Source organism: Carex rostrata, chromosome 3 (genome assembly GCF_964058835.1).
Source record: "Carex rostrata chromosome 3, lpCarRost1.2, whole genome shotgun sequence".
NCBI classification, from domain to species: Eukaryota; Viridiplantae; Streptophyta; class Magnoliopsida; order Poales; family Cyperaceae; genus Carex; species Carex rostrata.
Genome location: NC_135920.1, coordinates 10,018,690 through 10,090,778, shown reverse-complemented (window position 1 = coordinate 10,090,778; position 72,089 = coordinate 10,018,690). Strand labels below are relative to the sequence as shown.

At 33.7% G+C, this 72,089-nt stretch overlaps 6 protein-coding genes across 7 annotated transcripts in view; 2 read left to right on the top strand and 4 right to left on the bottom strand.

The window, feature by feature from the left end:
- LOC144551395 (uncharacterized) overlaps nt 1–2,022 on the bottom strand; it is a 2,683-nt gene extending 661 nt beyond the window's left edge. Inside the window, exons 1-5 of the mRNA XM_078299338.1 lie at nt 1,882–2,022; nt 1,706–1,796; nt 996–1,084; nt 842–902; nt 212–298 (exon numbers count right to left, since the gene is read on the bottom strand). Of these exons, the coding sequence (XP_078155464.1) occupies nt 212–298; nt 842–902; nt 996–1,084; nt 1,706–1,786 (318 nt within the window). The 5' untranslated portion in view covers nt 1,787–1,796; nt 1,882–2,022. The remainder of the gene's footprint in view (nt 1–211; nt 299–841; nt 903–995; nt 1,085–1,705; nt 1,797–1,881) is intronic.
- Nucleotides 2,023–12,727: 10,705 nt separating this feature from the next.
- Nucleotides 12,728–15,555, top strand: LOC144551387 (transcription factor bHLH57-like). Its single transcript, XM_078299330.1, has 4 exons — nt 12,728–13,028; nt 13,366–13,818; nt 13,941–14,297; nt 15,027–15,555. Exons 1-4 carry the CDS (start codon nt 12,990–12,992, stop codon nt 15,108–15,110), a joined length of 933 nt encoding a protein of 310 aa, XP_078155456.1. The 5' UTR covers nt 12,728–12,989; the 3' UTR covers nt 15,111–15,555.
- A 3,705-nt stretch (nt 15,556–19,260) lies between these two features.
- On the top strand, nt 19,261–22,896 carry LOC144551386 (Molybdenum cofactor sulfurase family protein). The gene is made up of 8 exons (XM_078299329.1): nt 19,261–19,459; nt 20,101–20,250; nt 20,635–20,811; nt 21,282–21,370; nt 21,482–21,546; nt 21,646–21,748; nt 21,968–22,078; nt 22,592–22,896. Exons 1-8 carry the CDS (start codon nt 19,306–19,308, stop codon nt 22,718–22,720), a joined length of 978 nt encoding a protein of 325 aa, XP_078155455.1. The 5' UTR covers nt 19,261–19,305; the 3' UTR covers nt 22,721–22,896.
- A 1,964-nt stretch (nt 22,897–24,860) lies between these two features.
- On the bottom strand, nt 24,861–27,230 carry PRPL11 (plastid ribosomal protein l11). The gene is made up of 4 exons (XM_078299334.1): nt 26,963–27,230; nt 26,046–26,218; nt 25,681–25,744; nt 24,861–25,206 (listed from the first exon to the last, which is right to left on the bottom strand). The coding sequence occupies exons 1-4, from the start codon at nt 27,144–27,146 to the stop codon at nt 24,998–25,000; spliced, it is 630 nt and encodes a 209-aa protein (XP_078155460.1). The 5' UTR covers nt 27,147–27,230; the 3' UTR covers nt 24,861–24,997.
- Nucleotides 27,231–29,057: 1,827 nt separating this feature from the next.
- Nucleotides 29,058–37,012, bottom strand: LOC144551958 (MADS-box transcription factor 56-like). Of its 2 annotated transcripts, none has more exons than XM_078300069.1 (8): nt 36,886–37,012; nt 36,052–36,225; nt 35,792–35,873; nt 34,910–34,971; nt 34,706–34,805; nt 33,553–33,594; nt 33,359–33,451; nt 29,058–29,774 (listed from the first exon to the last, which is right to left on the bottom strand). In XM_078300069.1, exons 1-8 carry the CDS (start codon nt 36,951–36,953, stop codon nt 29,241–29,243), a joined length of 1,155 nt encoding a protein of 384 aa, XP_078156195.1. In that variant the 5' UTR covers nt 36,954–37,012; the 3' UTR covers nt 29,058–29,240. The 2 variants fall into 2 exon arrangements, with proteins under 2 accessions (XP_078156195.1, XP_078156196.1); XM_078300070.1 differs by having other exon boundaries at nt 33,383–33,451.
- A 24,833-nt stretch (nt 37,013–61,845) lies between these two features.
- Nucleotides 61,846–65,072, bottom strand: LOC144551384 (SUMO-conjugating enzyme SCE1-like). The gene is made up of 5 exons (XM_078299327.1): nt 64,794–65,072; nt 64,612–64,695; nt 63,326–63,478; nt 62,328–62,441; nt 61,846–62,175 (listed from the first exon to the last, which is right to left on the bottom strand). The coding sequence occupies exons 1-5, from the start codon at nt 64,860–64,862 to the stop codon at nt 62,113–62,115; spliced, it is 483 nt and encodes a 160-aa protein (XP_078155453.1). The 5' UTR covers nt 64,863–65,072; the 3' UTR covers nt 61,846–62,112.
- Nucleotides 65,073–72,089: the final 7,017 nt, after the last annotated feature.

Sequence of the window (72,089 nt, the reverse complement as noted above, 5' to 3'; positions counted from 1 at the left end):
ATCAGGGAATCCAGAACAATAAACTACCCAGTACCTCTCTGGTACTCACAATAAATAACAGTACTGGTATCTGGAATTATCGTGCCTGATTTTAATAAATAAACCTTGCATACCATAAACCATAATAAATTGCAAATAAAGTCTCTGGAAGTGCCATAAAATTACAGGAAAGGTAGGTACATAGTTCAAATATGCAAGTATTGCCTCTTACCTTAACATACAATTCATGAACCTCCTGAAAAAAGTTTTTAATGCCATCTTCATTGCGGGAGTCATGAAGTAACATCAGTCTTGTATGTATGGAATTGTTGGTCAAGGAAAAGAAATGTAAACTCAGAAATTTTTTATCTGTGTACCCTTAGAAAAACTCAAAATATCTTTTATACCCTACAAAATGAACATCTTTTACAGAGATATACCCCCGCAGATGATGGGAAATGTTACCAATACACCTTATCACTTATTGCTTCAATAAAGATCCAAAATAAGATTCATTTTAAGTCATTTCCGTAGAGACAAATTGTAACAGAGGAGGGTGGCATCATGTGAAGAAACACAGATGCGACGGACACGGAAATATTTGACATTCTATTAAAAAGGTGTACATGAGGTTTGGTGCTTAGATGAGGTTTGCATTTTATTTTCTATTTCATAGGTATACAGGCAAATTATTAGTTACTCCAGAGACAATTGTAAATTTGCCCATCGCAAAAATTATTAGCAAGGATATAGTTAATGAATCGGGCATGTAAATGGAAAAAGTAATAATAATAATAATAATAATAAGAAGAAGAAGAAGAAGTTAACATGATCATAATCAATATTTTCAGGAAAGGATATGACCAGCAGTGACATATACCGACACCGTTAAATCATTGAATCTGTCAACAGATTTCAGGAACCTACAACAAGCAATAATTTATCAGATTCGGTGAAAATACCGAGAACAATTAGTATCAGTATTTTATTTCAAAAAAAAAAATTGAAGGATTTACATAGCACTTGTGGTCCATGCAATATCTTGAACCAGATCCAACGCTGCATGTAGTATAAATTGATGCTGATGCACTTGTTCTTGCTTTTGCTGCAAAAAAAAAAGGGAGCTCAATTTCAATTATAGTTGTTGCACAATCAATTGATGTGAAATAGTTGGCAGTTGTACACAGGCTAGAGTTCTTTCATATACTGGTAAAATGGAGTTTAAAGCATTAAGGATGTAAAAAACAAATTGCACCATGCCCGCCAAATAAATATAAGGAGTTACAGTATCATTGCTTTCTGTAGATCAGCCATCGGATGACTAGTTAATTATGGGATTTTTTTTTCCTTTACCCATTAAATCTGAACCTTCCCTTTAAACATATAAAGAGGAGCAGCAATTTAATTAATTCCTCTTTTATGAAAATAATAATAAGAATAACCAGCTTATATGTACATAGAAAACATCATTATTTTTCAATAAATAAATAAAAAAAACATCATCATTTCAAAAAGGGCATGATATGGTCAATCTCCCAGTTTGTATATCAGATAATCAATTAAACAAGAAAATAAAAAACGAAATGGAAGGCATTGAGCTCTAACAGGTTTATCTGAAGTACTGGCCATGATATTACCAGACTACCAGTATGATACATTGATACTGATACAATCGTTCAATGTAGGGATACATGGGGGATAGGCAGAAAAGGGAGAAAAGAAATACTCTGACAGCGGAGCCCACTTCAGCTTCATAGATGGGAATATCGTTCTTGCTGACGATTATGAAGCACGCCGTAGTTGCCATGGAATTTAATCTATCATTTAAATCAACTAATCAAAAAGCGAATTGAAATCCCAGCAAAAACCCGATTACAAGCTATAGAGATCGAGAGGATGTACCAATTCAACGCGAGATGTTAGGGAGTTCAGATCTGGATCAAGTGCGATGATCGTATTTCGTAAGCGACCTCTTTTCTTACAACAATTCAAATTCAAGTACTACAGCTACAGCTTCTCCGGTTAAGGCGTGGGGACCACCTGTTTGTTTACATTGGTTTCAAAGAATTCGGATCCAGTGTAGTACCGCACAAGGGAATCTTTTAGAATGATTCCCTAATTGATGGATCCGGACCGTTCTTTTAACTTGGCACAAATCTCAAAGCTCAAAAATACTGCCCCCTATTGCGACCCGAATCTCAAACCGGTTGAGATTTAATCTCAAACCGTAAAGTGATGGTGATCCTCTATAGTACTACAGAGGATACGGATTCGGTTTCAAATGGGCAAGGGTCCAGACTCCAGACCCGAAAAGACAAATGGATCTGAATAGCCGAAAAACAAATTTGGTTCAAGATTTAAATCTCAGAAAATAATTATTTGTCACTCCAAAACCTTCAAACTTATCATCACGAATATCTGATTCTGCTGCACACGAGTCGAAAGGACTTTTATGCAGGCTTAGATATATACTTACTTGCTAAGGTTATGTTTGATTGTAGAGTTAATGAGAATTAAATAATTTATTTTATTTTATTTTATATATTTCTTTATCTTGTTTAATAATTTATTTTATGTATTAAAGTAGTCTGTTTACACCATGTTTGGATGGAGAGTAGAGGAAGGAAGAGGAGGTGAAGAATAGAATATAATAGAAAGGAAGATTAATATATTTAATATTTTCGTATTTGGATAATTCATGAGGAAAACTATTTTTTTTCTTTCCTTTTTGTCTTATTTCTTGTTTGGCTGATTAAAATTTAGAAGGTTAATGAGAAATTTGATGGCTGTTGTAAGATTGTGACAAAAAACTTGTACGGAAATTACATAGTTAAAATATATGGTTGGACATTTGTGTTAATTTTTTTTTAAATATTTGTTACAAAAAAAATTTCCATCCGTTACACTCTAATTTGAGAGGAAAACTGATTCTATTTATTACAATGATACAAGGTTAAATCTTTCGCATCCTATACCGTTCACCTCCGGCCATTTTTATTAATATCCTTAAAAAAAACTAAATTTTAAAAATAACCCTACATTTAATTTTTTATTAAAAATGCCCCAACCGCCAGGCCCACGGGCAGCCCAAAACACAAGCAGAGCGCCCGTGGCTGGGGCGCTCCATGGTAACTAGCGGAGCGCCCCATGACCCTTTTTTTTTTTTTTTTAGAGATATTAGTATTTTGATTTGAATAATTTTGTGAAAAAAAAAAGTTTTCTTATTTAGAGTGTATGCCAAAAAATAAAATATTTGATATATTTACGAAGTGATGTCGTAAATTTTTATAACTTTGATTTTTTTTTTTTTTTTGGTGAACTTTGATTTTATTTGTCAGTTGGATACCACAAGTCTAAATATAACACTAATAAGGACTTGGCCTTTATTATGGTTTTTATAATATATGTATAATATACACGTATACACATATACACATATACATACACATACACATACACACATACACAGACACATACACATACACATACACATACACATACACATACACATATACTAATAAGGACTTGGCCTTTATTATGGTTTTTATAATATATGTATAATATACACATATACACATACACACATACACACATATACTAGTATTTTGATTTAAATAATTTTGTGAAGAAAAAGTTTTCTTGTTTAGAATGTATGCCAAAAAATAAAACATTTGGATATATTTATGAAGTGGTGTCATAAATTCATATAATATGCAATAATTTTTTTTTACGAAATTGATTTTCAGTGGTTCGTATAAAAGTTATACAGATTCAATTAATTTTATGTATAGATATTTTCTTATAATTTTGAACGAAAATTTTAACTGAGAATTTTTATTTTTTATTATGTATGCACATATATGTTGATGAATGTCATTTGGAGATGCAATATGTTGGAGATCTTTAACCAAGAGACATCATGTCATGGATCACATGCATGCTCTTTTTTTGATATGTTGGATCTAATACGCCTTAGTTTGTATGAAATTTCGGTCCAAACTAGATCATAACCAAGCATTTTGGCAATTTGAGCCCAACTAAACCTTGATCAGATGGTTACTAAGTGGTAAGGACATAACTTTTATACAAACACTGTATTGGATCCAGAGGAGTATATGTTATGTTTTATCACATGGGATTGCATGTGTACAAAAGGCAATATGTATATATGTTGCATGAATTGAAATCTTCTACCTTTTTTTGTTACTAACTAATATCAAATTATAATTGTAGTATGGACCAAAGTAAAAATGTATGTGTATATGTATACTAATATTATTTGTTAGTTGGATATCACAAGTCTAAATATAACACTAATTAAGGACTTGGCCTTTATTTAAAATAGTAGTTTAGAGCTACTAAAATAGTATGTGTATATATGTAGCTTTGTATATGTATATGTATATATGTATATGTGTATATGTAGCTTTGTATATGTATATGTATATGTATACGTATATGTATATGTATATGTATATGTATATGTATATGTGTATGTATATATATATGTGTGTACGTGTATATGTGTATGTGTATGTGTATACGTGTATATTATACATATATTATAAAAACCATAATAAAGGTCAAGTCCTTATTAGTGTTATATTTAGACTTGTGATATCCAATTGACAAATAAAATCAAAGTTTACCAAAAAAATAAAAATAAAAAAAATCAAAGTTATAAAAATTTACGACATCACTTCGTAAATATATCAAATATTTTATTTTTTGGCATACACTCTAAATAAGAAAACTTTTTTTCCACAAAATTATTCAAATCAAAATACTAAGATCTCTTAAAAAAAAAAAAAAAAAAAAAAAAAAAAAAAAAAAAAAAAGGGCCATGGGGCGCTCCGCTAGTTACCATGGAGCGCCCCAGCTACGGGGGCTCCGCTTGTGTTTTGGGCCGCCCGTGGGCCGCTTCACCTCTAACATAATTTTGTCAACCACATACAATTCGATTGAAAGTTTTCTTTTATTTTCATTCTCTTCCTTCTTCTACTCTCCATCCAAACAAGGTATCAGAGAATTAAGGTGTTAGAAAATGAGTTTTTGTCTATAATAGTTGGCTTTACAAATAGAGTAAGCGTGAAATAAATTAATTCATCTGAAGAAGTGGAATAACTTATTCCGAATTAACTCAACTCTTACTATACCTTATTTCTCTTCTTTTACTTCTTATTTGACTATTTAAATATGAAATAAGAGTTTACTTCACCTCTTCCTCTAAAACCAAACATGGCCTGATATGTTTATAATAGTAATTGGATTATTAGAATCACGAGTAAAGCTAGCAGATGCTCTGTTTATCAAGCTTAGTGAACATAAGCTTCAAAATATATTAAATTGGTTTCAAATGATAAATTTAAACATCAAAACCAATTTACTTTACAAGTAATGTGTGTACATGCAATATTTTCAAATTTTCAAATTCATTTAGTACAAACTCAAATGGTCAAAAAAATAACTGCATTAAAATAACTTATAAAACTCCATTTTTATTATTATTATTTTTATTGCTTAACTTTATACTAATAAGTTCCAAAATTTTAAAAAATATTGTAACTACATACATCACTCGTTAAACATATCAGTTTCAACTGTATGAATTCATCGTTTGAATCCAATTCAATAGATTTTGAAGTTATGTTCACCAAGCCTTCTTGATAAGTATAGCACACAATAACTTTGCTCATTGGATAATATATCATATGTATATTATTCAATTACTATTTAGATGTCAATTATTATTTGTTATCTGCCAAGTAGTAATTGGTTTATAATTTCGCTTGGAAGGTGGTAGGTTCAGAATTCAAATGAAAATATTCTTTGTAGATATTAAATAGTTTGATGGTTTGATCTCCAATATTTACTCAAAATAGTAATTGATTTCCATTCATATACATATTATAATTATAATGTTGGTAAAAAGGAAAAAATAGAAACACTTGCTTGCTCAGTATATATATATATATATAGGGTAATTATAATTTCCCCCGTGCTCTCATCCCCCGGATTATATCCTACCTTAATTAACGAATTTACAACTATTGTTAACTGATTTTAACTAACTAGTGGTCCCCACTTATTAATTACTGTATATTAGTCAAGGATTGACTACCTTTTTTGAATTTTTTTGCGCGGTGAGCTTCACTGCCATTCGCGATTTACTTCCAGGCAATTTTCGCGAGGCTATCTTCCTAGGCAATATTCTCAGGCGATCTCCCCAGGCTATCTTCCCGGCGATCCTCCCAGGCGATCTTTCCCGGCGATCCTCCCAGGCGATCTTTCGCATGCGATCCTCCCAGGCGATCTTCCTAGGCGAATTTTCCAGGCGATCTTCCGAGCCTATCTTACAGGCTATCTGACAGTCGATCTGCATTTTGGAGGTTGTTTATCGGTAATTTTCTCATGTAATTCGATCTATTTTTATCGTTTTGACAATTTTGATCATCGTTTTCAGATTTTGATTTCGATTTATTTGAGTCATACAAGTTTTGAATTATATATTATAATTATAATTTAAATTTTGAATACTTCATTATAAAGGATGAATATAAGACACCATATGAATTTTATATTTTTGTTTTGAATTTGTGAATTTGTGATTATATATATTTTTTGAATCTTTTATTTTTGTTATGTTTTTGAGAAGTGAATACTTATATAAGTAGGATGATTACTAGAATTTTTAATAATGAAAATTTGTTTCTGTTTTATATAATTCAATGGATGTGTAGTTTATATAATTGATGTTATTTTGTCATGCAATTGAGTAATTCGGACTGAACTGATCAATTTAGCAATATGTGAATATGTTGATATTATTTCATATAAAGATGATGAATATTACACCTGTTAAGGATGAACAATTGAGGCTGTTGATAACTTGATTAATTTTCTTTTATTTGAGAGTCATTCTGTATATATTTGTAGTGCACATTGTATTGTTATTTTGAAGATGAATACTTTTAGTGTATTAATAAATACTTTTTATCCATGGGATGAATCTATATGTTTTTTATGTTGTTTTTTTTTTTCAGGATGAGTTTTATCTTAATGAAGTTTGTGGAAGTGACATGTGTTTTGAAAACAGTAGTGTTGATGTTGAAGATGTTTATCGTGCAAGTGAAGCAGTAGTTGATAATGTTGGCAGCAGGGAGGTTATTTTTGAATTGGATTTAAATGTGGAGCCTGTAGACGATGATTTTAATTTTGCTGTCAACAATGGGGTTGAAGTTGAAGTAGGGAATAGTGATGAAAGTTCTGATGATAATGATGGTGATGATGAGGATCATCGTGTAAGAGAACCAGCAGTTGGTGATGAGTTTGATTCCATTGATGATGCACATTCGTATTATCAATTATATGGATATTAATATGCCTTATCCGAAGTCGGGAGATGAAACGGGAGATGGTTAAGGGGGGATAGCTAGGCGGTCCCATATATATAATATCTTATTTGCACTCAAATATTAATGACATGTGTCAAATGATAATTCAATATTAAAATTTCGAAGTTAGTCCGATACGAAGCAAAGTTACCATTTTCAGTTGGTTTTTTTTATAACTATTATAACAGAATAAGCACGTTTAATTTGATTTTTATGAAAAAACAACTCAACTAATCTTAAGAATTGACAGGGGAAGGAAAAAATAGAGATGGCCAATTGCAAATCCTTTAGAATCAAATTTAATTTCTCTCTCCACCAATTTCTAAAATCGATGAAATTATTTTTTATAAAAAAAACTAAATTAATAATATTTATTCAGTTAAATAATTAAAATTAACTCTATTTAAAAAACAATTCCTTTGGTTTCCATATCAAACCGCAAATAATTCAAGAAAGTTGCTCCCAAGTAAATAGGCTTCTATTTCCAACCGGCCCGGCCCATATACAGATATAGATAATGGACTTCTCGAAGCCCGTGGTAATGGGGATGCATCGGACAAAATGTTGATGTTCTTCAAAACGATTTTTTAATCTCATTTTAGAAGATCAATAGCAGAAGTCGATGTAATAGTCATGATCTATAGAGTTTTTTTAATTCTACGAGCAATTTCAAACGAGTATTTCAGACAAAATGCGAATGGATAGGTTACAGTCTTACAGATGCATGTTTTTCCTTTTAAATGTATAGCCTACAAGGCTACAAGAAAAGGTAATCTTCATTCATTCTAGCCAGTAAAAAAAAAAAGAAAAAAAAAAGTGAGGCCTCGGGAATAAGCTTTGGCCATGGTCAAAAGGTCCTTTCGTTGTAAGTGACCATGACGACGAGGCCGAGATGAGATGAGATGGTGCGTGCAAAGGTACAACAGAGTCAAGAAAATATTATGTCACCTTACCATTTCTAGGAGGGGACATTGAACGACTAGTGTGCATAATGGTTACAGCCTCAAATTCACCTCCTCTCAATTGAATTCTCATCATTCATTCCTTGTCTCGGTTCTGCAATCAAGTCAACACCCATCTTCACCAGTCAATTCATCCTGTCACAAGTCCCTATGGCTCAAAATAAACTTATCAGCAAATAAATTTGAATGAAAGTAGGCAGTTGTTTAATCTAGTAATAATATTATAATCCACAACCCTCCATATTTCTGACCAAAATGTATCCACACACCACACACGTGTGTGATCAAACCATTACCATAAATATAACAAGTTAACAAATGTAGCACTTGTTAATTTTCAGAAGCTGGAAGATTAGGAAACAGCTTGGTTTTTCTCTAATGGAACTGAAAATGCAGGGACCAGCATGATTTCTCAAATTACTTAAAAGGGTCAAGTTAATGCTGATGAAAATTCTGAGGCCAATTTTGGTTTGTTTAAGAGAAAGCATCACTTTTCACTTTTTGATCAAAGAAAATTATCTTACTCCTACTCTTAAGTAAGATAAATTAATTAGAGAATAACAATTAGAAACTTCATGTAGATTATATATATATTTTTTCTTATTTTCTTGCAATGATTTTTTTTATTTGCAATCTGCTATTTTGCTAAAATGGGCTGTTTTTTAGTACGAAACAAAAAATCTATCGAAGAAATGTTGAATTTAAAATTAGACGATTTCTATCAAAAAAAATTCCTATGCAGCAAATATGTAAAACAAATAATTTTTTTTAAATGCTAAATCTATGTATAATAAAAAACAATTAAACTAGCCATTCAAAAATATTCTACGTAATAACAGAAAATAGTTACATCATTATAGAGATTAATAATATCTTAAGCTACAGCAAGCACATTTTTAAACGTCGAAAGAGAAGTAATTATATGCGAGTCTTTCTATCAAAATAAACATAGAGACAGTGACACATAAACAATTAGTATTTAATAGTACGTGTGACGTGACTTGAGCTATAATTTTTTAAATTTAACCATTTTTATAAAGTATAAATTAGAGTTTTTAATCTGTCTGTGCCTCAACACAAGTAAAAAATACAAAATACAAAAGCTCGCTTGCTTAAAAGATATTTCGTGTAGGCGCGAACAAAAACATTACGTGCTTCAAATTCAATACAATTGTACAAAAGTTCACCTCAATAAGGTCTTGTTCGGCCGTGTTACTGTTTCCGCGAGGAAAAAAAAAATTCAATTGAACTGAATTTTTTTTTCTCTCACAAAAACAATACTTTTCAGTTCAACTCCTATGCCTATGCTCATTCTCAATTAAAGGTTGAACAGGTCCTAAACGAGTTTCTAATAAAGTCCGCTTGTCAAAAAAATCAACAGATCAACAGTCATATTGGATCTTGAATTTGGATAAACTCCTGTACAATCGCTGTGGGGAGGATCAGGAATGGAGGATATAAATTTGCTACTTTTCCGAATTTAACTGTTCAAAATTTTATATTCATGTATCTCTATAAAAAATAAAAAAATTATGCACAAATCTCAACAAATTTGAACAGTTAGATTCGGAAAAGCAGCCTACTGCTTTTCTATATAGCAGAGTTGATTCCAGGAATGGATTGGTCCGATTGGATCTTGAACCGAACAATCGCTGTGGGATCAATCCATGTGACTCGGCACTCCACATATGGTAGTGAAGCTGCTGCAGATGATCGGGAGAAGCGGCAAGACGAGAGAAGAAGCGGAAGCGAAAGATCCCACGACTGCGCGGGACAAATCTGCCATCCTCCCCACTTCACCCAGTGCCCACTGCCACTAAATAATGCAGTTTTGCTGGCGCTCCCAAACAAAACTTACACAAGGCCCCACTCTCTCTCTCTCTCCTCTCTGTGGCGGTGTGGCCCCGCCTCGTAAGTAAAAACTCGCTAATTAACTTTGATGTGTCCGGGTTGACTTTTCTGCCATGTCATTTTTATTAGCCTATGCAGATGGAATCATAGGTTGGTTACTTAGGAGAAAAGCGATCTTGATCGGACGATTGCGATCAAATTGCGTCGTGCGTTGATCAGACCCATGCATTGAACAGTGAAGTGTGACATCACTACCCAATAAAGTAGATTGGATTGACAAATCTGTAGAAATTGAGCGTATATGTTTCCCTTTTTCTTATTTTTTTCCACATATCAATCAAACTGTTTTGATGTCATACGTCAATACAACATTAATGAGGTTAACTACTTAACTCAACCTATTTAATTATACAGAAAAATTCGAACTTATATATAACTTTTAATTTTATTTGTACGTTTGGATGAAACAAGGAATAGAGCAAGAATATAGTTAATTTTAAATTTGAGAATAATAGGTAAATTAATTTTTGATTTGATTAGTAAAATAGTGAGCTAATTCATATAAAACAAACAAAAAATAGTGAGTTAGTGCTATTTTGGAACCATCCAAACATCGAATAGCTCGAAATAATAGTGCTATTCTTGCTCCATCCAAACGCACCAGCATCATGTAGATTTTCTAAGAATTGGCATCATGTTTCCTAGGAGGTTGAAGTTATAAAATAAGAAAGAAAATAGAATCGTCGTGGTATGGGATCTCCATCCTCTGAATATTTTTATTAAGATCTAAACCATCCGATCAAAATTCAAACTAATTTAGTCTGAAGTGAAAGGTACAATGTTCTTCAATTTATGTGCAAATTATGATCCAACGGTCCAGATTTAACAGAAATATTATGTTACATTAGGTGATATAAATTCTAGGTAGGGGTGAAAACGGATAGGATAGTAGTAAAATCATATTCATTTTTTTTCTTTGAGATACAAATATTAGACTGATGCATATAAATACAGATCGAATATATGTAAAATATATACATAAATATTTTATATTATATATTAAACTATATAATACATGAGGAGGGATTCACTTATATCCTTTTTGATGACACCGGATTACACTCTATATTTTCAAAGTCCAAACAGTCGATTCAAACCGTTCAACATGATAGATATGTTGAAATGTGCTTGTAGATCAAATTATATATTTTTTTGAACTTTTTTTTTACTATTTATTAAGTATTTAACAAAATCGTTATATTCAGACAATTGAATTTTTGTATCATCTTAATAAATAGTAAAAAAAATCAAAAAAATATAAAATTTGATTGCAAGCACATTTTAATATATCAATTATATTGAACAATTTGGATCAACTATTTGAACTTTAAAGTGTGACAATTTAAAAACTTTGAAATAAAGAGTGTAATTCAGTGTGACAACAAAAAAATATAATTGAATCCTCCTCATAATATAAGAAGATATCAAACATTTGGAATTTTTTTCATAAATCATAATTAATAAATAGATTTTTACTAAACCAGCATGATTACTTTTTTTTCCAAAAACCACAAAAATCGAATTGCCAATTCGGTCCCTCAGTTTTTTTTCCAGACCGAATTGCCAATTCGGTCTAGCCCTTTTTTTCAATTTTGTGTGTGGCTGATCGTGTGGTTTTTTTTTTGTCCAGACCGAATGGGGGTTTCGGTCTTGGTTATTTTTTCCTCTGGACCGAATGGCCATTTATTTAGAATAAATCATTTATTTATACTATAATTACTACATAAACTATTTATTCTAACCATTTATTCATAGTTTCGAATTATTTATCAAAAATAAAAGAATTAAACACATACCTAATGAAATTTGTAGATCTGAAGCTCTTCTTGATCTTCTTTCAAAATTATACAAACTTATGCAATTAGAATAAAAATTACACAAACTTTGAGAGTTTAAAAAAAAAAGGAAGAAAGAAAGAGGAAGAAGAAAATGGGGAAGAAGAAGGGTCTGCTGCTGTGGGTAAAACAAATCAGTAGAGCGAATCCCGCTTTCGATCTGGGAAAAAAATTGCACAAGACCGAATCCTTATTTCGGTCTCCATGAAGATGGGATCTTCTGTGATTGCAGTTGTGAAAAAAATTGAAAAAGGGCGACATTGAATTGGCAATTCGGTCTGAAAAAAAAAAAAAGCTGAGAGACCGAATTGGCAATTCAGTTTTTGTGGTATTTGGAAAAAAAAAAAAAAAGTAATCATGCTGATTTAGTAAAAATCTATTTATTAATTATGTTTTATAAAAAAAATCCAAACATTTGAATCTAATTATTGAATACGTATCCAGATTCTGTCGGATAATATTCGATCCGTTTTCACCCTAATTGCAGGCGACGAATCTCCATTTTACCCCGTGTTTTGTAACTTCCCAATTTCTACAGACAAAGCCGCTGTTCATCTACCCCTCACGAAGGGTTATCCTCTCAAGAAAAAACCCTTGGTCCTTTCCCAAGCGCTATATACCACGCCAACATCTAAAAAGCATTTCGCAGCATTGGCATGATTACCTGGCTTGTATAGTTGCTGTATAGTTGTATAGTTGCGTACTCCCTCGCATTTATTGCTCTGGGTAGCGCATCAAAAGTTCAAAACCTTGGCACAGACGAATTCAATTCAACAAACCCTTTTTCTTTCCACTCGATTACCAACCGGAGTGGTGGTTGGGGGTTCGTTTTAAGGAACCAGCGCAAGTCAGACACAGCAAGTACTTCATCCTGTTAGTAACAGCGCTGCTCCGCTCTTTAAATCTTAATGGAGAGGCTTCTTCAAGGCGCCATTAATGAGGCCTTTGTAAGCTACTAATTATTAAGTTCCTCCTCTTTATTACACTATCTGATTTTTTCCTCTTTATTCCTCTTTATTCCCCTCCTTTGCGTGCACCCAGCCCCTTTTCTGGGTCTCGCATTTACTACACTATGGTTTTTTGGCAACTTCACACAAATCAGAGGACAAGGATAGGTACTGGGGCTATTTTCCATGTCTTGCATAGTTGCATGCAGTTCCTTTCAATCTACTCATCCCTCGTTGGCCTTGTCCCTTTCCGTTGAATTATTGGTCAAATTCCTTTCAGAGTTCAAACAATTTTCCACTTGAATCTAATTATTAATTATTACTTGCAATGCAACAGTTGTTCGAAGAGGATATGAGCTCCAGTACCACATGCCATGGCGACCTCATCCCTGGCTACAACCCAGAGATGCCATTTCTCAAGCTTCTTCAAAGTGCATTACAAGAAGTTACACCTTCCACTTGTGCTTCGCCCATCCAACATGACCTTGACTTCCAAAATTACCATAGCAATTCAGATGTAATACCCAAAATAGAACAAATGGATAGCTGCATTACCCATGAGGCCCCAGCTGTGCTTCCTCAACTCGCCATATGTAGCACCTCAGGAGGAACTGTGGCCATACCCAGGTCAAGGAGGAGGAAGCGACCTCGTTCTTCTCCTTCAAAGAAACCTGAAGAAGCTGAGTGTCAGAGAAGAACTCACATTACAGTCGAGCGCAATCGACGCCGCCTCATGAATGGGCATTTTGCCACTCTCAAATCCCTCATCCCCTCCTACTTAGTTCAACGAGTACGTTTGCAATTTACATATTCCAGTTCATATTTTTTTTTATATATCACGCTGTTTAGTGTTTACTATTACATTGCGTGGTTCATGAACAGGCTAACATTAATTTCTATCATTCTTTATAGGGAGATCAGGCGTCAATTGTGGGCGGCGCGATAAATTTCGTTAAGGACCTTGAGCAGCAACTCTTATCTTTACAAGCCGAGAAGCAGTCAAGAACAACTGCCGTTTCAGCGGCGACGCTAGAGGGGTTCTTCATCTCACCGCAGTATACGGGGTATTCACGATGCAGTGGCGAAGGAGGGGTAGATGTGGAGGCGACGGTGGTGCAGGGGCACGTAAACCTGAAGGTGGCGGGGAGGAGGGAGGTGCGGCAGCTCCTTAGGTTGATTGCATCACTGCAGCAGCTCAAGATGAGCGTGCTGCATCTCATGGTTACGACGATGGATACTCGATTGGTGCTCTACTGCTTCAATCTTAAGGTCTGGAAATTAGATTATTATTGTTATCATCTTTTGATCCGTGTATATATCATACTTGCATGCAGTCGTTTTATGCGAATTAGTTGTGATATTTGTATGTGAAATGCTAAATGCCACTCAATCCCATCTGTACAATTAGTTGTGATATTTGTATGTGTATATATCATACTTACAATTATTCTTATGATATATATTTTGTTTAGCATACAAGGAGAGCATTTCATCTTCTATAAGAAGGAAAATATAATTAAACGACCAATTTGTCTTTGAAAATAAATCTGCTGTAATTCTTGGGGAATTACAGGACTCTGTAATTCCAATCCGAACCGTTGTATGTGCAGAAAATATTTAAAGGATTGATATTGGAATTTCAGGACCCTGTAATTCTTTCCGGAATTACAGCAGATTCGGACTCTTTGTCTTTGGTCTATATTTAATTCCCGTTTCGAAATTCGGCATTTTATATTTGTTAATTTACATTATATTCTATTTTATATGGCAACAAGTAAGTTTCCATTCCAAGGAGCAATGTACAACCAAAGATTTATTTATTGGTTGTGCAGAGGTGCAGTACAGAGGTCAGAAGTGGGGTACTCTTTTTCTTTGAGTAGTGGGAAGTGGGTACTCTATACGTGCAAATACATTTTACCCTTTTGGTAGCTAGACACACAATCTATAGCATAGAGTTTAGCCATGATTATATATAACTTGATAAGTAAAATTTTGCAGATGGAAGAAGGGTGTAGGCTAGGCTCTGCTGACGAGATAGCAGCGGCGGTCCATCATATCTTCTCTTACTACAGCGATTGCTAACCAAATCCATGCTTCCACAACACACCTTTTTTTTTATGTCGTCTGGTTCTTGCTCCTAATTCCAGAGACGAGATAAACTAGTAAACTACTATAATTGAGAGCTGGGTGGTCAAAGAGAAAAGAAAAACAACGTAGAGAGAGCGAGTAAAAAGACTGTTGCTACGCTAAAGCCTAACTGAGGATGTAAAGCGCTGAGAGTAGCAGCTTTAATTAAGCTTTTATATCCGCACTGAGATTTTCTTAGCTTGTGCTTGTTCAAACTGTAAACGCCTTTTTTCTCTCGCTCTGTTTCTTTACCTTTTTCATCTCTGACACGGGGGGCTTGGTCTAGTCTAGAAAGCTGTAAACCTGTAAGCTTCTGGGTCATCGCAACTCGTTGAAATGGGAAGCGTGTCGCCCGGGGTTTACCTCAAAAAAAAAAAAAAAAAAAATATTTTTTTTATAAGCGTGATTGCAGCTGATGGAATCTGGACCATCTGGTGTTTTAATTTCTCTTCCTGGATATTATTTTTCACATCTATGATCCATGCATCTCGGTTTGGGCTGTGCTCTTGTTTCTGTATGTTCTTTTGCGGTGTTGACCTTTCTAGTTGTATAAAATTTATTGGATGTTTCGGACAAATTTGACCGTTCGTTTAAGATCCAATGATTTGAATTAAATTTAATCTTACATTATCTTCTTTTTTTTAACCTTTTCATTTCTCCAATGGAATCCTCGCAATTAGCGAAGAGCTGAATTCCTTTTTATACATTGAATTTCTTTTTTTACCTTTTCATTTCTCTAATGGTCTTATATTGAGGTTTATAGTTTATATTTTAAATTTTGAATTTAAATTATTAAAGTTTTCAAAATTGAAAGCATGATAGAAGCATGAAAATATAAGCATTTGAACCGTCCTCTACACAATAAAAAGTTGTCAAGGGATCCCACTCTTTAAAATTTATAAAATAGCTATTTTAAGTATTTGATTGAACGCATGCACTTAAAAAAAATGTTTTTTTTTATATGTATAGTGAAGGAATCATATTTGAACGTATGAATTGAATACTGCTTAAACATTTGTTTACGATAGACTTTAATACTCATGATATATTGTACATTTAGACATTCATATGCTCTGTTATCATATATATATTTGTAAAAAATCAGGAATTTTTAGTGATATATCTAGAGAAAAGGATCGCTTGGCAGTGATTATTTTGACAATCTCGATAGATTTTTTTTACAAGATATCACAAAATTATAAGTATGTTTTTGGATATATACATAGTTCAACAATAATTTTTTTCGAACTTAAGTTTTGCATGGTGATACACCTAGAATTATAGTAAAATTATTTTGACAATAATTTTTTTTACAATAAAATTATAGTAAAATAAAGTATGATTATTTTGACAATCTCGATAGATTTTTTTTTACAAGATATCACATTCAAAATTTATAGTAAAATTATAAGTATGTTTTTGGAGCAAAGCTAGGGTGTGATGTACTCACCAAAAGAGTTTGTTGAGCACAACTCCAAAAGCAAATATAATCAGCTTCAAATGGAGATCCAAATAGTTGAAATCCATGTACTTCATGAGTAATTCATGAGTAATACAGGTATATGCAAAATTTTGAAAATTTTGAATTTCTTTGCTACAAGGTCAAGCGATCAAAGAAATAATGAAAAATGAATATATAAAACTATATATATATATAAAATAACTTATAAAATATTCATTTATTTGACCTCTTGATCTTTTAGCAAATGAATTTGAAACTTTTAAAATTTTGTATGTACATGCATCACTTATGAAGTACATAGATTTTAACGGTTTTGATTCGTCGTTTGAAGCTGATCTGATATACTTTTGAAGTTGTGCTCACCAAACTCTCTTGTTTAGCACATTACACTCTAGCTTTGCTCATGTTTTTGAATATATACATAGTTCAACAAAAAATAATTTCCAGCTAAGTACTGCATGGTGATACACCTAGAAATCGATAATTTCGAAATGTATATAGATTAATATTTGTAATATTAAAATTTAAAATAAAATTTATTTTGATGATTATTAATATTATTAAAATAAAAAAATTATTTAAGTCATCTCTTCTTTAATACAAAATTCTATTTAGGGATATCCGTGATCTTCTGCGTCGGCAGCTGATCAGAACATGATGTACCAAGCAGCGTACATCAGAGAATCTGTTTTTTGGTTTCTTTTTCTTAATTCGTTCCTGATGATAACTATTTTTCATTGTATCAAGGTCATTTTAATCTATATTCGCTACATAGTAGTCACAGTATAGTTATAGAGTGTGAGGCAAGACACGATCGAACAAGTATATCCTAGACAGATAAATATAAATGACCTTGGTAGTTGATACAAGTATATCCTGCCACAGATAATCCAAGTTATAGAGTGTGAGGCAAGACACGATCGAACAAGTATATCCTAGACAGAATCGATCAGGACTCCAAAATGTCCAAAAGAGGTGACTAATTTGACCATCAAATCAATTTATCAGATGTCTTAAATGGCCTCGATTGAATGCATGCATGGTTCTCCCAGAAGACCCAGAGTAATACCTATCAGATCAAAACAGCTGTACCTGTCATTTCATACGAGGTACTTCAGAAAAATTACATCGTGTTACAAATAAAATAATAATTATTATAAAATAAAGATAAAAAAGAATAAATAAGGTTGATAGAATATATAAATTTTATTTATATGTTTCTCATGTGTATAATACAATATTACCGAGTCTTCATTTGTAGATTATAAATTCTAAATAAAAAAGTTATCTAAATTAATTCAATAATAGATGAAAAAATAAATTTCAATAGTAATGTAGAATGAATTGAGGTGATTAATGTTGACAGTTATAAAATAAAATAGCTGCAAATAGATAAACATTCACATTAATATTTTATTCATAACATAATGTTAATTTTTTATTCCTTTGGTTTAAAACTCTCAGCATTAATTACTAAAAGCTTCTCCTTAAAAAATAAAAAATATGTTCATCTTTCCACATGTATTGATGAAATTAATTTCAGTAATTTATCATTTAGAATTTCTAATCTAAATATAGACTTTATAAATTTGTATTGTACACATGAACTTATATAGTTATCCTTTGTACATTTTTATACATTTTCTCAATATTATTTATTTTTCTTTATCTTCAGCTTATAACATATCGTGATTTTCGTGTTGGCTATTTGTATGGTAAGTTCGGATCGTGAAAGAATTCCAGGACAAGTAACGTGATCTCTGATGAAATTGAGTTAGAATAGTTAACGAAAATATTATATTTGAATGAAATAATGAAAATTTGAAATAGATAAATCGGGCTGAAGTTCTTCAATCATACTTATTTAAGTCTTTATTGTTTTAACAAGTAGAGAGATATGATCAGACAAATATGAATGTTAATTATTGATGTGGCATGGATGAAAAAACTTGAAACTTAATTCCTTTTTATAAATTATAAATTGGGTCCGTTTGTAAAATTTCACTTTGAAAAAAAAATGTGTAATGAACTACTCATTTAAAGTGTACACATATAATATAACTCTATCAAGGAGCCCAAAGACATTATTACTTAACATTCACTAGAATGCAAATAAGGAATATTCATCTTATTAACATAAACGAACTTCTCTACATAAGTTCCACACGTAGAGATGACGTCTTTATAGAAGGAGACATGGACCTTTACACCCTGTTTGGATGGAGAGTAGAGGAAGGAATGAGAGGTAAAGAATAGAAGAGAAATAGGGAATGGAATGGAACAGAAAAGAAGATTAATATATTTAATCTCTTCGTATTTGGATGATTAATGAGAGAAAATAAATTTAACTTTCTTTTTTGTTTTATTTCTTGTTTGATTGATTAAAATTTAGGAGGTTAATGAAAAATTCAGTGACTGTTGTAGGTTTGAAAAAAAAATATCGTATGAGAATTATATATGTAAGATATAGAATTGAGTATTTGCTTTCCATTCCATCCCATATTCCTCCCTTGTAATGATACAAGACAAACAAGTGTAACGGATTCTATTATTCCTTTCCATTCCCTCCCTTCCTCTACTCTCCATCCAAACAAGGTGTTAGTCAGTCTTTCACCTAAAACGACAAAACCCAAAATAAAATAAAATTGGCTTTCAAGTGTGTCTTTACTCTCCATCATCTTCCTTGCAATGGAGAATGCAAAATCCTTTCTCTCCTCCCTCTTATCCGCTGGCGGTGCTTCTGGCCGAGGTGCACCAGCGGCCGCCGTGTCAAGCATCTATGTTTACCCGATCAAATCCTGCCGGGGAATCTCTCTCTCTCAGGCCCCTGTTTCTCCCACTGGTATTTTTTTTTCCTTTCTTTGGGCGGAGGATCTATTTTCCCTTCTACCTTTTCTCATGTTACTCTGCAGTGAAACTCAAACTCAAAGTGTCTGATTTACCAGTAAACTGTCATTAAAATACCAACCATTATTTCGTGTTAACTCAGTAAACTGGTATCGATTGTATGCTATCAACTGTTATGGTGACTTTATTCACGTTTGACCCCAAATTATTCCTCAATGCGGGATTATTCTTTAATTTTGCCTCAAATAGCATAAATTAAACTGTCAGTTCTGTGATTAGGTCACAAAAATGCTTTGATTGTTCTCAGTGTAATAACCCTCAAAATTATATTTGGCCGCACACAACCATCATAAGCATGGATAAGCTGATCTAACACCCCAAATAGCATAGGTTTATTGCATTCTAAAATCTCAAGAAAACTTGGTTTGGTTTCAACATAACCCAAATTAGCCTTGAATTTATCTTAAGAGTGCAATTTGCACTTGAACAACTTAGAAAGAAACAAAGGTAAAAGTCAAAACTTAGGAAATTAGTTTGGCTTTGTTTTGTGCTATCCTGCTGGGCCAGACTGCACAAGGTGACAAAGCAGAAAATTTTGAATTCATATGTTGCACTAATTCTTCATACTCAAATCAGGATTTAGATGGGATCGGCAGTGGTTAGTGGTTAACTCAAAAGGAAGAGCATATACACAAAGAGTTGAACCAAAACTTGCTTTAGTTGAAATTGAGATGCCGAATGGTGCATTTGATGAAGGCTGGGAACCTACTGTTGATTCTTACATGGGTATTATAGTAATCTTATCATACTTGTTCATCACTTTTTTCTGCATATATTGCAAAGCTGTCAGCTACTATGTCACACAATGGAATATCACTTTTTTTTACCCATTCTTCCTGTTGTTCAGTCTTCAGTGCATCTCCGTTGAGATTATTATGCCTCGATTGACCATAAGTTGTGTAATTGTTTGTCAATCTAAGTTTAACCCAACTTGGCTTAAATAAACAGCTGCACAATTGTTTCTTGGTTAATCTGATAATGCCCCAAGCCCCAAACTTTGTCCAAGTACTTGTCTCAGAGGTTTTGCATTTAAGTCATGTCAAACTGATTTTTGAAGTATAAATGCATTTTTTTTTTTGTTTTTCAATTACGTTCAATTTTCTTGTGTAGTTATAAAGGCTCCGGGAATGGACCCATTGAAGGTCCCACTAGTTGCTGAGTATGCAGTGGCAGATGAGGTGTCTGTTTGGGAGTGGTCAGGCCCAGCGCATGATGGAGGAGTCGGAGCAGCTGATTGGTTCTCTAGTTATCTTGGAAAACCTAGCCGCCTCGTGCGTTTCTGGACCGGTATGTAGTATCTGTTTGGTATTTTTGTACACTTGTCCTCTGTTTTTTGATTGCTGCACTAGTGCCCGTAGGATTTTTGATGAAAGGATGATGCTGTACTGGCCAGTATCATTACCACAGTATCTTTGGCCATGTCTAGTAGTTTACTTGTAATGGAATTTGTTTACCAGTTGGGTTGTGTTGCTAGCAAGTAACCAACTATTAATTCACCGGACCCGATCTGTTTGTTACTAAAAACAAAGTGACACTGAATATTAGTTCCCGTTGGTTATACAAAACCTCATAAAACTCCAGTTTTACAAAACTGAATAACAGAAAACATCTCAACACAGGAAAAGGGTTACACTAAGCTAATACTCATGAAAATAATGTTTTTTAAAGGGTATTGGCACAGAACTTGTTTATAATTATAATAAATTTAACTGGATAAACTGCATTTAAAATTTGACCCTTATTTTTTCTCAATTTAGCTTCAGAAATCAGACCAGTTGATGTCAAATATGCACAAGGGCACAAGGTCCTGTTTGCTGATGGATATCCTTTCTTGGTGGCGTCCCAGGTAATCTGTTTGGAAGTTGAACGAGATTAAGGTTTTTGAGTTAAAAGTAGGGTCAATTGAGGTTTGATTGAGGTTCATTTTTTTTTTCTTATTCTTTGGTTTTGTTTTCAGGGTTCTTTGAATGCTTTGAATGAAGTTCTCCATGAGCCAATTAACATCAATCGTTTTAGACCAAAGTGAGTATTATTAAATTCCCCCACCATTCTTTACCATGGAGAATATTTGCCTATTTTTATAAGTAAAACACTAAATTATGAATTTCTTTATGCTTTCAGTATACTTGTAGATGGGTGCAACCCATATGCAGAAGATTTGTGGAAAGAAATAAAAATAAACAACTTAACATTTAATGGTGTCAAGTTATGTTCCCGTTGTAAGGTAATTTACTTTTGCGTTTTTCAATGTTATTTTTGTAATTTAAGTTGCTTTTCTAGTTAATTTATGCTGGGATATTTTCTGCGCTTAAAGTTTGTGGCAATTTTTCTTGCAATTTGAATGGATTTTGTTAGTATAATGATCACTAAATATTTTTTGCATTCAATATGATTTCTACTTTTATGTATATGTATAAAAACAGTTCTTTAATATAATGTAAAGGTACCGACGATTAATCAAGAAAATGGAATTGCTGGCACTGAACCCACTGAAACCATGATGAAATATCGGTCGGATCATGTGCTGCGCCCGGCGTGCAAACAAAAAGGAGTGGTAATATGGCCTCCTTAATAATTCAACTTTCTTTTTTCTTTAAAAAAATGTCTAGATAAACAGGTATCTAGTTTCACAAGCACGGTCCAAACAAAAAAAATTGCCTCCATTTCAGACGTAGCAACATATTTCATCATTTTTGGAATTTTATAACTTTAGTAATATTTCAAAATTATGGTTAGTGTGATAGAAAAGGAAATTTTTGGTGAGAAGCAATCACATATTCTAGGTGTAAACATGTCTACTTTTGGAAACAAACTCCTAAATGTGCTAGTTGTTGTTAATACCAACAGCTATGCTCATAACAAAGGATTTTTGTACTATACAAACACATTTTTTTGTTTAAAAGGGAGTGAAGTATGGAGAAAAGCCGAAAACCTTTTAAAATGCTCGAGTATTCAGCATATCCTAGGAAGTTCAGAAAGGAAATATTATACTAAAAGTGGTTTTCAGACTGGATATTATTATTGTATTTGTTATCATGGATAATTCATGAATAATTTTACATTGTAGGTGTACTTTGGTCAAAATATGGTATGGCAAGATTCGTTACTAAGGACCATGAATGGAAAGCTCGTGAAGGTAGGAGATCCCGTTTATGTTGTAAGAGAGTATGCTTCTTGTGCTGATGTGCCAGCTTGAATTTAATAAGATATTCAGTGGTTTGAATAAAATTGAATCTTCCTTTCTGTGGCAATTTGGTTTGTTCACCATCTGTGCTCGAGTGCTACATTTTTAATGTTGCTATATGTTGGTGTACATAAATAATGTTCATGTATTATAACAATGGAAAACTCAACAGGTCTTCAAATTTTATTTGGGGTTAGAGTGCTACGTTTCGAAATTCCAAACTTCATAAAATGCACTCTTTTTTAATTGCAAGGCACATTTTTTAAGCCGAAATGAAAATTCACCTATTTCAGATTAAACTTTGCAACTACTGACTACAGCTGTCTTGAAATTTCAAATCATTATTTGTCCCTCCTAAAATATACACTCGTTTCAGCTGGGATGCATATTTGTATGAACTGAAACCCTTTTGTACTTGTTTCTTTAGTTGAAAGTTCAAATATTTGAGAGGTACAAAGAATAAGATGCTGTAATAACTAACGAGGACCGTTTTTTTTTTTTTTTTTTTGAAAATTTGGTAGTAGCTACCAAGGTTCGTGAGGGAGAATCAAACTCTCGACCTTTGAGTATAACAACTCTACGATATTTTCCTAATTAATTATGCTACCTCCCCTTTCGGTTTTTTTTTTATTACTTCAAGGAATTTTTGCCTCCTGATCACACATCATCTCAAGTAAGTCACTGGCAATCTGCCATGGGCAAATTCAATTGCGATCCTTACATATTTTTTTAGATATGAACTATATAAATAATTTATATTTGTGAACGAAAATACAAAATAAATTGGAATCTTACAGATGATAGACGATCCGAATCTAACAGAAATACCGTAGACTAATTATTAGCACGCCCTAAATCCTAGAATGCTATTTACTTGCGGCAATACGCAGCACACTCAGCATATAGAAATGAGGATCCTTGTTCCTTGAGTTTGGATCTCCTAAAGTAACCCAATTTTTTTAGTTTAGATCCGGAGTGTGGTCGGCTGGTCGCTATCCAAGGCAGCCGCACATGGTGATGCACCACACATGTTTTGGTTCTGGGGATTTAACATGACTTATTTTCCCAGTTATAACTTATAACTGTAAAAACATCTGACTTGTTTCGTTAATCACCACCACCAAAGGAGCAATAAGATTACCTATTTCAATATTATCCTTTATATTTTGAAATTGAATGTTATTCTATTTACGTCAATTTTACTCCAAATTTTCATTCCTTTTTAGAGCAGTTCCAACCAGTGTTTTAATATTCGGTCTATTCGGCCGAATATTCGTATTCGGTTGGAAACTGAATAGGAAATGAGTATTCGGTCCAATATTCGGTTTCGAATATTTGGCCGAATATATTTTTCCGCATATTATCTATTCGGCCGAATATTTCCGAATAGAGAATAAGAATCCGAATAAGAACTGAATATGAACCGAATAGAGAATAAGAATCTGAATAAGAACCGAATAAGTTATAATTTCATTTATTTAAGTTTGAACTTATGTTTTATTTATGCTTATTTGAAGTTCTGTAATTTGTACTGTGAGTTGTTAACTTGTTCTAACTTGTGTTATGTTTTATTTATATTTATTTGTAATGTTTATCTATGTTTATTAGAGTTAATGTCTATGAATTTTCATTTGAAAATCCGAATATTCGGCCGCATACTGTATATTCGGTATTCGATCGCTTTCCGAATACCGAATAAGAACCGAATATTAAAACATTGGTTCCAACCCCCACCAAAGTTAGTTTGTGTGTCCTCTTCTTTTGATATATCTTCCATTTTTACAAAACAGCAACCAGCAATTCGTGCTTGCTTACATACAATAGGGTCAACCCAGAATTATAAGAGATGCAAGATTAGGAAGTTCGATCCTTTTGCTCTCACCCATTTAGATGCCCAGACATAGCATATAGAAAAAAAGACGCGTCCGTTAAATAACAGCATGCCTAACCGACCGAAAATCAGTCACAGTTCCTTTAATTACAATACTGTGATATTCTTATTGGTTCTAACTTCTAACAGTCCACAGCAGGTGATTAATTACGGTTGCTCTATGTGCTAGTAAAATGCCAGTTTCAGCCATTATGTTTCTTGGTGCCTTGGTTCAATTATGTACCCTGTCCAATACTTGAGAAATAGAAACACAAAAAGTTTGTTTTGGCTCAGATTTTGTAACTCAAAGGCAACAATAATAAGACAAACACATGTACGCTACATTTCTTTTGAAATCTACAATTGGCTGCTCGGGAAAAAAAGGGAAAACTTGCACATGAATACAAACAATTCACGAGTTATAGAATGACTTTCTGTTTCGGTTCAAGAATGGGTGGCTCAATGTCAATGCCCATATTTGCTGCAGTACCAGCAATCATTCGCATTGCAGACTCAATGCTCTTGCAGTTCAAGTCTGGCATTTTTTCCTCTGCAATTGCACGAACCTGATCCTTTGTCACCTTACCGACCTTCTCTCTCTTTGGATCTTTTGCGCCTTTCTCTATGCCTGCATAGCCCAATTTTATGTGTAGTTAGCTAAAAAGCAAGAAAAATAAACGCTACTCTATCGAGTTCATATTGGCTTACTTGGTACCAGTACATGCAGGAAACTACTTTAACTTGGCAATTACATACCAGTTACATAGATGAATTGTAGAGACCGGTTCAATATAACTGATTGTGAAACCATTATTAAAATTAAATAAAATAAATCAAACGCTTCAGGTTTCAATGAATTTCTTACCAGATTTTTTACCCATTTATCTCATATGTTTTAAAACTTTCACTAATCCCATTTCCATTGTTATAGTTTGTCAGAAAATATGCTGAGTGCTGAATTTCTATCGAAACTAAAATTTCTGTAGAAGTATCCAATGTAAATTTTATGTAAATTTTTTACATTTTGTTCTTGAAAACAGAGTGACCAGTATATTTACAGTAGTTGTAGGATTAGTATTAAGCAAATATGACTGAAACATACCAGCTGCCTTTAGGAGCAAAACAGAAGCAGGAGGGGTCTTCAAGATGAAAGTAAAGCTCCTATCCTGCTCATATTATGCAATGCACTCTTATAATTCCCTTTACATGTTTATATTGGTTCAGCACAATTTAGACTAGAAAAGTTGCGAATTATATCAGATTTGATATTGTAGTGACCACAATGTAATAAACCTTTTACTAGTCTTGGTTATTTGGTGCTCGTTTGATAATCCATAGTTAGTTGGGCATCTCTCTGTCTGTACAAAGCACAAAATGAATGGTACCTTGCTGTGGGACTCCACCAAAATGCCCCACAGTACCATACAAATAATTGAGAAATAAAACTATTACTAAAATAAAACCCACATCAAAGACTGTAATCTCCACAGGAATGATATAACCAGGCTTATCAGCAGTTCTAGCATTATACTCCTTGCAAAATGACATGATGTTAACTCCCATTGCACCAAGTGCAGGCCCCACCGGAGGGGCAGGGGTTGCCTTACCAGCTTCCAAAGCCAATTTTACTATGCCAGTCACTACAATCACACACAAAAAAAAAAAATTATAGCAAAGTATACAGGAACAGAAAATTAACTGTTTCTAAGTTACATAAATGGTCTCTCAAGTATCAGATGATTGCCCATTTAGTCACTTAAATAACATTTTCTAATTCTACTTAAACATTTGGTGTCCTTACATCACCTTTTAATCTTTCTATGGAAATGTACTTAACTAGTTAAATTCAAAAAGCAGTATGTGTGGCATCAGGTAAGAACCCTGAAATATTCGAAGAACAGGTAGGAACCCTGAAATAACTTGGACCTGAATATGTAGCAATGTTTAAGGACCGGAGTTGCAATTCCGCAAGATTTCAAGGACCACTTCATATTTTACTCAAACTAGGTAACTACAGTAGTCAGGAAACATATAGGGTTGTGTAAGGTTGAGTTGTGCTCAGATCCAGCTGGAATAATTTTTTTTCAAACAAATACATGTGTCTGGTCTGTCCTGACCTACTGGCAAGTCCAGAAGTATGTACCAGACCCAAAATGCCAGATCAAGTCTCATTGTAAAATATTCGAAATTTGTTGATTTTGGGAACATTTAGATTTTGATTTCCTTATTGTAAATTTGCAATGGTCCAATTTGGGATTAAGCCTTTTCATATATCGTACATAGATTGACCCTAGCTTGCTGAGAAAATACTTGACCAAGTTCTAGGAATCAGGTAAGACTTTGCCCACTATAAGTAGCAGAGAAGAAAATGATAGGTTTAGTACCTTTCTTGGGCTTGTCGCTAGGTTTAGGAGGCGCCATGGACCTGACAGTCATGGACTTGGAGCTGATGGCGACAGCTCGACGAAGAGAATGCGAGAAGCGGGAAGGAGAAATGGAAGGAAGGAACGAAGAGGAGGGGAGTTTGGTTCTGACAGGCAGGTGAGAGAAGGAGAGCGAGGTCGCCATGGCTGCTGCCCCGGAAGAAGGGGAAAAGAGAGGGGGAAAGGGATAAACGGATAAAGGCGCTGCTTTCGGTTTGGAAAGATAGCATTGTATTTTGTATTTGTATTTGTATATTATCGGTGAAAACCAATAAATAGAGTTTTTCAGGCCTAAGCAGGCCTATTGGGCTAGAATTAATTAGAGGAGGCCTTTTATAATAGAGTCTTAGAAAATTGGACCAGATTTCTACATTTCAGATGCAAATTCTAAATTTTTGGATCGCCTACAGAAAAGCAGTCGGTGCAAAAGTTGAAGGTAACAACGGGGAAATTTTATCTTTTCGGAATCATTAGAATGAACATTTATTATATAAGGTGATTTTGACAGTGATTATCTTTTATAATTTTAATAATAAAATTTCAAAATTTAGTTAAAAAATCTCAAAAGAAAATTTATGGACAAATTGTTAGCATAATTAATAATTAATTAATTACACATGATGACAGAAAAAAATTTGATGAATTTCTCAAGTTTAATCTAGCATGCTTGTTGTGAACAAGCCTTGATAATTCAATAAGGCCCAGTTTGACAGGTCTATACAATAGCATGTGGAAGGTGACAGAACCGTGTGCCGACTGCTAAGTTATCCAGAATCTAGATTAAACGAGTTTGAATCATATAATGTCTGAATCCTTAGAAGCTTCATTTTCTAAACACTTAATCAACTACTACTTCATTGTTGTAACTGAACACTACAACTAAACAACCAATTAATCAATCAACAAAACAACCAAACCAACCTAAAAGAACCGATAACCTATACTTGATTTGCGATTAGATATCTTAATACACCATCCCTGCATAATTTATGTGCTTGTAAATCGATTGTAGAGTAGACAATTAGGGTTATAAATATTATTAGCTCCGATTTTGACCCATCAATAATGTCTTCATAATTTAATTCCTTAATTAACTAAATTTTTTAATTAGGCGTAATTTGTAAATGGTTAGTTAATTACAAGTTTAAAATGTCCAGACTATAACAATGTTAGAGATCTAATAACAATATAAGATCCTCCAGGAGTCCTTACACTATCTCCAGCAACAGTACCAAAAAGCTTGATAATTTGAAATGAGAACTACTTTTAATTTATAAATCCTAATTAGACTTACGATTAGATTACAAGCGTATGATCATGCTGTGTAGCACATATTGAGTGTCGATCCGTAGAGATAGTTTTGTGTACTAAGGTATAACAATTCACTACTTTAGATTGATTCGGTATTTTAGTTGAGTTTTTGGTGATCAAACTAGCTAGTGATTAATTAGAGTTAAATAATGGGAAAAAAAGCTTCTAAGATTCAGGTTTTCTATCCTTCCTAATCAGAAAAATTGATATAAGTTTTAACTTTCTGCAATACCCATACGACACTGTTAGTCGCATGCGGTATCGCATATATGATTCCCAGTTTCCTGTATATGATATTTTCATTGCCGCATACAGTATATGGGTATTTCAGTTTTACAATATGAGGATTTTTTAATTAGATGATTAGTCCTAAAATTACCAAGACTAAAGTTTTAGTTTTGAAGCTTCGTGCTTCCTTATACCCCTTTGTGGTTGAAATAATTCTAGAGACCCCACCAATATTATTGGATTTCTAAATTTGTTCCAACATATGTTTCACCTAGTCTAAATATAATTTATTTTATCCTATCAAGGAACCCTCATGATGTCTTTGAACCGCTACCAAGAATCGTTAACCTTGGTGACAATAATTACATGTCATTACTCGCACGAACTCAACAATATATTGTTCTGCCAATAGTATGTGAATTGTTTGACATATAGTAGAAGAAAGTATGTAATTAGGTAATAATAAAAAGATAAAATACATAAGGAATTCAGATTTAATTGCAAAACGAAATAATAAAACGAACAAGTATTCAATTAAAAATCATAGGAATTCAAGTACAACACTCGCTTGAGAAATTTAACTCATGGACAAAGTAACAAATAAAATAAATAAGGAAACATCATTTTGAGTTTAGATCCGGACTGTCCGATTTAACTTTCACAATGTTAAGACCCGGCCAGCAGGGGTTTATTTTCCCATTCACATTTTATTTCCACCTTGACCAGGCAATCCAAGGTTCAAGTCGGTCACTACGTGTACCCTGTCAGGTACCGGATTAGCATTTATGTTGTCATCTAATCTGATAGGTGCCAGAGTATTACCATCAATGTTATTATTAGTTAATATGTTAGGTGATTGAGCTGGGAAAACCGGCCTTGGATTTAGTGGCAAAAGACAATGTTCTTCTTGTGTTACACTATTATTTTGAAAGCCCGATCCTGATTCAAGAAGTTGTAGCTGGTAGGCTTTAGCTTCAGTAGATTTCCTAGATATTGTAGCTATTATGTTGTCATCTACTTCGTTATGTGCCGGATTAGCATCAATGTTGTCATTAATGAATCGAATTAGTCTTTGGTTTAGTGACAAAATACAATACTCTTTGTGTGGTAGGTTGCAGGTTTGAAATCTAGATGCGGCATCCAATCCTTGGACTTCAAAACATCCGCAAGGTGCTCGATTGGCATAATTTTTCTCAAGATTTGAGCCTTCAGTATCTTTGTTTAGTGGAAGTAACTGAAATTGTGTAGAGATGTTATGTTAGCAGAAAACATCATGTAAAATAAAGTATGCAAATTTTCAATATTAGCATAAAACATCATGTAAGATAATCTAAAACTATTTATTTTAGCATGAAAACATCAATGGCTCCCCCCAGAACCCCACTCCAAACCCAATGACCACACTCGGTGTATGGCCCTATGGCAGGAATTCAGAGATCCCCCATATACCTGAGGTGCAATAATTAAATATGGATCGTTCTTTTAACTTTGCACGAAACTCAAAACATATCCCCTATAGTTTCTATAGGCACCAGATTGAGTTTGGACCGTCTGGAATTAATTTTGTCGTCCGTTTATATATTGCATCTCAGGTAACAGAGGCGATACGTATGGACTCCTTTAGAAGTTCCCATAGAGATAGTTGCATATGCTGCATCAATAAAAAATAGGATAATATCAGAACCAAAATTCAAGTAGCACAAAATAAGTCTATATATATCAGAAGAAATATGCATACCTCGTGGGATGGGGATTTGCATCCTCTGAGATATCTCATATTTTGTGTGACTTTTTGGAATATCTCAACCATTCAAATACATTCTGCACAAATCTCAAAGTTCAAATAATACCGCTCCCTCTCTATCTTCGAATAGGCACCGGACACGTCAGTCACACAAAATATGAGATATCACTGAGGATACACACACGTGAGATGGTCCTTATTAACTCTGGAAGGAGTTGGTGGGATTGACTTCAAGTGGGCTTGGCTCTCTTTCTCACACCACTTCATAAATGCCTTTGAGAGCAAATTATGAGTACCAAACAATCAAAGTAAAGTTCCATAACTTGGTCCATCTCTCATTTTGGTAAGAGGTCGTCAAGTAACTTGAACCAATTTCTCTAGCTAAGGCCTAAATGGGACGTGGCCATGAATTTGAAGCATAGTAGGCTGGGGACTTTTCTTTAATTAGCCCATACTTTCATAACCTCTCTCTCCTTAGACATTACCTCAAAATCTCAGCCTCTTTTATTGAGAATACCAGTTGAGCGCTACTCAGAGGCTAGGAAGAGATGCAACACCTTTATCCAATCAACTGGTAAGGGCATGGAAGAAAATCTATTCATGGAAAGGACTGGTGCCACGAGTTCGACATTTCTTGTGGCGTGCAGTTCATAATGGGCTAGCAATAATGAGGAAGTTACATAGGAGGATAGTGTCAATAACAGCACGATGTGCATGATGTAATCAAGAGAACAAATTTCTTATGCACTTACAACTTGTTTGGATGGAGAGTAGAGGAAGGGGAGGTGAAGAATAGAAGGGAATGAAATAGAATAAAAAGGAAGATTAACATATTTAATCTATTCGTGTTTGGATGATTAATGAGAAAAAATAAATTTAACATTCCTTTCTATCTTATTTTTTATTTGGCTGATTAAAATTTAGAAAATAAATGAGAAATTTTGTGGCTGTTGTAGGATTGTGACAAAAAACTTGTATGAGAATTTTATATATAAGATATAGGGTTGGCAATTTGTGTTATTTTTTCTAAAAATATTTGCAATAATTTTTTTTTTCCATCCGTTACATCTCAAGTTGGAAGGAAAACTAATTCGACTAATTACAATGATACAAGGTTAAACCTTTCACCTCCTGTACTCTTCACCTCCGACATAATTTTATCAACCAAATACGATTCAATAGAAAGTTTTCTTTTCTTTCCATTCCCTCCCTTCCTCTACTCTCAATTCAAACAAGGTGTTACTGTTTTCTTGCCCAATCTCAAGGGTGACATGGTATGTGTCAAAATTAGCATTGCGAGCGAATTGGGTACTCCTTGATTTCACAACAGCACTGTTGCAAATTACGGATTAGTAGCTCGATGACCAACACACGGTGATATTTTGTAACCTATTGTGGTGCTTATGGAAAGCACGCAATGAACTGTTTAATGGGAAGAAGAGCGCGCACACCAGGGGGGATCATAGCCCAATCAAGAATGCTACAAATGCAAGAACCAGTACCAGTGAGCACAATTCCAACCCAACAGCCTCAGCCAATATGAATACCAGCAACTACAAAAATGGTGTTGATCGATGAGTCATGGGATACATCCAAGGCTGCTGGTATAGGAGTAGTGGTGTATAATGAGCAGGGAATGCTGGCACAGACACAATGCAGGCAGACCACGGCAATACACCCTTTCCATGCAGAGGCTTTAGCGTTACTGGATGCAATTTGGTACACACAGACTTAGGTACAATAAGGGGGAGATTACATAATTTTCTCGGACGGCAAGGTTTTGGTGAATGCGGTGATTAACAACAATGTTGAGGATACTCCATGCTGGCAAGCACTGGAAACAATGGCAAAATGCATACTTGAGTACCAAAAAGATGAGGATCAACTCAAACTAAGGTATGCTAGAAAGGAGGTACTCACCGCACCCCATCAGTTGGCTAATCAGGCTAGGCGAAGGAGAACAATGCAGGGGCAGGATGATAGTACCAAATTACCAATTCAGTACAGCAACAACTATATCCACAGATATTCTAATTGAGATGGACGGAGAGGCTGTGGCTGATGAATGTGGTTGAAGGGCACTGTTTATCAACAGTGATTACTTAAAGGAAAGGCCCTCATATGATTGCAAATAGGAAAAGAGTATACAAGGAATCCTTTGCAGGACCAACATTGGAAGGAGCATCATGGCAGGCAAACATCAAGCAAGATTTGGATCCCACCTTTTTTAATTTAGTCACTGATTTTCATTAGATTTTGGAAATGTCAAGGGTTGTTTGTAGTAGGGACAGGTTCTAAAAGAAGGTACAGTTGTTACTGGTAACAAGCCTTTTGCTGGTGAGGCTGTCAGAGAAGTGCATTTAGGTCCCCCACCTTCACTTCTACAAAACTGAATAAGGGCGGGTAGATAGGAGTTCTCTATTAGGTGAATTTGATAATTCAAAGTGAATTGTTACTACCTTCTGGAGATCGATCAGCACTTCCTCTAAAAGTTAAAAAAGTCTATGTTTTGGTTCATCACTCTCTAATTGTCACAGTTTTAATATAGGTCAACTGCCAGAAATTACCACCTGACATGATCGGGCATCATGCTACTTAGTGCATATTAAGTAATATGGGAACATAACTCAGTACCTTTCATTCGAAGGATGCACAAGTACCAAAACCTTGGGAGCACTTTGCTTGCACTGATTATCTCACACTTTATCATGTTCTGGACAGGAGGCTAGGAGCATAGGAAAGGAGGGAGCCCAGTGAAATTGGAGTACTATAGAGTATAGACTAGTGATTGATCAGAGGAGTAGCATGCAGCTTTCATTCATACTAACTTGCTTATATTTGCTATTCGATTTTGTTCTTTTTATGCTACTTTACCAATTTTATCTCTTTTGGGTCTCTCTTTGCTTTTTTTTTTTCTTTTTTTCTTTTTTAATCCTTTGTACCAATTTATTGGGTTGTGCAGGAAAGGAAAGTCGAGAACTATAAAAGGTCAGTATTTCAACACTAACCGGAAAGATTGAATGCAGAATTGTCTGCCTGTATATTATTATTTATATATATTTTTTTGTAATTACATCAGTGTGGGGGATCAACCCTACTTTTGCAGTCATACGAGAAGCTCTCATCTTTTCATGCAGTTCTCGGCTCTCCTTGGTCATCACGCTGTTCTGTTTAAGAAACAAAACAAAACAAATATATCTCAATATTTCTTAATGAAGTAATTAAGTTGCCTCAATATTAGACAATACAAATGAAAGCTAAACATTACCTCCTTTTGAAGCTTTGCTATTTCATCTTCTATTAGTTTGCTCTAGATTTTAAATAACAAAAACAAAGAAAAAAACTTAATAATATATAAAATAATTTATCTAATGGTATTTAAAAATAAATAGTGAGCACTTAAAACTAACGAGAGATGAACTCTTCCAATTTGCATCTGCCCACCAAACATAAACAGGGGTGTCAATGGATATGGTATGGATCGGGTCAAAGCATTATCATCTCTATATCCGTATAAAATTAGTCTTACCCAAATCCTATACTTATCCATTAATATAATGGGATAACGAAACAAAATAGTAGGTAATTATTGAATAAACTGATAACTTATATAATTTAATTAAAAAATATCAGAAATCATGAAATATTTGGAAAATCATGTATGTATATAATATCATAAAATATAAAATTATAATTTATATCTTATTATTTTAAAAATATGAATTATTAATTAAGTAAAATGATATAAAATATTGCACAAATATTTTTTTTCATATTACTAATCAAAAACTATATAAAATATTATAAAAATCAATTTTATCATAAATAACCAAGTAAAACATTATATAAAACACTGTATAAATCAATCTAAGTGTAATAAAAAAACATAGTTATACGTACATGTACAAAATTTATCATGTATAATTTTATATATATCAATTATCCTATATATAAAATAATGAGTACAAATTAATTTTCTTACCCATACTCATATCCGTTAAATTAACGAAAAAATATTTCTTATCCATAACCACCTTATCAAATATAATACGGGTTGGATAAACGGATAAAAGAGTTCATTGACAGCCCTAAACATAAAAGTCATCTTATGTACAATTATTTATTTGATATTTCATGCTAGAATTAAGCTACCCAGCTAAAAGGTTTATAATGTAAAGTTCAGGCATAATTTTGAGAGTGGGAGCTTAGTTTTGGAATATAAATAATAAAAAATATTGCATCTTGCATATAGGCCCGACAATAGGGGCTTTGTTGAATTAAAACAAATCCAACGGGTGATCATATGCTCCAAGAATTTTGGATAAAAATGGAAGTTCAGTTTTCCAATGCATGACCTGATATTATAAGTAGTTCTATGTTGTCATTCATTTACAAAATAAACTGCATCATGCAACACTCACTTTTGCTAGTCTGATGCTGCGCAAGCCCTCCACCATCTCAGTTTCGAGTTCATGGGTTTCATGTACTTGCAATCCATCTAGGTTTTCTCCTGAAAGCTTACTACAACAATTTGTACAACAATTTGTACTCCCAAGTTACATGCAACTTAAAAAAAAAATAATAGAATAAGCAAACATAGTAAAAAAGAAACCGGATATGCATACCTTTTTGTTTTTTGCCATGTCTCAATCTTCTGACTCAAATTTTCAGTTTCTTCCTTAAGACGCTGCATAAATCAAATGGAAGTTTAAATTATCTATGCAAGAACTTGAAATTATAAATGAAAGTGTATGTGCCTTAACAAGCTGACTGAAACTCAAATTCTATGAATCCAGACAAAGCAATAATTAAGTTGCAGAATCAGACATGACATCTACTTTATGGTATCTTCTAGGAGGAACAATGCACTTAAATGACACATAGCTATGTAAAACTAAAAGAATGAAAATGCACATAAATATTGACATAAAGTAACAAGTTTAGCAACTGTAACACCAAAGCCGAAAGAAAAAAGCTTTAAAATTTTTCTAACAAAGTTCAGCTTCTCCATATCATGGGGAAGTTGATGATGCTCTTTTTATTTTATAATTGATTTTTCATATACTTTTAAAGAGTTCATCAATTTAATGTATTTACAATGTAGAAATTTATCCTAACTGGGATACACTATTAATTTTGATTGTAACCATTATTTCGAAAGTTGTTCTGGCTATGAGAGATTCATTTGTACACTCTTAAAACCTTACATGACATTCCTACTTCCTAAGTCGCCATGCAGATATTGATGTTGGTGCCGGTTTTTGTTACAATCCTCACTCTATGGCCAATACATTTAGAAACTTATAAAGAAGAAAGAAGGATGCTCTGTCTGATGTATGCCACTCTTCTCCTTATGGAGAAAGTAGCAATTGATTTAATTTTATAATTTAACAAAAAGCTTGCTTTAAGCCTACAATATATACTAATATCACCTTCTCTGTGAAGTGAGTACTGGGTACCAGATTCGGCACATTTATAACCGTTTGATTCGAACAAAAATTCCATACCTGCAATATGTCCTCTTGTGCCGGATTGTTGTTGAGATTTTCTTTTTTCAATGATCTATAACGCTGAATTATCTCCTGGATGCTGCTAGAAATGCAATAAAAGAAAGAAAATGATACTTAATTATATAGATTTGAAGAATGAATATATCATGGATCAATATTCGTGCACACTCTCTTGTTGGAGAATAACCATTATCTGCTGTGTTTTCACCCCTACCAATATATATATTCAAACCAAAACACGGAATATAATTACGTACCTTTTGCTGGAGTATTGAGAAAGTTTTCCCCTCTCAGAGTAAATAATGGCCACAACTTCAGTCGCACACAATTCAGCGAGCTCCCTAGCTTTTTTGAGCACTCCACTTTTTCGCTTTGAGAAGGTCACCTGACGGTCCGTTGAGTTCTCTATTAGAATCGTCTTCGTCTTTCCCCTAACCATAATATAATATACAATAGAAGATGATATTGTTCCCTTTCCTTCCCTTCTGTCTGTTTTGCCATGTATGGGGCAAGAGATAAATGGAGAAATAGGAGAGGATTTGATGCGAGAGACGTGCAATTATGGAGGGTTAGAACCAATATTATTGGCTTTTCCTTATTGGTCAACGCCATAAGTAGAAAAGAATGGTTTTGCATCCGTAAATAGGAAACTGGGGAATTTAAATATGGTTTGCATCCGTAAATTAAAATAGGCAGGGAATTTAAATATGCTAAAGTAGTCCCCACACTCGGCGATTATTATTAACGGGGGGGTGGTGTTCAAACGGTCGGTTCGGTTGAAACCGAACTAAAATAGTTAATCAAACTTTTTTCGGTTTTTAAAAATAGACCGAACTGAACCGTTTAAATCTATCAACCGATCAAGACCGAACCGAACAAATCGAACTAAATTTCGGTTTATTCAGTTGAACCGAAATAAGGCATGAGAAGAAAAAAGTATCTAAATTTCTTGAGAATTTCAAAAGGTCAAGCGTAAACTGTTTTGATCTCTCTCTTTAAACAATCAAATTTAAAAACCCGTCAAATTCAAAGCAAACCCTCTGATCTACACAAAATTAGAATTTAAAAAAAAAGAGAGCATAAAATGGTACCTAGCGAGCAAGCAGGAGAAATGGAGAGTCAGGAGAGAGAAAGAAAAAAACAATAGTGAGGAAAACATTTAGCAGGGAGAGGGTGAGTGTGACTGTGGTGTGATTTTTACAAAAAAAAAGAAAAGTAGAGTGGTGATTGGAGAGCGATGGTTGGCGACTTGGGGGAGGAGCAAGAAGAGTGGGGAGAGGGGTTCGGTTCAGAGATTGAGTGGGGACCGCCGGACCGTTCTGCATTTGTATTATAACTTTATAACAACGAGTTCAGTTGGTTTTAAGAAGTTCTAAACCGAATCAATTAAACAAAACCGAAATAAATCAAAAATTGAACCGAACCGATTCATTTAAACCGAAAAACTGAACTATTTAAATCGAAATTTTTTGGTTCGGTTAAAAACCAAATAAACCGGACCATTTGAACACCCCTAATTAACGCTGTGAACACCCCTAATTAACGCTGTGGCTCCAGTTCGGCCTTCCGAAATAAATTTTGTTTCTAAAACGGAATGGCTTGATTTAGGGTGAATGTGAAGCCGAAATTATTTTTGGGCCCGGCCCATTTTGAGTTTCACGGAATTAGTCAAATTCCGATTGGAATTAAAAGGAGACAGAGAGAGAAAAAGAGTTTAAGCCTTGAGTTCTTTCTCTTCTCTAAGCTCATTTTAGGGTTTTTCTCTCTTAATTCAAATTCATCTATACACTTGAAAATTTTATAGATTAGTATATGAAATAGTAAGAGAGTATTAGAGTACGTGTTAATAGCTTGATTATCTTCTTGTATTTGTAAAAATTCTTTGATCTAGTGAAGTTGCGCCGTGTGCTCCCGTAGTTTTTTTCCGAAAGGGTTTTCACGTAAAATTTTGTGTCTCTATTTCATTTTCTTGTGATTGATTGATTGTTTGTGTTGGCTTCTTATTTGACTTTCATATTTATCTATTTGGTCAAGTATTGGTGTATGCCTGCAAGGTGTTCGATGAAATCACTCCTTGAGTGCTTCCACGTCTGAACCCCAACAGTCAATGACACCCGTTTACCTTACCCGTATCGTATTCCATAAGATGGGTATGGGTAAGAATTTTTTTTCGTTAATTGATTGGGTATGGTTATGGGTAATAATTTTTTTCGTTAGATAAACGGGTATGGGTACGGGTAAATGTTATTTCGTGTCCGTTAGGTAACGGATAATTATATAAAATAATTATATCATAAAAAGAATATTATGCTAAAAATTTTACTTTTTTATTTGAATGTTTTATTATTTAGTTAAGGAATTGAATTTGTTAGAAGAGATATTTGTGATTTTGATTTTTTTGCTCATTAAAAAACTATTACTTAGAATTAATTAAATATTTAGATTTTAATTTTATATTAGTAATTGTGATTGCATATGTATGACATGATAAATTTTGATGATTTATTTGTAAAAATAATAAAACTATTATATTTGTATTATTCGTTATTCGTCCACTACTATTTCGTTACCCACTAATTTTAACGGTATAAATAGGGTAGGATAAGGCAAATTCTTAACAGATATATATAAAGTATCTGTAAAGTTAATTTTTAGTGAATATGAGTATGAAAACCCTATCCATATCGTACCCATTGACACCCCTAGCTTGATTGCTATCTCCAGCGCTTTCCTATAAAAAGGGACGAGAAAATTGGTACCGGATTAAGTTAATATGACAGTGTCAATTTCATATGGTTATTTTCTATTTCATATATTAATTAAAAAAAATGACGAGTAATTTTGACTTCATAAAGTCAAAAAAGAGCGAATAGTTTTTTTTTGCTACACTTTTTTTGTTTCCTATAATATGTTGAGTAGTTTTGACTTTTGATCAGTGTTGTAAAAAAAGGGACAAAACGGTGATTGATCAGCATTTAGTCGGTGGTGGTAGTCAAACTGCCACAAATTGCACAGAGGTGTGTTTACGGATTTTTCCGATTAATCGATCGATTATTTTTTATTATTTTTGTTTAGTTATTTTTTTGTGATTACATTACCGGTAGACCTTCTAGCTAGTCATGTATTAGGTCATGATCCGTTATATATTGAGTCATTTAGTTTGTCAAATCAGATAATTTGTCTGATTAATCTGTTACATGCTTTTTTTGTCTTATATAGACTTTTTTTGAATAGTAATTTCATAAAACTAAATTTTTGACTAATTGATTGCATACTAATTAATCGCTTAGTGGTACCATGTTCGTCCAACCAACACATACTATTATTTACAACACAAATTTTGACTTCATAAAGTCAAAAATATATATAACCAAAGAGCTACTACCTCTTATATTATCCAAATTATCCATCGTTATTTTTATATTTTTAATTTTAGAATCAACTTATTTTGAAAGTTACTGTATAAAATGATGTTCGCTAACTTTTACAAGGTTCTCAAATTAAAATAAAATGACATTCTCATAAAAAAAAAATACTATTTCCACAAGCTCAAGCTCTTCATGTTATGTCACACATTCACCTCGAACCTCATCGATCCCTTTATAAAATTGCCAACCGAGAATTAACATATTATAAATCATTGTATTGAATCCACTTTAGTAGTAATAAATTATTACATAAGAGTGAATTGATCTTAATACATTAAGCATCATTTAAGTTATGAAAAAACATTACTCCTAATGTAATTCTTGCTTAAGGCAAATGTGATTCAACAGTAGATCTCCTTGTTATTGATTTCTAGTGTTGACTGGTACGCCTGAAGTCCTCCTGGTTGAGAACCTGCTGAATGTTGGTCCTTGCTGCTACCTGCGCCGGTATTTTTTTTTTTTGAAGAGAAATGTGAAGGTCGAGCCTTCAGATTTCATTAATCAGGCACCAGTGGTGTCAAAATTACAAAGTAAGGTAGTTTTTTGAAAGCAGTAAAATCAAAGAGTAATTGATTAAACAAGAAACATATCTAAATCAGCCAAGAGCTATTGATAAATTTATTTATTCTAATCTCTGTCTCCCAATTTTGTCATGAACCAACTTCTGCACTCTTGTTTGATCTCTGCCGCCAGTCCAATATATGTTTTTGTTTCATCAGCAAAAATTCGTTTACATCGCTCTCGCCATACGACGAAGCAGGTTGTTATTTGGGCTTGCCTCAAGAGCTTGTTCCCCGGTCGTAGTATGTTATCCGTATAATGCTGGTACAGGAACTCTCTGTGTGCCTTCAAATCTTCCCATGTATCAACCAGTTGTGTCATGACCTGTCTTGTGAACCAACACCGATAGAATAGGTGATCGCACGTTTCCGCCGCCGCTCTACACATGTAGCACATGTTTGGCAAGTTCCATCCCCTCACCATTAGATTGTCTTGTGTCAGAATTTTATTTTGCAACATAATCCAGGTGAAGACCATGACCCTTCCTGGTGCCTTAATTTCCCATATCTTATTCACTTTAGCCGATACAAATGGTCCTTGTCTCATTGCCTTGTAGCATGATCCTGCAGTATACAGCCCCTGTGCCGTCCATTTCCATTGAATTTCATCCTTGTATCCATTTCTTATGGTCTGCATATGTAGTTCCGCGATTAGAGCCTCATTCTCTAGTGTTGCTTCTTCCGACAGTGTCGACACTATGTCCAGCGTCCATTCTCCATTACTGTTGATTTGTTGTACCGTCGCCTCATTCTGTTGAGTATGTTTATACAGTTCCGGATACCTGATATTTAAAGGCCCCCCCATCCATTGGTCTGTCCAGAACCTAATTGTTGCCCCATCTCCCAGGATGAATTGTACCGAAAATTGAAAGAAAGGCACCATCTGACCTATGGACGCCCATAGCCTTGTTCTGTTCTGTGTTTCCCTCTAACATTTATCTGTTGCAGCTGTATCATTTGTATCCAAGGTGGTGCATGTGTTTGGAACCATTTCCATATCATCTTCCCCATGAGTGACTTATTCATTGTATGTAGATCTCTTACTCCTAGGCCTTCCTGTTCTTTAGTTTTTGTGACCAACTCCCAAGATACTAAACTCACGTACCTTCCCGATTGAATCTCCCCTTTATGACCATGCCAAAGGAATTTCCTCCGTACCATATCAATCTTATTAATTACCCATTTAGGCAATAAGAAGACTTGCATCATGTAAACCGGCATTGCCGTTAGCACCGCATTGATGAGAGTGACCCTTCCCCCTATGGATAATAGGTTTGCTTTCCATCTAGTTAACCTTTTTGTGATTTTTTGTATAATTGGCATATAATGCGCCTTTCTCAATATTTTATCCGACAGTGGTAGACCCAGGTACATAATCGGGAATTGTGCTGCTTTACATCCAATTATTGTTGCCAATGCTTGCACCTCCGTGTGTTCAGCTGATGTAACCATAAATTCAGACTTTTGTACATTCACCCTTAGGCCCGATAAGTCTCCAAATATGTGCAAAATTAGTTTGAGAAACCGAAGTTGCTGATTTTCTGGTTGTAAAAGGAATAATGTGTCGTCTGCAAATAACAAGCAAGGTTTGCATCCTTGAAATGGCACTTTAAAGAGTTCCAATTGTACTAGTCTTTCTGTCCATCTCGCTAGAAAGTCCATTGCCAAAATGAACAGGCTTGGCGACAATGGGTCTCCTTGTCGAACCCCTCTCTTCAGGTTAATCTTCTTCCCTTTGATTGAGTTAAGTAGTACCCTTGATGATCCCTGTAATACTGAACCCATTACACACTGTATGAATTGCTGTGAGAAACCTCTTGCTTTTAGAACATCTTCCAAAAAAGTCCAAGAGAGAGTGTCGAAAGCCTTATAGATATCCGCCTTGAACAGTCCGACCTTTTGCCTCTGTTTTGCAGCCAAAGTGACCAGTTCTTGAGCATATAGAAAGCCATCTGTGATATGTCTTCCCTTAACAAATCCTGTTTGGCTCGGTGCGACTAATTGGTCAAGGATCGGTGCAATTCTATCTGCCAATAACTTGGAAAAAATCTTCTGAAATAAGTTAATCAAACTTATAGGCCTGTAGTCCCCTGGCTCTTGTGGACATTCTTTCTTTGGAATTAGTGTAATATATGAGTCATTCAGAGGCCAAAGAGTTGACTGTTGACCCAATAATATGCTGTTATACACATTTAGTAGGTCCGGCAGAATGATATGCTTGTGTTTTTTGAGAAACTCGGCTGTGAAGCCGTCCGGACCCGGCGCTTTGTTGTTTGGTAGGTGATTAATGATTCCACTGAGTTCCTCTATCAAAACCTCCTGAGTTAGGTTTGATGTCGGAATGTCCGACTGATCATCATACAACGTTGAGTATTGGAAGCTGGTGTTGTGTTGTTGTTGTGTTCCCACTAGTCGCACAAAGTGTTTGAAAAGCACTTTAGCTTTTTGGTGGTGATCTACTACCTGCACTCCTTCATTTGCTATAGTATTAATGTAATTTTTTCTTTTTCTCACTGTTGCCATTTGGTGGAAAAAGCGGCTATTCTGATCTCCTTGTTGCACCCAATTTTGCTTGGCTCTTTGCATCCATTTCTCTTCCTCTACCACTACCATTTGCTGGTGTCGCTCTTTGAGTAACTGTTTTAGAATTTTTTCTACCTCATTCAACTCCCTCTGCTCTGCCTGCACCGCTAACCATTGCAAACAATCAAGACACAATTTCTTTTGACAGTTGGTTCTTGCATTGAACTCCTTCCATGAGGTGATGACCTTGGTTAGTTTTGCTATCTTGAACTGCAATTGCTCTGGATTTTGCGCCACTTCATTTGTTTGCCAACTCTCTATTACCAACTGGTTGAATTCCCTCAATTTCAGCCATGTATTCTCCATTCGGAAAGTATTTGGTGTAGGGAATCTAGTCTGGCATGAGCATTGGATCGGACAGTGGTCAGATATTTCACTTGCTATTGCTATCTGTGTTGTATTGGGGAATAGTGCAGTCCATTGTGAATTGAGCATGAATCTGTCTAATCTCGCAAAGGTAGGATTATCCCTTCCTCTTGACCATGTATAGTTTCGTCCCTGCAAACTGATGTCTGTCAATCCCACTTCATTAATCACAGCTCTGAACCGGTTCATGTGTTGAGTCGGGTAATCCGTATTTGACCTATCTTCCATGTTGAGTGTCACATTAAAGTCACCTGCCACCATCCATGGCAGATCCAAGGTTGGTTTATGTTGCTTCAATTCTCTAAAGAATAAGGGCTTGTCAGACTGAGTGGAAGGTCCATATAACCCTATGAAACTCATAACCGATGAGTCAAGATTGATCATGAAGTCAATTGTGAGGCAGTAGTTCCCTTGTTTCTTATCTATCTTTGTCAGCAAACCGCTATCCCATGCGATTATTAACCCTCCTGCTGTGCCTTCTGCCAGTAATATCTCATATTCATTCAATTTATTTCCCAATGTTTGCCTCACATATAGTGCATTCTCTGCATCCCATTTTGTTTCCTGTAGACACACCAGGTTGGGTGCTGCCTTCTTTATTACTTCTTTTACCAATGATCTCTTATTCCTATCATTAAGTCCTCTGACATTCCAAGAAAAAAACTTAAAAATTCTAGTTGCATTGTTACTCATTTGGTACAAAGAGAACAACATAAACTTGCCCAAAATTGCCCTTCTTCTTCTCAAGAAGAGTTAGTATTCTCTTTTCCTGTAACCTAACAACTAGAATAAAACAACTAACAACTTGCATGTGAATTGCACAGTTGCCCCAAAACAGAATTCTTCCACCGTTGATATTACCTACATCAACTCCTAACATTCCCAAAATACATCTCTTACATATATTATACATACCCCTTCTTAGAGCCCTCCCTTTCACTGCAGTGTGCAGTATTGAATTTTGAATGGTGTCTAACATCTTAGACCATTGGAGCACCTTCGTGCTGCACCTGAATCAGTACCAGTTCCGCCGTTCCTATTGGTACTGCTCCTTCATTCTTGCCTGCCTCTTTGTCTTCCTCTTTCTTGCCTGCCTCACGAAGCATGTTCTCCACATGTTGCTCCAATTTTGCTCCCGATTCTTTGACAATTTTGATCGCCAGTTCCGCATCTATCTCTTCTGTTCTTGTATCAAAATCCAATTTGAAGTTGCTTCCCTTCGGCTTCCTCGACTTGGTGTATGTTTTGACTATATGACCCGTTAGCCTTGGGCTCCTCCTTGGTTTTTTGGGTTGGGACTGCACTTTCGTTGGTGTTCTGAGAATTTCATTTCCTGAGCTCAGGGGCCCAAGTTCTGATCTCCCTTTCCCATTCTTCGGCCTGCTACTCAGATCATTTATGTTGGCATGCGGCTGTGTTTCTGGGCCTTCTGTGTCGGTTGCTTGAGGCCCAACAACATTTGTTGGTTGTGCTATACTACCTTCTTGCGCCATAGGACCCGCCTTCGGCCCGTTCTCCTTTTCCTTGGGCATCTCATCTAGCCCAGTATTTACTTGTACCCCATTTGATATATTATTAGATTTGTAAGGCCCATTGTTTTCCATCTCCTCAGGCTTATAATTTGGGCCCTGATTTACTTTTTTTGGTAACTCTGTGATTAATCCTTCATTCTCTATTTCATCGCACTGTAGTGCAACAAAATAGTCTTCCTCGTCCTCCGTACCTATGACATTGTCAGTTCCTTCACACAGTAGGTTTTGACTTGTAAAAGTGTCTTTTTGTTTGTGTCCTTGCTGGGACTGACGGATCTGTACCGTTGCCCCTTGGTTGCCTCTAAACTCTGCACGTTTTCCCTTCTTGCCTGCTTCTCGTACCGAACAATTTAATGCTGCAGTGAGTAGGGCTGCCATCATAGGGATGATTTCAGGCCGAACTTGCAGAGAGGCTAAGGTACTTTCTCCTTAGTAGACCCGAATGTAGCCATTCTGCCAAGTTACCGTTAGACCATCTGTTTTTTGTGGCTTTCCCTGTGTAGCCCTCCGTGCATCTCCTTTCTTCCCTACCATTGCTTTGGCTACCCAAACTTGCTTAAGCTTTTGTTTAAGTTGCCAAGCTCCCTTCTTGTTTCTCTTGACCTGTTTGTACCCTCCCTGGACACTATTAGAGCCCCCACTACTATCACCACTATGGTTTCCTCCAGTGTCATTTGTGCTTGATGGTGTTACTGATGGTGGTTGGTTAGCATTTGGTTCTGGAAAAGGGTTGTGTATTGGCCATTCGCCCGGGATGAGTGGATATGGCCCTTGTGCCCAATCCCTCCAGTGTAATAGAATGACCCTTATTCTTCTTGATCGAGTACCCTCATGGTACTTAGAAAATTTGGAAATGGTTCTAGGATGTTCACAGTCCAACCTAACCGTGATATGGTGAAAGTGCCCCGCCATTCTACCATGGGGTATGATGGCTGTGACTCTTCCCAGCCCTGCCGTAACTTTCTGAATATCCGCACTGTTCCAAGACTGGTATGGTAACCCTTGCAACCTTATCCAAGCTTGGAAAGGTGGTGGGTCGTAAGCAGTGTTATAGTCTATTCCCCATCCAATAACCCCAATTTGTACCCCTTGTCTGATCTGGTATGGACTATTCCAAACAATGCTTCTAAGTAAATTCTCACCTGGACAGATCATTGTAAAGGGTGCATCTTCTTGGGGGTTGGCAGAGTGCACTTCATAATCTTGCCAGTTCCAGCCGAACTCTCGAGCAAAATGGCGTGAGATTAATCCAGGTAAATCAGGAGTTGCCTGCCCCTCTACCATGACAATCATGCCAGTGGTGTGAAGATAGTCATTCTGAGGCCTGAGGGCTGCTCGGTTTGGCATGAAGATATTGATTTCCTCAGGCCTTTCGTCCCAGAAAGGTTCCATTGCCGGCTGGTCAGTTTGTTCTGGTGGTGTGTTTGTTGTGCTCTTTAGCTTTTCAGGTTGTCGAACCACTTGTGCGTAAGTGTGTTCTGCTGTTGTATTTCTTGATGTAAATGGAACTCCCTTTTTTATAGGCTTCTCTGCTCTGCCTTTGCACCTACCAGAGTTATGACCCAGGGCATTGCATTGAAAACATCTGATGGGTTCCCTACATTGAGCCTTCTTGTGCCCCTTGGATAAACATCTGAAGCACCTACCTTCACTAAATGCTTTTGCATAAGCTTTCTCAGTGATTGCAGACGAGAAGACTTTTCGAGCCATACCGTTGGGTTTTTGGCTCTGCTGGTCGTCCTTGTGCAATCCCTGTTGTCTTGCAATACCTGCGCCGGTATTGTACCCATAGTTCAAAAAATCGGCCGATTCAACTCGGAATCGGACTGGACCGAGCCGATTTTTGCCCGATTCTCAAGTTTGTGCGATTTTTTTTGAAAAAATCGGATGAACAGTGACAGAATCGGCCGATTTTCCATCCGATTTACACCGATTCAAATGATTTAAAGCAAAAAAAAATTCAATTTGACTAACCTCTGTGTTGATTTAGAGAAAATCGCGCCATTTGAATCAACCTCTGTGCTGATTCAAAGAAGAAGAAGGCAGCCCGAAAGGGGGAGAAGGCGCGCAGGAGGAGAAGGCAGCCCGAAAGGGGGAGAAGGCACCGAAGACGCGCCATTTGAGCTTGATTTTTCGAACCATGGTGAGAAGGGGGAGAAGAACACCAAAGACGCACAGGAGGAGAAGGGTGTCTGATATTTGACATTTTTTAAAATCGGCCCTTGATGTTTTTATTATTTAGAACTTAATATGTATATATTTTTTTTAGTGAAAGGCCCTCAGCAGTAGCATGACTAGTGTTTATTTTGTGTAATACATTAAATAATTAGTGGATTATATGAGTGTAATATTATCTTAATTAACATAGTTTTTTTATAAATTATTTTTATCATTTTTTTCCTACTTTTTGGTTACAAAACAAGGCTTTTGCCAAAAAAACCTGATTTACCGATTCGATTCTTCCGATTCCGGCCGATTTATCCGATTCTAACTAGGCGGTTAAAAATCCGATTCCGATTCCGATTCCGATTCCGATTTTTTGAACTATGATTGTACCAGTAAAAGAGGTATAGGTGGTACGAGCCCAATTTGCCATGGAGTGAGGTTGGGTCAGTATTGTTCTACTTACATGTCTTCTTTCAACATTTTGGGATGCATGCTGGTACAACTGTATGGCCCTTGCTACTGTTTCAGCTGCTCGCCATGATGGGATATCCATTATATTTCCTTGAACTGTAGCCTCAACCAAGGACTTACAATCAGAGCATATCATGAATGGTGAGTTTCCATTATGTTGCACATATTTCAGTGCTTCCACAAGGGCCTGTGCTTCCGCATGAAATGCATCTTCGCATGTTATATGTTTGGTATGTGTATATGTAAGCTTCCCATTATGGTCAAAACATAGAAAAGCCGTACCAGCATTCCTTGTACCGTCCCAGGACCCGTCAATTAGTATTGTTTGGGATCCCAGGGGTAAATCTATGCCTCTCTCACATCTCTGCTCAATCCCTCTTGTTGGTACAGTACCTACCTTTCCCATTGCAGTTGCTTGTGCAAGAATTCCCTGTGGTGTCATAGTTGTGCCTTTAAAAATCGTCTCATTTCGGGCCTTCCACACACACCATAGGATGTTAGTGAACAAAACTATTTGATCCACCTGTAAATCTTTTACAATAGTCATGAGTATCATTGTAAAATTCATAGGTAAGTATTGTACTCTCAGTGAAAAAGGTGAAATAAACCATGTAAGTATGTAACCCTTGATAGTTCGCAAAAGAAGAGGACATGCATGAGACATTCATCCTCCATACCGCACCTTGGACATAGAGGATTGAAGGATCGCAGCCTCCTACTTAGCACCTTGGTTGTTGCCAGCCCTCCATGCACAGCACGCCAGAGGAAGGTTTGCACTCTTGGTATCATGCCCTTCCATGCCCATATCCCTTTCCAAGCTGCTTCCTGATGATCATCATATGGTATAGGCCTTTGTTTCTGGTTTGCTATTAGCATGTAACCCGCCTTTGTTGTATATGCCCCAGTTTTGCTATGCTCCCATATCAGTCTATCCGGTACCAATGCATGTTTTGACGGTGGTCGTACAGATGCCTGTATATATAGAGAGATCATCGCTTGTGGGCCCAGCAATTGGACAATTTCACCCTCTTTCCAAACCTGTTCCCTTTGATCATAGAGGCTCTCTTCATTAATTCATGCGTGGTGTGCATAGGATGTCTAAGTCACGGTCCTAACTCCTAACGGAAAAGTATCCTCTCAGGTACTGGTACTGTAGATTCTTCTCACTTTATGGTTTGAGATTAATTCTCAACCATTTTGAGATTCGAGCTAGCATAGGGGCAGTATTATTAGACTTTGAGATTCATGCCAAGTTAAAATTAATGATTCAGATTCACTAATTGTAAAAGATTCACTATTACGGTACTAGAGAGGATCTGAATTCGGTCCTAAGGCAAGGAGGCCACCTCGTACGAGCCCGAGGGTGGGAAAACGGTCGGCATCCTCGTACCTGTTCGTACAAATGAACCACTATGATATCGACACGTAGTCGCCAGTGAGATTCGTAGGGATAAATTTTCATGACATATTCGATAATTAAATGAATTAAGTTAAAACAATGTTACTTGAGTCGTGTACAACTACAGTATTGATCAAAATTAAATCAATTGGAGATAAAACGGGAAATGAGAAATCAATTAAATTGATTTAATTTCTGTGGGAGCAGGAAAGGATTTTTCTCATATATTTTTTGGATATATATAATGGAGAGAATAGATTAAAAAAGTTTCTTAAAAACCGTATGTATATCATACTACGTATATGCGGAGAGGAGAGAATACAATAGGGGTGCGTCTATTCAACGATATTAAAATGAGACCAATGAGATTAATGATGATCCTCAAATAACGCCTTTTAGGCTTATTGATTTTTATTTTTATAAATAATCGTCTAGAGAATAGAAACGAAATTCAAGTTTTAGCACTCAAGTTTGTAAATATTACAAATGGTAATGTACTTTTGAGTTTTCAAAATTATATTTCAACAATTCTCTGCAAAACTTAAAATTTAAGAATATCAAACAAAAGATTTTATATAAGCAAATTGTTAGATATTTTATTGCGCATTCAAGAAGTAGTTTATAAACTTTGAAATGCATTCAGTATTGATAGCTTTAATTGGGAGGAAACATAATGAATTATGTTTTGAATTCGTTCTTTTGATTCAAAATTCAACCACCATATACATAATATGGAGTCTCATCACAGTATGTGCATTAATAGCCTTACACAAATTTTAGACTTTTTATGAGAGTCTTAAAGACTTACTCATGCCTCGTACTGTGACCGTTACAGACACTCTCATATAGGTGAGTTACCTACCAATGATATGTGTAAAGACATTCTACGGAAATTATCGCCTCCATTCTCATGAAGAACTAATATGCTCATCCTACCATCTATATAGAGCACACTCACTATATAAATAGAGTTGGAGTTGATGCTCATAAAAGTGTGTGCTCTTTTTTTATCAACTTATCAGTTTATTATCACTCATTGAATCTCTTTCAAGAGATCATCTATTATAGATTGGATTGCCACCACAAGAAGACTCATTATGACTAAAATCCATCTCCCATAATGAATTTATATAAGGAATTTAATATTAATCCATCATCAATATTTTCATGTCAATGATGTTGTCCCTAACGACACCTGGGGGGGGGGGGGGGGGGTGAATAGATCTATTTAATATTAACTCCTACAACTTGTAACTATCTGTCGAATAGACAAGTTTGAAAGTCATTCCTGTGTTCAATTAAAATATCTACTGTAAGCTCTTGACAGAATCAAGAGCTTATAAATTAAACATTAATTAAGTAAATAGATAGAGTTAGAGAAAATGACACAAGAGTTAGTTACAAAGTTTGGTCACTAAAGGACCTACGTCTATGTGATAATGCAACCTTAAGAGGCGTGCCTTTCTATTACCCAGTGAAGAAAGGAATACAAGTTGTGATCGGTATGAGTATGGGTGATTAATGAGCGAGCATAAGCGAGAGTTAGGGTATGCTCATGCTCGCTCATTAAGTAAATGAGCGAGTTATTAATGAACGAGTTTAAATGAGCGGATAAATGAGCGAGTTGTAAATGAGCGAGCTTTTAATGAGCGAGTTATGACTTATGACTCATAACAAAATTATATAGTGTGCCCACGCATAACAAAATTTGTTAAAAGTCATCATAACAAAATCCAACAAATTGTCATAATTCATTTAAATGAGCGAGTTGTTATGACTATTACTTGTTTTGAGCTTTAGGCGGAGGTTTTGGTTCTGCCGATTTACAAAAAAAAATGAATATGAAACTATGAATATTAGTATATTACACAGGATTAAATGTTACATTGTGCTCATTATATTACACAGGATTAAATATGAAACTATGCTCACTATCTATCAATCTTAATGAGGCAAGGTTGATGTTACACATAATTACATAGGATTAAATGTGGCAGGGATTAGATGTGGCAAATTCTTAATGAGCGAGTTATGAGTGAGTTGGGTCATGCTCATGCTCGCTCATTAAGTAAATGAGCGAGTTGTTAATGAGCGAGTTTAAATGAGTGAATAAACGAGCGAGTTTAAATGAACGAATAAATGAGCGAGTTTAGGCGAGCTTTTAATGAGCGAGTTGAGCGAGTTATGAGCGGCTCACGAGTTATGAGCGATTTACTCACCCCTAGGTACGAGACAACACTCAGTTGTTCCACACACACGATAGATGAGCACAACAGCTCAAAGAGAGAATGGTGAGCACAACAGCTCAAAGATAGGCGAGCACACAGGCTCTAAGTCCAAACAATCACTACTCTCACTATAATCTCACAATGGATCAACTTAGATGGAGTATATCTGAGGTTGCTGGATAGATAATTGAAGGTTAGGCTCAAGCAACAATGAACTAGGCTAAACCTCTTTAAGTTATCTAAAGTGTAAGTTTTGTGAGGGTATTCTTCCGTCTCTTAGACAGATCCCACTATTTATAGTGGAATTCAAAGGAGAGCCAACGGCTCTTTGCAGATTGTAAGATCTACAACATAATGATTTAGCCTATTTTGTTTGAACCTAGTTTCTAGTATTGACCAGACCTAGTAATTTGAATTTTGAATTTAATATCCAACCATGCAACAGCTAGGCTCAGGTGGTCTCAACCTCAGATCTATTTTACCATACTTTTGGAGATAAATAAAAATAACAACGCAAAATAGTAAAGTATGATCTTCATAATCTTCATATGATCTTCCGTAATCTTCATGATTCAGTATCTTCATTAATATCTGACATTCCAAATGACTTGTGTGATTCTTCCATAAGATCATATTTATCAAATCATTCCTTGTAGCTCGAGGAGATCATGTGACAGATTATTTTGTGCAGCTTGTCACGTTCCGACTTGTCATGATATGCACGTTGACTCGCTTTGTTCGCTTTGATCTTCAGACACGACCTGTTACGCCAACTTGTCATGATACGAATAGTTGACTTGCTTTGACCTTTGGACACGACTTGTTACGCCAACTTGTCATGATATGAATCATTGACTTGTTTTGACCTTTGGTCATAACTATTGAACCTTTACATAGCTCAAACAGAGAAATTGTAAAATTCAATGATTATATATATATATATATATATATATATATAGAGTAAGGCTACGCTACTTCGCGAATTAAACGAGTTGTTTTAATTCGCGCTCATATCTCTAGTTTCGAAGTCCAAATAGACAATCCAAACCGTTAGATGTTTGATCTATATTAAAATGTGCTTGGAGGCCAAATTTTATATTTTTGGAAATTTTTTTACTATTTATTAAGATGGTTTGAAAATTGCTGTATTTTAATGGTGCAGAATTTTAATAAAAACAACAATTTTCAAAACTAGAGATATGAGCGCGAATTAAAACATATCGTTTAATTCGCGAAGTAGCGTAGCATTACTCTATATATGTGTGTGTGTGTTTTGTAAATTAATCAAATAGTACAAAATATTGCTTACAACAAATGAATTATAGCTCGAGTTTATTTTTTAAAACTTATTTATTTGTGATTAATAATAATCTTTAAAAATTTATGAATAATATCATAGCATCATGCTACATAAATCAATCACATATATCATTATTCATGCATATATATGGCATGCTTATTATTGCACGAGCTAAATATTGCAATGAGTATTTAAGCCCCACATTTTCTGTTATACATGATGATGTAATAAGAATATGGTTTTTCTAATTATATATTTAAGTAAATACTCAAATTAGAAAATAAATCAAATGTAATAATCAATAAAATTGGTCTATAATTAGAAAAATAGATCAAATGTATAACATTTTAGAAATCAGATTATATAAAATGTAAGTATTTAGCTCAAATTTAGCACAAATTTGACCTATTTAACTCAAATTTAGCTCAGATTATATATTTATTGATGATTTCTAAAATGTTACTTATATATTTAAGCAAATACTCAGATTATACAAGTCAAATAGATCAAATGTAACATTTTAGAAATCATCAATAAAATTGGTCTATAATTTATACCATCAAATTTTTTTTTTCATTTATTTACCGAATAATCAATATCAATAAGTCAAATCTCTCTTTAATTAAGTCTTTTATGATTACATTTTTTTTACTTATTTTAATTTTAAGATATTACGAATATAAGTTAATATCTATTCATTTGATCCAAGATTCATTATATTTTACGAAAACTTATTTATATTATATGAACTTTATGTAATATATATTCTCTTTTTTTGCCATTAGACTATCATTAACATCAATTAGCTCTCTAATCAATGTTATTTTGATGATAATAATGTCAATTACGTACGAGCAGCGAGTTTAATAATATGATATTTTTTATAAATTGATCATCAATATGATTGTATTCTTTAATTATTTTCTTTGCTCAATTAATAGATCTCTATATTATTTTACATACCTTACTAACACAGTAAAATTTATTATCTTCAACTCTACAACCTGATAACATATTGTATTGGTTGTAAGTTCTACTAATCAATCATGTCTTATTTTGAATATTATTTAATGTATTAATGCCCCTTAATTATTGGTCAATAAAATGATCATTAAGGAGATAATCAATGCTTATAATAGCATTCATTCCAGTTCCATAATATTATTTATATATTTTTTCCGGTTATAAATATAAGAGTTAATGATCAATGGTGAAGATTATAGATGTCTTCTTTTTATCATTTTTATTATTTTATTTAATGACAATTTTTCACGGAAGACTTTGGAAGTTATTTGACAATAACCCCGAAATTATTTTTTATTTTAAGTTATTTAACAATGTCCAAATTGTCGATTTGAAGCGCTTAACATGTTCTCCATGTTAATATGTGCTTGGAGACCAAATTTTATATTTTTTGAAATTTTGTTACTATTTTTTCAGAATTTTTCAAAACAGTCATAAAAAAATTAAAAAAAATGAAAAATCATGTTTTGAAAAATTCTAAAAAAATAGTAAAAAAAAATAAAAAAAATGTAAAATTTAGTCTCCAAACACATATTAATATGGAGAACATTGAGCGCTTATCAACCATTTAGACATTGAAAACGTAAAAACAAGTTATAAGCATATGCTCTCATATGTTTATAGAAGTAGAATAGCCAACCTCTCTCTATATATATATGCACCAAATGATGCATACTGATTAATTTAATATAATATACATGTATAAATAGTAACCACAATATAAACCGATTAATGACAAATCGAAATTCATCTACGCGCGGTTCTTAAAGTCACTAGATAGTGAAACACTAAATTCGGATTATCAGATTTACTTTAATGGCGATGATAACCAACCTCATCTCACGGTAATTGCTGAAAATTGATATTCCACGTGACAACAATTTCACATAGATTATTTTAGCAATTTTCACGTGGAATATCGATATTTTCGGCACCTAATTTAATGGCTGAAAATTGCTGTCACGTGGAATCCCCATCTCATCTCACGGGTTTAAAAGCTTTCTCAGGTTTTGGCAGGTTTAATAACCAACCTCGATTACTTCATAAAATCAAAAGAGTCCAGACGATTTAAATAAATAAATAAATAAATAAATAAATAAATAATTAATTAATTAATTAATTAATTAGTCCGGATGAGAGGATCCTTATCCTCCACCGCGCGCGCAGCACGTAGTACACACACACACATCATTTTCACTCTCATTGTACTTGTATGGATATTAATTAACATATCATATGTATATACAGTATACCTAATAGAAGGTCAGGCGACAATTTTCATCGCTCATTTCCGCCACATTATTTAGGGTTGCTATGCATTGTTAAAAATCTAGATGTGTGGTCCCAATCATTTTTTCTTGAACAGATGATGTTTATTGCTGCGAATCTCAAGTTGTGAACTTGATCGAATACAAATTTTGTTGGGATAAATTTTCAGACAGTTAATAAATTAATTAAATAAATTAAATTAAACTGAAAGGAGATGCACTCTCTAATAAACTTAAGACACGTCTTCTCGTCTAATGAGCACGAGCATATTCCAACCCGCTCGAACTCGGTTCATTATAACTACCCTAGTTTCAAATCACTGTTACATATTCTCCCTAAACGTACGCATGGAAATTTTGTCAGGACACTCTACTCTTGGGTTGTTATAGTTTTATTTATTTATTTAAATGATAAGGGGTTGTATTGATATTCGTGTTAAATTAAAATGGACTTAAGATCTCATTCTACATCGAGAGGCGGAACTAGAAAATTAATAGAAAATTAATAGGAGAGAACTGCAACAAAAAAAATATAAAATTAAATAATATATAGTAGGTGAGATTTGAATTCATATCATCCACAACCAACGTTCTAAATAGCATTTATCGCATCATAGCGGGAAGCCTACAAAAAAAAGCTATGTTACATAACGTTTTTTATTTTTATAAAAATTATATCATATATTTGTACTAAATATCAACATTATCTAAGTCTCATAGAACAATAAATAACAAAATTGATTTTAAAATTATAATATTTATATTGAACCAATACAAAGTCCAAATTGCGACTCAAAATATCTATAGTAATACTAATATCATAAACTATCGATCTTTTTCTATTCAAAATATATTCAGCATCATGACATAATCTATCTTTTTTCTATTTAAATTTTAAAATAACCTAGACATCATGGCATAATTAACTATTTTAATTTATTCAAAATACTCAAACTACCATATAGTAAGTATCATTTTGTTACTTCAAGAAATATCTTAATATATTCAATCTGAGCTTTTATTTAAAACTCATATAAAATAAAAAAAAAAAAATCATGTTGCATAGCGCGCTGTAGCTTCCTTATTTGATTTCGTTTGATGGATCTCTCATTTAATAATTAATAGTTTAATATAAAGCTTAGTATGTTAATTGCAAAAAAAATCACGGTTAAAATCCAATCTGAGCCTTTATTTAAAGCCCATATAAATTGAAAAGAAAAAAAAACAGCTCATGTCGCATAGCGCGCGCTATTTGCGCTACACACTATGCACTATAGCGGACCGCTATTACCGCTATAGCGTTCGTAGCTCAAATAGCGCATTTTGATGCCATAACTTAGCGTTTAGGGTCCAAAAACGTTATAGCGCGCTATTTAGAACACTGTCCACAACCACAATGATCATCCATGATTTTTGTCAGAAAAGGGCAACAAAATAACAAATTAGATTTGAATAGTTAATTAGATTCAAACCCATTAGCTAATCGAATATTATATAAAAAATAATGTTATAATTTCTAATTTCTAATGATCTAACTTCTAATTTTCAATACTCTGACTTATATTCCTAATTGCTAATTAGAATTCAAGAAATTTATCATAATTTTAACCTTAAATTTAAAATTAATTACAAACCAAAAATCTAGAGAGACAAATAAAATTCCAGAGGAGAACAAAGTTGATCCAAACCAATGAGTAACTTTAACCACTAGACTACAAATAAATATTTGACAATTTATAAGAGTCAACTAAAAAAACAATTTATAAAAAGACTGAACTATATAAAAACTTAAAAATTAAAATTAAATTAAATTTTAATATACATAATTATAAATTTTGAAATCATAAAGATAAGTTGTACCTTTGTATTACACTAAGATTCGTTGCTGCCGTTCTACGCGGTCAGGTATAATGCACAGCGTCTGAATTCGTTACAGTTAAGAATTAGGATAAAGGTCATTTGAAAAGGTCTCCGCGCGCGTGAAACTAACGCTCTTGTGAAACTACACGGTCTGTCATGCTAGTGGGTCCAAAATGGGGAAGCATAGGATGCGAGGAATCCGAATCCAACAAGCACGCAACTGAAATATGCGGCTTTCCTTGCACCTCTCTTTTATATCATCAGAAGTGCAGTGCTGAATTAGTCATTTTAAGTGTTTGTTTGGTGCCGAAAGATTTTCCATTCCGGAAAAGAAGCTTCTAGGAATTGCATTTTACAAATGGATATTCCTAAAAACAGTAAAAGTCTTTGAGGCAAATTACTGTTATCATTCAACATCACTATATTCTACATACCAGTAGCCCCTTGAATCAGTATCCTTCAGTCTGAAAATATATAAAAAAAAATACCAGTAACCGGTAACCCCATGTATCCCCATTTAGATTCAATTCAAGTAAAATAACATATATAGTGCAACATCGGTTCAATTCAACAATTGGCGAGTGAAAAGAACCTCTATATACATCCTATTGTATTTACGCTAGATGTTTTGCACAAGTTAAGATTAGATATACCTTAATCAGTTATTTGTTACAATTCATGATATGAATTTTATGATCCGATACGATTCAATATGTGAGTGATTTTAATTAATGAACTGTGTGATTCATGATATGAGTCCACGAGTCTATATCCACTAAATATTGTTTATTTTGTGAGGTATGAAAGACATGAGGCATTTTCATGAACAATTAACCAATTATATTTTTAGTTGTATTAGATTTTTTTCATGAGATATTTTCAAGAATATTATTTATTTCATGTTTGTTAGATGTATTTTTATTGTAATCATGATAACATTACTATGATATTGTTCTATTTATGGCTTCGTCATTTTTTTTCCAACAAAACGACATTTAAAACAAAAATAAATCACACTTTGTTGTTATTTTCAAAAACCAAAATAAATGAAACATAATAAAAACCAAAACAATTAAAACATAACAAATAACAAAAATCCGAACAAATAAAAAACCTCATCTAAAAAAAAAGGGGACTGCATCCCCTATATGAGCCCCCCAGTAAAAGGGGCCGCATCTCATAGATGCGGCCTTGGCAGATTTGGAATTGTACAGAAGTGATTTTTTTTTTAAAAGAATTAAAATTTTCGGTGAGCATTAATTACATACGAGTGACAAATAATTTCTGATATGAATAATTTGAATAGTTTCAGATCCAATAGTATGTGTCTTACTATTAGAATGGACATACATAATTTAATTTAGCATTATAGTGATTATATATAAAAAAAAAGAGTTTCATAATACACTGTAACTAATATTGTTCTATTTTATTTTGAGTAAATTTTAACAAATCTTAGCGATTATATTCAACTTTATGATCCGATTCAAAATAAAATAATTAACCATACGAATGATCATATGGCAACGATGGTCTTTGTTTTCCAATCATATAATGATATAGATCATGTAAATTGTTCCTCACACAACACTTGTGTGAGTGAACTCTTAAAAGGAGTTCAGATATCTAATTTCTAAGACTAGTAAAAACGAAAATAGCGTATGACCTAAAAAATTATACACACATGTAAACCTAAGGGCTAAGGAGGAATCTAAACAAAATAAAGAGAATTTCCACACCACAATATAGTCAGATAAAAAAAAGTAGATGACAATTATTTCAAAAATTGTTATCGTAAATTAATATCAACAATAAGATATAAAATGAAATCAATATTTAATTTTTTTTTTCACGTACAACACAATTTTAGTTGCCACAAGTTAATACATCACATGATAAAATCACAAGTGTTTATATATTTTTTTTCCCAACTTCTCAAGTTGTGTTCGGAGTAGGTTCTTTATTAGTCAATTGTTTTCTAACTGCGGCGACTTATTAATATCAAAACCTTTTCAAATTATTATGAGTGATGGATAGCCTATATAATAATTATAAAATTAAAAACATAATATAAGTTTAATTTTTATAGTTTTTAGGTCATAATATATTATTTATATTTTCATCTGTCTGATTCTAAATTATCAAGTGTTTTGTAACGACGTCAGAGACTTTGCTCTCATTTTTTATCTTGATGGAATAAAATTTGTGTTCTAATTTTTCTCTCTTAATAAAAAAAGGATGTGTAAAAAAAATTAAAAGTAATAGAACTTGATTGTATTTCTTCAACGGAATTTTTTGTGTGATTTAATTGTATTTCTTTATTATTTTTAATGCAAATTATTTATATAAAACTTGTCTTATTTTAAAATTTTAATTTTTTTTCAATAAATATATACTTAATTTTCTAATTGAGATTGAAAAATAGTCTTCGTAGGTAAAAGATGAATCATGTAATTAATGATGGCAGCTTCTATAATGATGATGATATTACGATGATAACAACAAGTCAACAACACAACAATAATAACACTTATAAATTGGGATTTCGTAAAAGAAAAGGACCGACTGTTCTCTTTAAAATGCATTAAATGTTTTCTTTAAAGTATATCGAATTTAAGCATACTTTTGTTCATAGTAAAAAGAAAAAGAAAAAGAAAAAAATATTCCATAAGGAAAAAATTGATATAAAGAAAAGAAGTATCTTCTAGGGCTGAATATTTCTAATTCCGAAATTTTTAAATATACCATAACCCCAAAAAAAGATAAACCAAACTACCATGTTTTCTGAAAATTTTGAATTTTGACACGGCCGCATCTCCAAAATGCGGCCACTTTTCTGCGAATCGTATCTAGGGGATGCAGCCACCCTTTTTTTTTTCCTTCTCGTGCAGTTCAATCTGAATGGAAAAAAAAAGAAAAAAAAAGGGTGGCCGCACCTAGGGGATGCAGCTGTGTCAAAATTCGAATTTTTCAAAAATTGTGATTGTTTGGTTTATTTTTTTTTAGAGTATGATATATTTAAAAATTTCGGTTTCTAATTGGTTGCTCAAAATAGCAGCCTCCTTTGTGAAATGCTTCTGGGCCTGTTAGGATCCGTTTCATTCAGATAAGATGACTGCTCAGGTCGTCCAATCATTTATTTCTTTCAAGTTTCAACAACACTTCTCCTCCAACCAAATAGCTCGATTCCATCCAACAAGTTTGATCTCCCTGCTTTATAAAGGTCGAATACGTACTGTTATGTGACTTGAGTTACATGCTATGTCGGATCGGATCGTGATTAAGTTAAATTTTACATATTGTGATTGTGTCGTTATTAAAATTGTACGAAATGAACAAAACATATCAATCATGTCACGACATGTAATTATGTCACGATCAAACATGATACGTCGTGATCACACGTAACATGATTGATCACAAATGTAAGAAAATTATAAATTAAAGAAACAACATTGTTAGAAAATTGTGTTAAAAAAATATTATCAGAAATTTAAATTGTTGTCTTAAATAAATAAAAATAATGGCATAAATTTTATATTATTTTTGTCACGTGTTGTGCATGTCCCACATTGTGCTGTACCATTACTAAACCGGTTTTCATGTCAAAACAACATGACTTCACATACTTAATCCCGTAGCACAGATAAAACATCAATCCAATAATCCGTACTATACAACATCACCAAAAGCAAAGCTATTTGATTAGATTCAATTGAAAAAAAAAAAAAAGAATTTAAACATACTCGTCAACAAAGGTTCATCTAAATTGGTTGAATATAATTGTATTGATCAGTTACATCTAAATTGGTTAAGTTTATTTCTTGATCAAGATCTAGACAATTCTCAAATTTCAACAAATTTAATACACAATCTTTATACAAAATAGAGAACATATCAACAATTTTTTTTTATTTTTTTATTTTGATGACAATTTTATCAATTACTCGAATAAATGTATTTATCAATATATCCCTTTCCCAAATCTAATAGGACCAATGCCAACATATTCATTGCAGAACACCTCTTTCTAGTTTTGCTATTTTTTTGTGTTCAGCAATTTAATACTCATACGCACTAACCCAAAACTAATATAGCAGGTCATGATTCTAGCAACTTTTTAAAATAAACCAAAGATATCACCGATTTTTTTATTAATAGAAAAAAAATAAATAAAATATCGAAATACAGGAGTATTGTTGGATTTTGTCAAAAAATAGGTAGGACGGGTTGTGTTAACCCGTCCCACCGGACGGATCTAATTAACCCATCAGGATTAATCCTGATAATCCTAATTTTATCCTTAACCAACTTCACGAAAAAAAAAAAAAAAAAAAACCCAGACGGATTTAGAGATCCCGTTCTAAAAAAAAAAAAAATCGGGACGGCTTTAGACGTTCCATCCCGACGCTAAAAAAATCAGAGCTAAAACAGTTTGGAATTCGTACAGGTGGATTTGTCGAGTTCCTTGTCCTTGCATCTTGGGATCATTTGTTCAAGAAATCTTCTTTAAAAATGTGCGGCGGGTTGTACTACTTGCTATTCCGAATTTGATTTACATTGTTCTATACAGGAAATGGAACAGAAAAACTAGAATGCATGTCTGAAAAGTCTTGACTCACGAGTCACGAGGTCTGTCTCCAGTTTTTACCAGGGATTTTCTCTGCATGAATTTACTGGCAATTACACGATGAATAACTTCATTGCAAGAAGTCATCTAGGGGTGAGTAAATCGCTCATAACTCGTGAGCCGCTCATTAACAACTCGCTCATTAAAAGCTCGCCTAAACTCGCTCATTTATCCGCTCATTTAAACTCGCTCATTAACAACTCGCTCATTTACTTAATGAGCGAGCATGAGCATGACCCAACTCGCTCATAACTCGCTCATTAAGCATTTGCCACATCTAATCCTTGCCACATTTAATCATATGTAATTATGTGTAACATCAACCTTACCTCATTAAGATTGATAAATAGTAAGCATAGTTTCATATTTGATCCTGTGTAATATAGTGAGCACAATGTAACATTTAATCGTGTGTAATATACTAATATTCATAGTTTCATATTCATTTTTTTTTTGTAAATCGCCAGAACCAAAACCTCCGCCTAAATCCCAAAACAAGTAATAGTCATAACAACTCGCTCATTTAAATGAATTATGACAATTTGTTGGATTTTGTTATGATGACTTTTAACAAATTTTGTTATGCGTGGGCACACTATATAATTTTGTTATGAGTCATAAGTCATAACTCGTGAGCCGCTCATAACTCGCTCATTAAAAGCTCGCTCATTTACAACTCGCTTATTTATCCGCTCATTAACAACTCGCTCATTTACTTAATGAGCGAGCATGAGCATACCCTAACTCGCTCATGCTCGCTCATTAATCACCCCTAAAGCAATCAAATAGAAACAACCCAAAGAAAAACAAGAGAGTTCCATAGATGAGTAGAGTCTTTTGACCAGAAGTCAAAGAATTGCCTCCAAGCCCAAACTGTTGGTTCTGTGCAAACCCTGCAATCTCAACACTCTTGCTCGCGAAGAACGACTGTGCGGCACCGCATGTTGGACACCTCCAATCGCTTGGCAACCCTCTTCTTCTTTTTTTTCTTTTTTTTTGGGACGGGACCTCTAAACCTGTCCGGTTTTTTTTTTTTTTTTTTTTTTTTTCTTGTGAAGTGGTTAAGAGTAAGATTAGGATTAACTCGGACAGGTTAATTAGACCCGTCCCACCGGACGGGTTAACACGACCCAGCCTATCTATTTTTCGCAAAAAATCAAAAGTAATCCCGTTTATCGATATTTATTTTATTTTATTTCTATTAATAAAAAATTCGGAAAGATATCATGCACAAATATGGATAATTGGTGGTTCACCACTACAATGAGCATATAAATGATGAAAAAGTACTACATTCCCAGATGTCAATATTACTATTGAGGTGTCTCATAATAACAAGTAACACACAAGGCATCGCTCTATCTCAAATATCACACAAACAACACACGCATACAACATCACTCCAGGTACTTGTCAATACTTGATACAATTAAAAGGTCTGAACTAATAAGGTTACCAAAGAAGGATGTGCAACATAGAAGGGTTTTCTAACACAGGAGGCAAGCTAGAGCAGGGATGGGTACATCTTAGACTGCTGCCTTACACGCTTCTTGTACTCTTCTCGATCCTGTAGAGACATATATGAACAAAATATTACATGGAACTTCGAAGAGAACTACCAATCATCTCTCTCTTACAAACGTAGGTCAATCATGAACACAAAGAGACTTAAGTACTCAAGTCAAGCCAAAGTTAAAAAAATAAAAAAATCATAGAAACCTGCATATACAGCTGATATCCATCAGTCTGGGCAGGATCTGCAGGATTAGGAGTATCAAGCAAATCTTGTATGCCAACCAGGATCTGCTTTACAGTAATTGCAGGCCTCCATCCCTGAAAATTGTATATAAAACAATCATCAAAACATAACAACATCATCACATGATTTTCCACTTTTAGCAGTTAAATTCCTAAAATTAAGTCCTCTTGCAAATCACACACCAAGGATTCTAATAGACTTACAGCTCAAGGCCGAAATACTACATGGATGGAAAAAGGTTCTAAATTTTCAAAATCATTTTAATATTTCACCTCAAAAAGTTAAAATTCCAAGCCTGTTCATTTTCCTCATAAAAATAGAGTAAAAGCAAGAAAGAAAAATACAAAATCACTTTCAGAATAGGATTCCCCATTACTATAAAGTAGATTCTCTTTACAACTTGCTCAGGATTCGTAATGAATTCAAAATAGGGTTTGTAAATAGTTTATATAAAAATTGGAAATATTAGTAATTTTTGACAAGTAGATAATATATACATTCAGCATAAGACAGAACTCAAACTATAATCATTAGCATTGTTAAATGACAAAGGGAAAAACCTAGGTCAAGCAATAATTTCCACTCAGTTTAATATAGACACTGTGTTGTATAGCAAAGAACCAATAAGAGGGCTGTTAACAACTGGAAATGAATCCCAGAGTCGTCATCATTTTGTAACACATTTCAAAGGTAACAAAAGCCAGATTAAAGAAGTGTATACCAAAAAAAAGGGAAAATATTAACAGTGGATTTGAAAAACCATAAAAACCAAAACCCAATATGGGTTTCATGGAGCACCCTGGCAATATTTACTTGTGCAACCGAAACCACCCCACCTAGCCAAATATGTCAGACCAGACTATAGATGATACGAACTCTGAAATCATTCATTGTTTGGCATCATGTACAACCAAAACACACACTGCACAAAATACACAGAAAAAAGGAAGTCACATACACTATCCTCGTTGAGGATGGAAAGACAAACAGTGCCAGATGGGTAGACATTCGGGTGAAAGAAGCCAGGAGGGAACTTGCACTTTGGGGGCTTGCTTGGGTAGTCCTCACTAAAATGCAGTGTCAAAGGGTAAAATCCTCCTTCCCATTCTGTCTGCACAAAACAATTAACATGATCCATCTTAAACACTTATTAAATACAAGATATGCAAGCATAAACAAGCACTTTGTAGGAGGAAAATAATAGTTATATCCACTGATCCAGTCAGGACATGAGATGGAATGATAGAAGAGTCTTCTTTAGAGATTTAAAAAAAAAAATCTTTATCTTATGTTGTTTTTCAACAGTCTCAGTTCTTAAAGAAATAAAACCCAATTTCAAAAGATGAGTATATAATCCACAGAAAAACCATTACAAAGAGGACAAGATAAATCCATAAGCAAGTACATGGAGAAAAAAAAATACCCTTCCTTGAGATGATGTAAACTCTTGCATTCAATATTCATCATGGTTAGATGATGTAAACCTCGGTGAAACATTTCATACAAAAATAATAGGCAGAAAAAAAGCAGGAATATAAAGTAACAGATTTCCGGATCTATAAGTCAGTAATAAGAACTAAAAATGTGTCTAGCTTCAAAAGGACATACATAAGAAAGGATTACTTATGCCTCTTGTCATCATAATAAACAGAAATTATCACATTATGCAACCTGGATTAAATGACTAGTCACAATCACAAATAGAATTGGTAAAAAGCAATAGCCAATGCTCCAGTAGGAGAAATCGTACCAAACAAAAAATACACAACATAACTCCAAACACAGCTCACAAGCAAACAAAGAATGCTCAATTTTGTTATATACATTACACTAAAGGAGAAAGTATTAATAGGCAAAAAAAAAAATATGACCAACAATCTGAAGTTGTTACAACCTCCTGCAAAAGTAAGATAAGTACGGCACTAGACATTAGAGCAAACAGTTTCCATGACTTGTCTGCATATACCTACAAAAGACACTGCAGTACCCAGTCCCAAAACTCATTTGGATTAATAAATTGTTTAACTCAAGCTAATTGAAGTATTGAACACATCACACAAATCACATTTTAATAGAAACCAGTACCATCTACTGATTATCTAAATTATACACCCAATACCAATTAAAAATCTCCCATTCTACCCGAGAAACAGTCTTTAAACAAGAAACTTCTCTTCAATCAGCCAAAAATGAAAACCAATTGCATACTTTCAAAAAGATTTATGAGTTAGAAAGCAAACGTACCCCTTGCTTTCCGGGTATATTACAGTTCCACACCATCAGATTGACCGACCCATCTGGTAATGCCTCTGGCCTCGCCACAAAACCCTGATTGAAACCGTAATCAAAGAATACACGTCAAAACAAATTCAGAAAACAAAGGAGCAAATCTCAAACGTAGAGAAAGAAGATGAGAGTGTACGGACATGAGGATGGTTCTTGCGCCACGCCTTGCGCTCCTCTGTCAGACGACCGCGAGCGATTCCTCCCGACATCTCTCTCTTACCTCTCAAAATTCCTTTCTTCTCTTCTCGCCTTGTAATATGTTCGTCTCTTTTTATTATTAGACGACTCACGAGTCACGACGGTCGGTGACACTTGTTTATGTTACTTTGAAAGCGATGGCTTGGATCATTATTCACGGGTTCTTTTTTTCATCTAGCGAGCGATTGAGCGAACAGAGAAAAAAGGAGCTGGAAAAGTCTGACTTGACCTCTTTGGGAACCCGGTTCGGTTTATTATCCTCCCTAGTCGGCTGGTCTGGTTTGGATTTGCTGTGATTACTGTGATAAAACTGGACGTTGATTTCTTTGTTTGGACTTTATTGGGTCGAGATTAGGTGGACGTATGTAAATTACTGGACAAACGGATCCAGCGACCAGGAGAAGCCACCGCCGCCACCTCACACTGGCGCCAACTGCTCCTCTGCTTCCCCCTCGTACTTTTTGTCCTTCTGGTTTCGCGAAGGTTTACGGCGCAGGATAACAAGCCAAGCGTAATATTGCCTAAGATTGACATCTATTGGGCCTTTTGTAAAGTGCTTTTCGGCCTGTTAGTATCCGTTTTGTTCAGAAAAGTTAGTGGTAACCGGTAAGCAGTGTTGTAAAAGATATCCGTTTAGGCTGATTAATTGGGAATTTTTTGATAAACTATAATTAAGAAAATCATTTTTACCGATCCAGCATGATTGCTTTTTTTTTTTTCAAAAACCAGAAGGACCAGAGGAGCCCTCCGGTCTCAGTTTTTTCCTTTCCTCAAGACCGGAGGAGCCATCCGGTCTCAATATATATATATATATATATATATATTTTTTTTTTTTACTTTTTCCACTTTTTCCCGTGCGGCGATCTGTGTAGCATCTCTATTTTTTATGTATATATAATATATGTATATGTGTATGTATAATATATGTATATGTGTATGTGTATGTGTATGTGTATGTGTATATATATATGTATATATATGTATGTATATATATATGTATATATAATATAATATATGTAGGCTGTGGCTAATTTTCTGCCGGTGGTGCTATCGCCATTTTTTATTTTTGTGATGTCCAAACAACAAATCCAAACCGTTAAATGTTTAATCTATATTATAATCTACTTGGAGACCAAATTTTACATTTTTTGGAAATTTTTTTACTATTTATTAAGCTGGTTTGAAAACCGCTGATTTCAATGCTGCAGAAATTGACTGAAATCAGCGGTTTTCAAACCAGCTTAATAAATAGTAAAAAAATTCCAAAAAATGTAAAATTTGGTCTCCAAGTAGATTATAATATAGATTAAACATCTAACGGTTTGAATTTGTTGTTTGAACATCACAAAAATAAAAAATGGCGGCAGCACCTTCGGCTAAAATGCTGTCGGCAGCAAATTAGCCGGACTCAATATATGTATATAAGTATATAAGTATATAAGTATATAAGTATATATGTATATATGTATATATAATATATGTGTGTATATATCAAAATCGCTATATCCAGACTGTTGAATTTTGTACTCATCTTAAAAAATAGTAAACAAAATTTCAAAAAATATAAAATTTTATCTATATGCATATTTTAACATAAATATTATGTTGAACGGTTCGGATCGACAATTTGAACTTTGAAAGCGAAGATATAAAATATGAGGTATGAAAAAGATGAGGTATGAAAAAGATGAGGTATTAAAACCCTACTCATTATACATATATTATATATACATATATTATACATACACATATACATATATTATATATACATAAAATAAGAGATGCTACACAGATAGCCGCACAGAAAAAAGTGAAAAAAGTAAAAAAAGTAAAAAAAAAAAAAAAAAAAAAGGGACCGGAGCCTTGGTCCGGTCTTGAAAAATTTTGTTGGCATATATGCATGGGATCTTCTGTGGCTTTTCTGTGGCTTCCGTTAAATTTTGAAAAAAAAAATATTGAGACCGGATGGCTCCTCCGGTCTTGAGGAAAGGAAAAAACTGAGACCGGAGGGCTCCTCCGGTCCTTCTGGTTTTTGAAAAAAAAAAGCAATCATGCTGGATTAGTAAAAATGATTTTCTTAATTATGGTTTATCAAAAAATTCCGATTAATTGAGCAATTAGTCGTTGACGGTGATTAAACCGTCACGGAATTTTCTGACTAATCAGTTGATTATTTCTGATTATTCTCAATTAATTATTTGACAGTACACTGTCTGTCTGACGATTGCATATTGTTATTTACAACACTGGTGGTAAGGAAAATTTTTTTAAAAAGAACTTTTTCTTCTTCTTCTTTTATATATTTAAATTAACAATTTCACAATTTGCAAAGTTAATATTAAGTTTAGAAAAATCCTTTAAATTCTATTTAAAGTTTCCATGCCTTGAAAATATGCTTCTAAAAATAATAGTGTATAATTTGCAAGTGCAAATTGAGTACACAATCTAAATGACTAAAATGTCCTTTCCATATAAATAACCTTCTTGTTTAACATTATTTAAAGTTTTATTTAAAATAGTAGCTACTGTGCCAAATAAAAAAAGAAGAGAGGGAATCCCTGGTATTACATCTCTTTTATCTCCATTCTATTATTAAGCACGTTGGGTGTCCGATCCGCCAACGGCTACGATTGAAAGATGAAATTTTAGATTTAATCTCAGCCTTCTAATCACATAATATGTCTTCTTTTGATTAAATGTATCTTTTTTTTATATGTAGAAGTTTAAATTTAGTTAAAATAAGACTCACCACACGTACATCCACACTATATGTTACAATTAAATTTGAGCTAACTAGATCTTTTAGCAAAATTTTCCTACATGAAATATGTTTCCTTATTTCTCTTTCTTTAATTGAGCAAACTCCACATATATATTTCCTTATTCTCCTTTTTCAATTGAGCATAATGGAAATCGATATTTTTTTCCTTATATCTCCATATTTATTTCTATACAAATCTCCATGTCCTTGTGCTCAATTGAAGAAGAAGAAATAAGGAAACATATTTCACGCAAAAAAAAAAATCATGTTCCATTCTGCTCAATTTGTTTCTATGACATTCTCTAATTAGTGATATTAGTTCCCTAATAAAATTATGTTGCATAGAACTATGGCCGAGACGAATAACATGATTTCAATTATCTTGCAAATTCAATAAATATCAGACTATAAATCCAAATGACATGATTTCAACTCTCAAAGACTCTGTTCACCCTTCTACCAAGCTGTGAATTTGACTAAATCCAACCCTTAAAGCTTCCAAAATCAAGTCTCAAAATTCAAATTTCATAAGTTTGCAGAATAACTAAAAATTTGCCAAGTACAAAATTTAATTGGAATTGAGTCTTGGAATTATATTTAAACATGATTAGAGTATCCTGATAAGTAAAACAAGTTTCTAAACTTTGAAAAATAACATATAGACATGCAAGAAGTGGATCATATTTAGATTAAAACACACATTTCCTAATTTTAAATCTCAAATTTAAGGAATATAAATTTTTTTGCTAATTTTATTAGTTTTCAATTGGAGCAATTATAATATACTTTTCATATTTTGTTTGTTTATTTTCAGAAATGTTCAACTAAATTGAAGAGGATCACAATGACAATGATAGTTCAAGATTTTTTTTCATGTTATATTTGATCTATTTTTTTCATTTTTTTTAAATAGAAATGTAGAGGTCAAATCTCCCCATTTCATTTGTTGTTGTTTTTCTAACTGTTATTTATTATTTCTCTCCGTTTTTTGTCATTTGTATTTTTCATTTTCATTTATATATATTTTTCTTAATTCTATGTGAATGTAGCTTTTATTCATTGAACGACGGCCCTTCCATTCGGTACTGTTGGATCACTAAGGATATTTTTATATTCTATTTAATCTTATAATATGTCTCCGTTGCAATGCACGGGCATGATACTAGTACGATATTATTCATCTAACTTCTCATTAAACTTAATACATGCTCTCTTACCCTTCAAAATACTATTTGAATCCATAAAATTTATTTCTATCCAAAACCTCTACCAAATGATCCAAATCACACTTCAATTCAACACTGAAGCATAGTTTTAGACTGATGAGGATATTGGTGTCATCATATATTTTTTTTTTGTACTATCAAATGCTTTAATGTATTTGGAAGAGGGGGCTGTCCGATGGCCATTGGACCACTTTTGTGTTCGATGGGTTCTCTCACCGTCAGATCTGTTTTAGGATTCGTGTGTACGGATTTTAAAGCATACGCGAAATTGTGAGTGCGAATCCTAAAGCAGATCCGACGGTGAAGAAAACCCATCGAACACAAAAGTGGTCCGATGGGCGTCGGATGCCCCCCTCTCCCAATGTATTTGTACATTTATTTTCAAATTTTGAATCTAAAACACTAATTTTTTTTTTCATAAAAAAATTTATGAAACTTATTTCTACAAACCTACCTGCCGAGAGCTTGTCTGGATTTAGGGGTAATAGAGATGATTTAGTACAAAGATGGTCCGTTGACTTGGTTCAAGTCATTCAATAACATCCGATTCACGAGTTAGTTTGTTTCGTACGGTACTTTAATGTGCATTTTCTATTTTTTTTGTTCGTAATTTTTCCTAATTTGATAATTATCGTCATCATTAACTCGAATCAGTTTGTGTCAAGCACGAGTATAATCAAGTGTCAACTTGGGACAAGGGTCCCCTTGATATATTTAAAGTGTCGACTTAAAAACTAATTTTTTTTTTCATTTCTAATTAGGTGTCGATTAGACTAGTTTTAAGTTTAAGTGTCCAATTTGGAGTATATATACTTAATAAGAAAGGTTCTAGCACGTTATGATTTTCATACCTTATCATGTTTCATATTTTATATTTTTTTTTTCAAATTTAAACTATCAATTCAAACTGTTCATCATGATATTCATACTAAAATATACTTAGGGATGATTTTTTTTTGTTTTTGAAAAAAATTTATTATTTTTTAAGATAGATACAAAATTGTTTTTGAACCGTTCAAAAATAACGATTTTGTATCTATCTAAAAATTGATAATTTTTTCTCAAAAATTATAACTTTGGTATCCAAGTATATTTTAGTATGAATATTATATTGAGCGGTTTGAATCGACAGTTTAAACTTTAAAAACGAAGACATAAAATATGATACATGATAAGGTATCAAAAGTATGAGGTATTGCAACCTCATCATACTTAATTATGGTATACACAATTTATAGCACACTTGTAATTCAGATAGAAAAAAAAAACCTGTTTGAATGACTGTATTTTCTTTATAATCAGGTTGTAGCCAGAAAAAAAAAGTTACAATGGAGCAAAAAAAATATAAAAATATATTTTCAATCATGAAATTCAATTTAAAATTCAAAGGTTACAATGATTTTCTTCTAGACTATTCAAAAGTTTGGGTAACTTTACTGTTTTTAGGAATATCCATTTGTAAAATTCAATTCCTAGAAGCATCTTTTCCGGAATCAAAATCTTTCGGCACCAAACAAACACTTAAGAGTAGAACTAGGGTGCTCTTAAGCTTACCAAAACTTTTGGTAAGCTTAACTCTAAAACTTATCAAATCGATTTCAAATGACAAATCCGAACCGTTGAAACCCGCCTACCTTACGTGTGATGTATCTACATGTGAAATTTTTAAACATTCGAATTAATTTAGTATAAAGTCAAGCGGTCAAAATTAGAAGGTTAATAAATTAATTTTAGTGCATTCATTTTTTGAACGTTTTTGACCGCTTGACTTTATACTAAATTAATTCGAATGTTTAAAAATTTCACATGTAGATGCATCGATCACACCAAGGTAGACGGGTTTCAACGGTTCAGATTCGTCATTTGAAATTGATTTGATGAGTTTTAGAGTTAAGCTTACCAAAACTTTGGTAAGCTTAAGAGCACCCTAGTTCTACTCAACACTTAAAATGACTACTTCAGTCATAATGTAATACACGTGATACATGTGATATTTAGAGATGAAAAATATATTACTAATATTATCTTTATATTAAATTCGGTGATAATGTAATACATGTGATATTTAATTAGAAATGAAAAATATATCAAATTTAGTTCTCTAATTTAAATAATGATTTGATATTTAATTAGAGATGAAAAATATATCCACAAATTTACTTCTCTAATTTAAATAATGATTGATATTTTTTTGAAAAATATCAAATACTGTGTATTTAAAAATAATTCATATTACGCAAGTGCTAGCCCAGCAGAGCTGTGAACTTTAATTTAGGTTCAGTTTTCTAATTATATGGTTCAGCTTAGATGTTCAGTTGATGCATTACAATTATTTTGTTATGGATGTTCCTGATTTATAGTCAACACCATAACAATGTAAGCCATAAAAATAAAAAATAAAAAAAATCAAATTTGTCCATAACCATTTACTATTTTTCATATAAAAAAGGGGCCTAAACCGGAGAGCAAATTTTTTTATCTTATTAAATAGTTTTTCTTGTATTAATTAGAGGCAAAGGTGGTATAACGGTAAAAATATTTTGGTATGCGCTGAATATATGAAAGTGAGCTCTAAAAATAGTGCTTCTTCAAATAATAACTATACATTATAAATTGGCTTTCAAAATATACATGTATAGTTTTGGTTATGACACAGATATTTTTTCAAACTATTTCAAAATAGAGAAAATTTTCGGTGTATTCATGCAAATTTTTGAAATAGTTAATTTTCCCATAAAAACACCATAATAGTCAATAGTCCCATACAAACTTAATATTCTTCCTTCTATCTCCTTTGATTTATTTAACATGTTATTCAATTATTATAAAATTTGAATTGAAAATTATACCCCTCTAAACAGTAAATCCAATGTTTTCTCAGTTCACCGTTCTTGCACAGTCAGTATAAATGAATGTTATAGTATAATGCAAATTGTTCTCTGAACTTTTGAGAGGATCGTTAAACAAACAACGTCATTTGATAATTTCAACATAAGAAAAAAAGAAAACGTACTAAGTTAATTCATCTACTAACAGTAAGAGAACTCTCATTTTTTTTTTCTCTTAACAAAAAGTGAATTTTTGTTTGATAAATTCAGGGCTGCTAATGAGCGGCAGCCCCCTGTTCATACCAGGTCCGGTTCAGAATTAAAATGAACAAGGCCTTGTTCATGATCAGCCCGAATAAAAGAGTTCTTGTTCATGATCGGCCCATTCTTTATTGTTCATAACAGAGTTCGGTTCGTAACTGA

Bases quoted from the DNA above. Each gene is read 5' to 3' on its own strand.
- LOC144551386 (XM_078299329.1), top strand. From the start codon at position 19,306: ATGGAGAATGCAAAATCCTTTCTCTCCTCCCTCTTATCCGCTGGCGGT. The intron at 21,371-21,481 runs GTAATCTGTTTG...TTTTGTTTTCAG, and splicing joins CTTTCTTGGTGGCGTCCCAG to GGTTCTTTGAATGCTTTGAA. The intron at 21,547-21,645 runs GTGAGTATTATT...TTATGCTTTCAG, and splicing joins ATCAATCGTTTTAGACCAAA to TATACTTGTAGATGGGTGCA.
- LOC144551384 (XM_078299327.1), bottom strand. From the start codon at position 64,862: ATGTCGGGAGGAATCGCTCGCGGTCGTCTGACAGAGGAGCGCAAGGCG. The intron at 63,479-64,611 runs GTACGTTTGCTT...TGTTTTGTGCAG, and splicing joins ATATACCCGGAAAGCAAGGG to ACAGAATGGGAAGGAGGATT. The intron at 62,176-62,327 runs GTTTCTATGATT...ATGTCTCTACAG, and splicing joins GATATCAGCTGTATATGCAG to GATCGAGAAGAGTACAAGAA.
- LOC144551387 (XM_078299330.1), top strand. From the start codon at position 12,990: ATGGAGAGGCTTCTTCAAGGCGCCATTAATGAGGCCTTT. The intron at 13,029-13,365 runs GTAAGCTACTAA...GCAATGCAACAG, and splicing joins GCGCCATTAATGAGGCCTTT to TTGTTCGAAGAGGATATGAG. The intron at 13,819-13,940 runs GTACGTTTGCAA...CATTCTTTATAG, and splicing joins CCTCCTACTTAGTTCAACGA to GGAGATCAGGCGTCAATTGT.
- PRPL11 (XM_078299334.1), bottom strand. From the start codon at position 27,146: ATGGCGACCTCGCTCTCCTTCTCTCACCTGCCTGTCAGAACCAAACTC. The intron at 25,745-26,045 runs GTGGGTTTTATT...TAATATGAGCAG, and splicing joins TGGAGATTACAGTCTTTGAT to GATAGGAGCTTTACTTTCAT. The intron at 25,207-25,680 runs GTATGTTTCAGT...TGGGCTATGCAG, and splicing joins TTTGCTCCTAAAGGCAGCTG to GCATAGAGAAAGGCGCAAAA.
- LOC144551958 (XM_078300069.1), bottom strand. From the start codon at position 36,953: ATGTTTTCCTCACTATTGTTTTTTTCTTTCTCTCTCCTGACTCTCCAT. The intron at 36,226-36,885 runs GTACCATTTTAT...TATTATGGTTAG, and splicing joins TTCTCCTGCTTGCTCGCTAG to GGGAAAGACGAAGACGATTC. The intron at 35,874-36,051 runs GTACGTAATTAT...CATTTCTAGCAG, and splicing joins TCTCAATACTCCAGCAAAAG to CATCCAGGAGATAATTCAGC.